Here is a 59,783-nt window from a genome sequence, read left to right as displayed (position 1 = left end):
CCTCTCATCCCAAAGCTAACTACTCCTGTGTTGCAGCTGATGGCTTTGTAAAACGTACTTTGGGCCAATTTACCCACGCTATGGCCTTTACACCCTTAAATTGCATGTTATCATATAACAAACAATGAAATAAGAGCTTTTTTTAAAGGCTCGATTCACAATATTGGTAACATAAACTTAATTCCAGTGTTCAATATTCCCATTCAATTGTGATTGTCCAAATGTCAGTCTGAAACCTATGATCTTGTGTTTTTCTCATATATCTCTATTTTTACACAGCTTCTGGGTAACTACATTATTAGAGAGCCTCCCTTAAATACGAAACAACGACCAAAGAGTCTTTCACTTTTTTAAGAACACCAGAACAAGCCTTCTGGGTCATATCAAAGGTCCGTCTCTTTGAGCATCCTTTCTCCTAGTGAGGCCTAAAGCAGGAGAACCAGTGGAGAACCAGGCAAATGGATATCTTGAATACTGTCTCTCTCAGCCTCCTACAAACGGTTTGTGGTTCAAGGACTTCCTGAGCCAGGGGCGTTAAAGAGTATTTCCATGTATTCAGGACCACTCATGGGTTTTTCTTCTTTTCTTCCTAAGTACGTAAATTCAGTGATTTGATAGTATGTTATTTTGGGATTTTTTGGCACAGTATTGAAACGTGCAAAGAACTTTTTCGAAAGAAACAGAGAAGGGAAGAATGGAGTTTGCATTCATGTTGCCAACGTCATTGCTTTTATCTCTTGCAAGAGCAGTTCCACTGACGGCGTCTTGCTGCTCCAGAAGTCCCTCATTCCTGAATTTCAGGCTGCTGGCTGACACCTTCTAGGCTCCAGAGGAACACAGGTGTCTTGGACATGGAAACCAAGGTCTTCATTCGAGGAAGCAGGCTTTCTCTACCAGTACGGGGCCCTTGAACTTGGCTCAGTGTTCAGTGGCGAGCCCCCGCTGCCTGTGGAGCACAGGGAGAAGTACTCATGGCAACCCGGGTTGCTAGGCAGATGGATGATTGTGTTTTGTTCCTGCCACCGTGTTCTCAGGGATCCTGGCTTCACTTCTAGATATAATTAATGGTAATAAAGTCTGAAGGTTAAAATATGTGGATCTCTAGGGCCATTTCTGTGCCTGGGTGGGATGAGGAACAGCATCTTGGCACTTATATATAAAAACGAGAGCTTTTTTCTGCTGCAGCGCTTTAGGCGTAGTCCCAGAGGCTAAGCACTGCCAGTAGCTCCTTGACATTGAGGAATATTGCTGAGGGAAAGAAATGCTTCCTTTTTCCTAGTACCTCATTTTTAATGCATGTTCAGCCACTTTTTCTAAATGCAGCTTTGTTGAAACTGGACAGAAGCAGCTAAAGATCCATATGATCAGAGCTGTATATGAGCAGCAAGAGAGATTTGCCAGGACAGCTCCAACGACATCCTGTGGACCAAGAAGGATTTGAGATGCTGCTATTACAAGTGGCCTTCAAAACTATTCCTTTTCCCTTTCTTCCCTCCTGAGTTTTACTTACAGACTCAGCCAACCACTGAGCTTTCTCCCTCTAAAAGAACATCTCACCCTTCCTGCCTTCTTCCCTCTTTCTCCCTCAGTTCTAATTGCATGGCCCAGCTTCCTGGCTGTGCTGATTCAGATGCTTGTCAGACCCTTTACTGAATTTGTTAACACAGTAGAAAACTATTTACTTTTTGATAGATTGTTTTTCTACTAGTTCAGTGGCTCAGGTATCTGCTCTCAATGAATGGCGGAGCCAGTACAAGGTGGAAGGAGGATGTGCAGCCAGCAGTAGAGAAGGAAGGACAAGACTTGAAGAAAGAGCTGGATCCTGCTCCTGTATGAAAAATAAAGGAACTCCCTTGCCAATTTATGTGCTTTTTCCTGTTCTGTAGGTCAGAGCAGGAAGACTTTTATTTTTCAAAAAGAAATCATCAAAATGATGACAGATGAGGTTAATATGAAAATACCAGCACTCTGGAAGAGGTCGATGGCAGAGCCAATAATGGTGGGCATGCCTATTTGTCTGTCTCTACCCACTCCGTTAGGCTTCATCTGGTCCAAGCATAGGATCAAAGTCTGTAGTAACAAAGAGAAGAAGGCAGAAGAGAAGCTGTCTTCCCTCCCGCACACAAGGTAGCTGCTCTCAGTGTAATTTACCCAAAATCTGAAAGGAAAGATACAGCATAAGCAAGGAATAGATGGAGTCTTTTTCACATTTTTATCTGGTTGCTGTGGATCATTTGGGTGAACAGATAATGTTTAGATAATGCTCTGCTTTGAAGAAGCTGTTTCTGAGTCACTCAAATCAGCTGCTGATCCCAGAGGAGAAGTGGAAGGGAGATGTCAAATGCACTTGGGTCATTCATGTTATATTGGTGAAAAAGGGTACTGCGACAAGGAAACACCTCCTGAGTGGCAGGGCTGTACCCATTTAGCTACAGAGGAGTTATAGGTAGACTCCTGTCAGAGGATCGTAGCTATTCATTTACTTTCTCCGTGAAGGGCAAATGAGTACGCTTCTTTGTGCCGCCAGTTATATGGTCCCCACGGACCCACAGGGGGAGTTCCAGGGTGAAGGTCTTCAGCCAGTGTTCGGAGCAAAGATGTGTCCAGATGCTGCAACCCCAAAGCCGTGGGGGGACACTACTTTGTAGGATGTTATTGTACCTCCTTGAACTGCTTTATCTTTTACATCACTTCTTCCATTTTAGAGCTGTTTTTTTATTGCTGAACAAAATTTCTGAACATATGCATGGAAAATACACAAAATATGTGATAGGACCCTGATAGCTGAGAGGAATGTGTGTGGTGAAATTAGGTGCAGAGACGTAAGGGTACCTTACGTCTATTCGACTTCAGTGGATTCAGGCTTTATATCAACAATGCTGGTTTCTTCCATATTTTCCCTGAGATATTTTCTGACATTTTTTAAATGAAAAATTACAAGTTTAAAAGGGTATGTTCTCTTCAGAGGAGCTCTTTAAAGATCTTGCATGCAGCAGCTGATATTTCAAGCTGTTGAATTAGTAGTTCTGGGTTTCCTTTTGTACTTGTCTGTGCCAAAATGCGATTAGTTGTTTCAGCCCACTCATACCCTTGGTTTGAGATGTCTGTGCATTAAGTTAGAAGGGAAACAGTCGTGTGGTTCAGGTCCAATATTTGATCTGCATTATAATTGTTAACATTTTTTTCCTACATAGATTTTTCAAGATATGTTGCCAGGAAATTTTAAAGCAGCGAGTTCTCGTTTTGAAGTGCTTTCTCGTTCCATATTTTGTTCTGCTCCTGGAGACAGGCAAGACACCAAAGCCCTGTGTGTCAGGAATTGGGGAAGAAGGGGAAACAGGTGCTGACACTTGGCTGCAAGCTATTGAAAGCAAAAGGAAACTCCAGGCTGGAGCAGACGATGCAAATGAAACACTGCAATTTATAGTAATTGTCCTGAGTGGAATCTCAACAACACGGGCAGGTCAGTGCAAAATACTGTTTGCTGAAATAAGCATTAGCTGTAAGTCACAAAAGATTCTGCAGCTAGGCTAACGGTATCAAACTTAACAAGTACAAACATCCAGGATTTGACCAATACTTCTATATACTCAGAACAGCGCTCTCCCCGAGGAGCTATTGTAGCAGCTCACAAGGGCTGGAGTCAGCTGCTACAACGGGGCGTAGACGTTGTGGCATACACAACGCGTCATAGCTGTTGCGTACTTCATGATTTCCCCTTTCTTGATTGGCTTTTACACACTGCTTTCGTTACCATCCCTCTTGGAGGAAACGAAGACAAGCGTGTGTCAAATAACAGGAAAGGGTGATGAGAATACCAAGCGCAAGCCCTGGTGAAATTGGTGGGAAGATGTTAAAGGTGGTGGCCTGAGTGGAGTTATGGTCTTACCATGTCACATTTGCAGCGACTCACTTCAGTTCAAAGGCTACTGTAAAAACACAAGAATCTCAATAAATTCGCACAACGGGCAATATTTGTATCTGTTTTAAAGCTGAATGTTGTTCATATTTCGGGTGTGGATTTGGCATGAAAACCTGAATGGCTAGAACAGGATTTTTTAAAGCTTTTATTAGGGAAATGTGGTAAACACTTTGAATTAGCGTAGCATTTGTAGAAGAGCTGTATATGTCCTATGATGAATCAGGTGATCTGGAAAATGACGTAAAAAATCTAATGCTGGGCACAATATTCAAGAACATGAAATTCCACATTTAGGGTAGGGGAGGGAAGAGATAAGAAAGCTCTGTCCTTGTCAAAACAACATATTTAGTATTTTTCTTCAGTTTCAAACATGTGACTGATCCACCACCATAGATCCACAACCAGGAAAGACAAAGGTTTTCTGTGTGGAGGGGTTGAGGGAATACGAAAGGGGACCTCTGTAAGACTGAAAGAGAAGGGCCTTTCCTTCTGCTGCTGCATCCTCTAACTTCAGCTGCCGCGCTGTTCTCACTAAAACTTCTGTTATCAATCTGAGAGGAAACAAATCTGTGCTATTCCTGCAGTCAAACATGTAATTTGAACTATTTAGTTACTTTAATAAACTGTTCAAGTCTGTAGATAACCCTTCAGAGGGATCAGCTTTGTTAGGGAGCATAATCAGCTGTTTTCCCAACAGAGTAATGGTGTGTTCTCTTGGATATCTATTATACCCTCTTTACTCTGAGCCACATTCAATAAAAACACAGAAATAAGTGGCTGAAAGGCAAATAGCGAATGTAATAAATGCTATTAAAAAAGTAAGTGATTTTTTTAAAGCAAAGAAGCCCTGTTTACCTTCAATGTGTTTTTCAAAATTTCAGGCTTCCATGAATACTGAGCACATAGTAACTGTTTGTTTGAGCGGTGGAGATGAGCGTGTGAGGAGGAGTCATCCACAAGGGCTTTGCAAAAATTTAACATCTGACAAACAAGCACCTGCTGTGGTGAGGACAAGTTTTTAGTTCTAGGAATTTCATAAATATTTATCTTCTATGAATATAGGGTTGCATCTTGCTGGAATATTAATATTTATATTTTCTCTACTTTCACAGTTGTTTTAGAGTCAGAAGAACCAGGCATCGCAAGCATGTCTGCTAAAACACACAGCTAAATTTAAACTGCACAGTTTTATTTAATATCGCTAAGACAGAATATTTTAGCTGTTTCAGAGCGATGGTATTTAGAATAAATGTTCTTTCACTTTCTAAAGCTCGGATACATGGAAATCTCTGCAATTGCTGGGAAAACTCTATTTTTAAGAGAAATGGAGGACACCGAAATGTCAGGTTTAAGGGGCTCGTTGGGAGCCCGGCGGCCCGGACAGCGGTGCGCGCTGGGGTGCAGCACCTGCCCCACCTCACAGGCCAGATGCGGCTTGCGGTCAGGTTTTTCCTCTCTCTAGCCCCAGCGGGACCAACACCCTACACCCCTGCGTGGGGTGGCGCGGGGCCCCGGGGCCTGGGGAGCAGGCCGGGGCTGGGCCTTTGCACTGGGATCCAAGTTTTGGGCTTGACCGATATTTTGGGGCGGCCGCGGCCGGGGCTCCTTGCCCGGTGCAGTACTCGAGGCCGACGCACAGAGCCTCCACCAAACTACTGCCATCGCCTCTCACTGGCTTTCTGCGTTAGCAGGCCGCGAAGGCCGCGAGGGAAGAGCTTTCCAGGGCGGAGGGAAGGGGGCTGCGTCCCTCAGCCCGGCCCGGCCCGCTGGGCAGCCGCCAGCAGCCGGCCTCGCCGCGCCCGGTGGCGGGGAGCCGCGGCGGCGGCGAGAAGCGGCGGCGGCGGGAGGAGAAGGCCCGGCCAGGCCCGCGTCGCCATGGCGACGGCGCAGGGCTGCTGCCATGGCGGAGAAGGAGGGGAGAGGCGAGGGTAAGGCCGGGGCCGGGGCCGGGGCCGGGGCCTCCAGCCCCGCGGGCTGTGCGGGAGGGCTGGCGGGCGGGACGGGCCGCCGCCAGGCGCCGGGCGAGTGGGGCCCGCCCCACCCCGGCCTCCGGCGGCGGGAGAGGCGGCGGCGGGCGGGGTCTGCCCTTCCCGGGGCTGGTGCCAGGATGGCAGACGGACACACACCGAGAGACAGAGGCATATATATGTGTCTGTGTGTGTGCACGTATGCGTGTATGTATGTATATATGGCTGCATGCACACTTACATATTTGCACACACCCTTAAATACACCCGCTGCCTGCCCCATCCCATTCAAGGTGGCCACACCACTGCCCCCTCCTGCCTCAGGGCAAGGGGCTTCTCCCCAGCCCTCCCCGTCGCGGGGATGCCACCAGCCGCCCGCCGCGATGCCACCCGTGGGCGACGGCCACGGGTGCCGGCAGCCTTAGGGCTGTGTTACTGCCGCGCAGGGTCCACCCGGAGTTGATGGCAGCGGGGCCGACCACCTCCTCACGGCGTGGGGTGGCTTCCAGGGCAGCCGGGGCGGCTGAACCAGCTGCTGGAGCCAGCTGGTCATCGCCCCTTGCAGTCATTTCTGCATGCATCGGGCTCTCTCTGCCAGGAAAAAGTAATCTGTGCTGCTGATAGCACCATGGCTTATTTTTAGAGGCAAGCGTGTTCTACTTTAGGGAGCGTTGCCAGAAAATATATTTTACAGCCTAAAGGTAATTCCTCCTGCAAGGATATTCAAGTATCGTTTCAAGGAAAACGTACTTTCTGTAAAGCTCACAGTATTGTGACTTGTAAAATCCATTCTTTCCATAAGTAAACTCGTGTGTGTTGTAATAGTTTGCAAATTCTGAACATTGTATTTGAAGTAACCTAAATAATGGATTAGTTCGTATTATTTAGGAAAAACTCAATATATTCTGTAGAAAAGTCCTGTATAAATAGTTGCTGTGGATGGTGCTGAATGAGTAATTTGATTTTGGTAGAAGTATTTCTAGCATGCACTTTGCAGCATAGATATCTTGCGGAAATTAAGAAAAAAGACTGAAGTAGCTTTAGTGAGGACTGTTCTAACAGTATTATTACTTTTATATTGTTTTTCATTTTTGTTTAGTCTTGTGAAAGCATATTTTTTGCATCTTTCCAGTTTTGCAAATGAAGCTGAAGCACAGTGCTGGCAGAGGTGGATAGAGATGATAGGATAACAGCCTAGAAGTCTGCTGAACCATCTGAGAAGAGGGAATCTGGTGTTCTGGCAGGATAACAGTAATATCGGGAAGTTCTGGCTCCATGCATTTTGGGCACCCATATGTACGATATTGAGATTTTGCACCATTTTGTCAATCCACAGGCAGAAACTCTTGGAGAAGGAAGGTCATGGGGTTTTGATTGCTTAATTAATGGCTTTTAATGTGCCAGGGGAAGTTTAGGTTGGATATTAGGAAAAACTTCTTCCCCGAAAGGGTAGTCAAGCATTGGAACAGGCTGCCCAGGGAAGTGGTTGAGTCTCCATCCCTGGAGGTATTTAAAAAATGGGTAGACGTGGTGCTCGAGGACATGGTTTAGTGGTGAACTTGGCAGTGCTAGGTTAACGGTTGGACTCAATGATCTTAAGGGTCTTTTCCAACCTTAACGATTCTATGATTCTATGATACTTTGTAAGAAGTTTAATTACTGTATTACTGAAGACAGACTCTCTTGGTTTTGGGTTTTTTTTTTTACACTTGATGTTTTTTTAACATCCCGTAAAACACTATTCCAAATAGAGTATCAGATGTCATCCTCTAGAGCAAAATTGTGCTGTCATCCTAAACGACCTTGACCATAAACCTGGCCCTACCAGGCTTCCCGATGGATCATGGAAAGCGACATACTGGACTTTGGTTTCCTATCTGTAGATTGAGGACAATAATCTGTATCACACGGAGAAGGCATCTGACTTACCTTCTGTCACTCATGAGAATCATAGTCTCTTTTTAGGCAGACCGGTTGCTTATTGCCCTATAAAGGTGTCTCATTATTACAACGCGGTTGAGGTAAGCTAACAGTCAGCGTCTCATTAAACTGCCGAAGCAATCCCATAAGAATAAGTCGCTTACGCCCATTTCAGAGTTGCTATTAGACTTCTTGCAGATAACATTTAAAGGGTTAATTAGGATTCCCCAATTCCGGATTCACGCATCAATCATACTTTCTTCTGACAAGCATTCCACATCCATGCAAACTGCACAACTTTTGCTTTATTATGCTTCAAACGGGACCATAACATTAGTTGTATTGTCAAATAATTAGTCTTTAGGGTATTATTCTCAGTTCTTTGTAGAACTGTAGTTCCACCAGCTTTCATGGTAAAGGTTTCCCTTAGGTCCTATTATTTTAAAGTTTTGTCTTCTTCAAAGTTAAAATGCCTGCTTAAACGTTTTACAGATGTACATGATGTGCACAAGGAAAAATGGTGGAAGGTCAAATCCTGCAACCTCTTGTACATCATGTTACTCACACGAATATTACTCTCTAACATGCAATTCTTGTGAATAAAATCTTGTATGTGCATAAGTGTTAATGGGATCATGCCCATACTATCTGTAGCTAGATGTTTTATGTATGAATTTATATCCCTACATTTGTGCTTTCAACACTGTTTAATATTTTTTTCTTCATGCCCATCTGATTACACTAGACTGTTTGCTTAATCTTTCTCTTCTGTTTATTTGTCCACATCTTCCCTCCTATCCTTCTGTTTCTTTCCCTTTTTCTGTTACTTAATTCAGTCTGTCTGTTCTTCCATTTGCTCTCAGATACTTTCTTTGTAATTTGACATAACATGTCAGATTTTCTAAGTTTTAATATCTCTGATCTCAATACTGATGTTCCTAGAACCTGAAAGCAAAATGTCAGACCGGTAGTGCCTGAAGTAGAACTAGACAGAAGACAAGACATATTTTTCTCCAGCTGGGATTTAAGAAATCACATGGAAGTACATAAAGGAGAGAACTCTCAGTGTTCCTATATCATTATGGTAATGTTATGTAATTGGTCAATATTAGAGTTTTTCTAAGACCATATTCTTTGTGCCAGTTAGCACATATTTAAAATGCAATTAATAAGTCATAGATTTTAATCCAAAAGGAAGTATATTAAATAGTCTGAGCTCCTGTTTCACCCACTTATGCCCGTATGAAACCGAATAACTAGTTCTGGATAACAGATGTCCTCCAGAAAGATACCTGATTCTGATGCAAAGACCTACAGAGATGGAGAATAACCATTCTGTGATGATGGTTTTCTCTGGTAAATGATCAGTAGTTGTTCTGGGTAGTCTGAGTTACAGCTGCAATATGTAATCAGGCCTCACAGATCCTCTTTCCCACTTATGAAACAGTCATGTGGAGGTTGTTAGTGGAGATGGGAAAGAGTTTTCACCCCAATTTTAGTGCCTTATGTAAATACAGTAACTGTGTTCACTCATACATATATATCTGCTCTTTAACTGCCCTGGTATGCCACCTGGCATGCTCGTGAAATCAGAGATTTACTGGAGTTTACATTTGGTAAGAACTAGGTACCTATCCCATTCAACTACTATCTTCTTGCAAAGAAGCAGAGTTGCCCGTACTTCACCTTAATGCCGAATCCTCTTGTGTCTGGAGGTAGGATCTAAACCTTCCCTCTCCATGTCACCTGGCTCTGCCTGGATTCTGTATCGCTAGAGATACTGAAAATGTGCTCTCGCTGCTCATTCTGTTTTAGTAAAGTTGCAAGTCCAAGCTTAGAGAGCCTAGTAGCTGCCACGAGCACTGTAGGCAGTCGTAACCATTAATTCTGCTCAGAGCACACTTAATTAACATGAGAGTTTCAAACCTGACACAGAAAAGTGCTTAAGCTGTGTATGGCTTTGGGGAATCCTGCTGAATGGGATAATATGATGCACATGATGCTTAAGCACATGAGTACATTTAAGGGTCTTGCTATACTGAGGATTTTAAAATGTATTTCTGAGGATTTCACAAATAGGCATCAGCATTTGAAAGGTACAAAAGCTATGGGTTAAACACAATAAACCTTCAGACTAAAGTAGTCCATCAGACAAATTATCTCTAATTTAAAAAGTGGCAGTGTTTCATTTATGGAAAAAAATACAAAATTAGTATGAGTTGTTAAAATAAGTAACTTTCATGGGGCTCAAGCAAGCGATATTTCAGCTCTAGAAGAAAATCTGAATATATGAGATCACTTAGGAAATCAGTATGCAGTTTTATCACAGTGGAATTTACAGATGAACACTATGAATATTTTTATATCCTCTTGTTGACATTGCTGTGAGAAATTACACGAGGAGAAAAATTTATAGCTTTTATTAGACTGTAATGCAGTTTAACATACACCTTGATATCAGAGTTATGTTTTAATATTTGTACTTATTTGAGAGTGAAACAAAAAATAAATTATGTCCATCTCCCATGGACAAACACAGGCTGTAGATTCAATCCTCTTGGCTATACTCGTGCAGTAAAAGTTGATCTCAAACGGATGTAGAACAGGTAATTGCAGATTGACAGGTTTCTTGTTTCCATGGTGCATAAAACGGCAGAAGTTTTCCAGTTTGGCTCTACTTCTAGCTGACTTACTGAATAGAAAATTGGCTGGTGCTCAGAAAGACTTTAAACTTTTTTGTCTTTTAAACAATGCCAACCAGCAGATACGCAGTGCTGACAGGGAGCTCGAGAACTCCCACAAATTATCTTTCCAACAATAGTTAACATGTTATTAAGAATTTCCATGTCTACATACTAATTATTCTGAGATCTGAGGGGCTGGGGTTTTTTTGCAATTTAGGAGTACCTTTATTTTGTGTGAACAGATACCCCTTTGTTGCTGTTGGCAATAGAATGTGGCGGGCTAAAGGCTGTGGAAGGGAAACGGTCTTTCGGGTAGCAGAGGTCTGACGTGAACCTGTTGTCAAATGCGCTCAGTGTTCAGCCCCCGGCGGGCAGGTGGCCGTGCGGACAGGGGTGCTGGTCACCCCAGCGCTGTGCCCCGGCCAAATCCTGCCGTGGGGTCCGGCTGCCACTGCTGCTGTTTCTGCCATGGGGGTGTGGTTGAGGTGGGGGGCAGAAGCTGAACGTACCTCCTCCATGTCCTGTCAGGTATCCTGAGGGGAGAAGTAGCTGCGGCTGCGATGTCCCAGCCCAGCCTGTGCGGAGGCGGGCCTGGTGCCCGGCGTGGCAGAGGTGGCAGGGTGGGCACGGGACAGTCAGAGACGGGGCTGGGGGTGCTGCAGAAGGTGGCCAGAGAGGCAGGGAGCTCCCTGCGCAGAGCTCACAGGTACCCGGTGCGGGGGTAAAAGCTGTTGGCGTGGTAAGGGGCAGGAGGTCCCAAAACCTGCCTCTGGCCCCCACAGCTTTTGAGGTTGCATCACGTGCTACCTTGCAGGTCTCGGGAGATATTTTTATAAATGGTCTTCAATTGTAAATATCCATCTTTAAGAAAATACAGACTCCAAACTTTTTGGAAATGTGACATCCTTACTGTTCAATGTTACGTAGGTGTGGGTAGTATGTGAAAGCCCCATGAATGTAAGGCTGGAAGGGATTTCCTTGAGTCCGGCCCGGGGCTGTGTACAACCATAACTTTCAAAAGCTTACCGAGCTCCATCTCAAAAATGGTAGGGATTATTGTGTCGCTGGTGTAAGGTCACAGGAGGTTCTGGACTGTTACTGCTGATGGTCAGATTGAAAATGAGACATGAATTCTGAAATTCATCTGTGAACAGCTTGTATCCTTTTTTTCCCTGTTTGCCAACTTTCTCCTTTAGCTCAGCCTGCCTCAAACGGTTATAGAAATAAGTCTTATTCCCCATTGATGATAAATGTAAATGTCTTAAATTTGTCAGCTGAAATGCTATTCAAATTCAGAATATTACTCTTAGGCAAACAAAAAGACAACTGGAGGTTCGTATTCATTCACGGTATGTAAAGAAAGTGATTTATCCCTGCAAGTGATACTTTCAAGACAGCTCCTTAAACAAGCAGCCCAGCAAACCCCTGTAATCCCTTGCCATTTTGTTTCATTGTAGCAGTCTTCCTTTGCCTGGTCAAAGCCCTCACTCCAGAGTAGTGCTGATAGAATTGCAACCACTCTAGAAACTGTATTTTTTTAACCCATTTGAGACCCTATCAGGCAAATTGAAGGGCTTGTGATATATTACATAATAACAGCGTGTATTAAAAGTCATACTTAAAGTCCCTCGTTCTCCCATTATGTTATAGACAATTACTGTTCTTTCAAAAGAAGAAAGTTTAAAAACTGCTGTATTCTAGCAGCGCTACTGTGGCGCTGTAGTTAAACTTTATAATGGCTTATGTTTAAAATAAATTAATTCTCAGAGCACTAATATCCACCTGATTCCGGTCCCTGGTTCCTGACCACTTGAGCAATCAGTGTGCAGAGGCATTTAGTAGGCATATTCAATTTATGAGATGTTTGGTGCTGCCACACATGCAATCAGATGTACGTGCACGCCGCTGGTGACAAGTTATAGAGTGCCCTGTTGAGGCCATCCCACGTCACTGGCAGAGTGAGCTGCCGCTGTGGAGCACACAGCAGCGTGCGCGTGACTGCATTTTGGTGGAGCTTGGTGTGGTGCATGTGTGTTGTAGGCTGTGGGTGTCCGAGTTGTCCTCTGTGGCTCTGCCATCTGCTTCTGAGGCCAGCACTGTGGAGACCCCAGGAAAAACGGACACAAATGCCTTCTGCGACCATACAGCATAGCATTAGCAGTATGGGTTGTGTTCTGCTGGTGTCGCAGCCTATGTAAGCTCTTACTTTGAAGCAGCAGCTGGAGGTATAGTAAGTCTCTCAGCATCACCAGGAGAGCTATATATCCTCGCAGGGCAGTTTGCTGTTGGTGGTGAGAGAGAATATAACCATGGGCTAGACATAACTCTTTCATTATATCCCAGGTGTGGCTGAGATGAAAGATATGGAACAAATTGCAACAGTGGAGATTACTGTTTTTGCCAGCTTTGAGCTGCAACAGGAGTGTTGACTGGTACAACTGCCAGAGTTGGGATTTCAGGGATGTGCAAGACATCCCTAATGGAGATTTATGCTGAGCTTATCTCCCCCTTATGAAACGGGAGACTGCATACAGTCAGTACTGACTTTAAAAAAGTGTCACAATTATTTTTTGCAGGCTAACAAACATCAAGCACTGGCATTTCTTTCACGTCACTATAAGAAGGATAACATCGTGACTTTCCTGAAGAGAAGTACAAGATATTAATTGTATATTATCTGTGAACCACAGGCATCCAGGAGGCAATCCAGATCTATGCATAGTTGGACTTCCTTGCCTTCTTTGGATGACTGGAGGCATATCTCCACATCCTCTGCTCGGAAGAGACCTTTATATAAAAAGGAAAGGATTTTTCCCCATCATTCTGCAAGTTAGTGTGACAAAGCTTGTTTTATGGCCCTCGGTGTCAGTTGCATGCAATGGCAAGTATTTGACAGCTTGTCTGTGGACACCAGCTAGCAGGAGAGCTTTGCTGTCAGAGCTGGACCTGTGCAAATGATTAGGGTGAGTGATATTACTCACAGCTTGCTGCTTTCGCTCATGAAGCTCCAGGCTTCGTGAAGTCAGACTCGGCCACCACTTGAGTAGCTGCAAAATGATGATGTGCCTGGCTGGCTGAAATACAGGTCATAATTGAGACCTGTTAGGTCCGATTCAGATACATGCTTCTTCCTGAGAGTTGTTATTGCGTGCTGCTCCCAAAGTAATCATCTCCAACAGTTGTGAGGCCTGTGGAACTAAAGCAGCGTGGCTATGGCCAACGGCTTGGGAAGACAGGCAGGACCAAATCCTGAGAGCCATAGTTGAACATTTTGTGCTGTGTCCTGATAGTTGCTCTAAAAATGTTACAGCTACTCCTGACATAAAATGTTTGACAGCTTATCAAATGAAAATGCCTGTCCTTATGATCCAGGGCTCAATAGCTTTTTCTGTCCTGTAAGGTCACTGTAACTGTTGCAGCTCAGAGTCCTGAGGCCCATCTCATCCACCCCTTCCCTCCAAGAAGTGCAAAAAGGCAAAACAGGTTTGAGGGAAAAAAAATGTTTCAACACATGACCAAATATTAGATTAAAAAAAAAAAGAAACTGGCTTTTCTACAAGGACTCTGCAACAACAAATGCACAAAGTGTGGGCAAACAGACTTGTGTGAAAGCTGGGAAGAAAGAAACTGGTATGGTCAGGGTGGGTGCTGTTGTATTTTGAAAGATGCTTAGGTGGACTTCCAAGCGTTTCCGCTGTAAGTAGTGATGACTCTAGATTCTTTCAAGCTCTAAGAGATTATCCCTACTTTTTATCTGAAGTTTGGGCATACACGGGGCATACCCTGCACACATTCCTTCTGGTTCTCAGTGCTGTGTATTCTCCAGAGGATACAGGCAATAAGCTGTACATTACTGTTCACAGCATGACCCTGCACTATTTAATACGGGGGTGACGGTGGGTTAGGATACAAGGAGTAAGGCGCTTAAGAAGGTCAGGTCAGGGCATTAGCTCTCACTGTTGACTGTTTCAGAGCTCAGAGGGACTTTGTACTCAGGGTGATAAAAATCTGTAAGCTGTAGCTATAAGGAAAGGTGCAAGACAGAGCTGTGACCTCGCACAGCAGGGTGCTTATCACTGGGCGCTAACTGCAGTACCCTCAACAGACAGGGGGTCAGTGGGGGGTGGCAGGAGGAGCTCAGGGCTGTGGCTAGGTGGAGCTGCACCCTGTCCTTAGAGCAGCAGCAGAACAGTAAGCTGGAGCTGGAGGAGAGCTGGGTGCCAAGTATTTGCTCGTGCACTTCCCTGCTACTTACAGGTAGTAATCCTCCCGCACAGTATCATCCTGGCTGGTCCAAACAGAGCAGAAAACCTGCCTATGGTGCTGCGTACGTGGGAATCCAACTTGGATTGTCATTTCCTGATGGAAGGGCTTCTGCCGACTGCCACCAGCAAGGCAGGGGATGACAGCCTCCACTGAACCATTTTTCTTGCAGATGTAAAAGGAATGCTATAGCATGGCTTAGAAATTACTCACTAGAAAATGTCAGAATGTCTTGCAATTTTAACCTCAATTAGGCCAACTTGTGGTTTTCTTTTCTGACTTATTTTTTTCTGGGCGTGCTGCTAGGTCCAGAACAGTTCATCAGCAAGAGAATATAGTGCTGTAGCCAAGTCCTGGCCCGAGCCTGCACACCTGCATTTCCAAGGCCTGGACTAGCCCATCTCGGCTAGGTGCTGCTATGGGCCACTGCCTGGACTTGTGGTGGATCAGGAATCCCTGCCAGAGTCTGTCTCGTCTTAATTGCTTTGACCTGGAATGTGAAGCATGCTACATCCCAGATGCATGGTCATACCAACCAGCCAGCCGCTGAACCTCCATTTCTCCTCTTTGGCAGACGCAGACCAAATCACAAATTCATTTTGTACAGTGAAAGCAGGAAGAACTCCTTCCATACCATCCCACCAAAAAAAAAAATTGAAAAATTCATCAGTCATCAAACCTCAGCTAGTGCAGAAGTTTGAGAAAATTGAGCTCCAGCTGAGTATAGCTAGGTAGTATTCTTTGATCATTTCCTAGGACTGTAGGCCTCTCTGCTGATGCTTATGAAGACTGGTGCTTCAGTATATATAGATATATATGTAGATATAGCATATCTGCGCAGATGGTGTACAGTAAAAACATCAGGGCATATTTTCTTGAGCCTTTCCTGAGATGCCTGAAATGCTGTCACTGACATGGATTAATACGTACCGTGTTGCATCACTCAGACTAACTGCCCACAGGGAATGGAGTTTTTCCCTAGCAAACCATATGATTGTGGCATCCTTCCCCCATGTATTCCAGGATTGTGTATACTTAGCTTGCTCTCACCAACAACCTGCTCAGGAACTCTTTGAACAGCAAGGAGGAAGGATTTTCTGGCTGGTAGGGCAAGGGAGAGACTAATCACCCCCTCCCTTTTCCTGAAAAATAAGTCTCATCACCTGGAGCTGGATCTAGACTGCCAAGGACACCGTCACACGTGGCACCTGAAGAGACGTGAAGATTATGATGATGAAAGCTCAAAGCTGGGAAAGGAGATTCAGCAGAGCAAAGGGGTGCTATCCCAGAGGGAGCAGTGCTCCAGGGCAAAGCGAGCAGAGTCGGCTGACGGTGTCAGCCACCTCTGCCTGTGTGCATTTCTGTGTAAGGAGCTCAGCCAGGTAACAGGAAAGGCAGAGTCGTAGCCCTTACCACATCCTCAGCATGTGCTGCGGCTTTTTTTCAATGGCAGCAGACTTCGGTATGCCTTCCCCACCAGCAAACCCACCACATGTCTAGCCCTGAAGAGCACTTGGTGGAGTTTTACAGGCTGTAAGAAGCACTGTATGACATTAGCAGGATTCCCACTGGGACCCAGTCCCACTCAGCCACTCCTAACATTTAACATTCCCTGCCCCTCTTCCCTTCACTTGCAAGTTCTGCTTGGTTATAAATAGTTCCAGTAAGTTTAGAGTACGTTTGCTTTGCATTTTATATGTAGGAAGTACTAATGCCTTTTATTTCTTTGACATACAAATTGCCAACCTCCTTTCTGGGGATCTCCAGAAAGAACTGGGTGGAACCAGGGAAATTAATGTCTCTGTTCTGGAAGCCTGGGCACAGGGAGGCTGTCGGGGTTGTAGTATAGGACGCAATGCAGAAAGTAGTGCTTTATTGGTCCCCTCCAACATATGGACAATTTTGTGTTACAGTAAGCATCTGTCAAGGATTTTGCAGAGGCAGCAAGGGTATCCCTCGTAATTTGCCCTTCTCCGTTCCCGTAGGCAAATGCATTATCGGCAGCAAGCCCAGGCAGTGGCTGTAGTTCCACTGAGGCTTCACGCTGACATACGTTGCCATCTGCATCCCCTGGCTTTAAGAAATACAGTGCAAGCTCTGGACAGAGCAAGCAAACAGGATCCTGGTAAGGATGTGGGAGTCAGGTTTAACGCAGCAGCTGCTCAGGCTGTTATATCATTATGAATCAGGGCAGACAGGTATGAGTTATCAAGTACTGAGGGTACAGACTGATCTCTGTGGACTGGTGTGGGAGCTGTTTGCCCAGCACAGACCAGGCAAAATAATAGCATCTTGCAAGAGCAACCAGAAGTGACAGCATTAAAATGGGTTTGATGACCTACAGGAATGTGTATCACGAGGGAAAGCAGTATTTTTTCCATTGATGAAGAACCGTATTTGATCCAGAAGGGAGGGCAGTAGACAAGACTGATGATGACTCCAACATCTCTGGGGAGAGGGAACTGAGACAAGAACTTTGTGAATTGTGGATATTCCCTTTCAAATCAATGACACTTTAATACAAACTGTGTTATGGAAGCAGTGTGAACTATGGATTTAAGCACCTTTGGATATACTAGGTGATGAAAACCATCTTCTATGAAAGCCATCAATTATTTATGACTTCTTTTCCGACTTGACGTGGCATCCTCCATGGCCTGTTTTGTTCTGTGTTATAGTGTCAGTTAGATTAAGAATTTTATGAGCAGCTAGAAGCTTGACTGCTTATCAAGGCAGCAATAGTTTCTGTACTTACTTTGTTTCTCAGCAGTTGAATTAGTTTGTTAATTGCCCCATTAGTTTTGTTAGTTTTGGTTCCCACATGTATTAAAACATCTGAATCTATGGTAGCTTAGAATGCCATGGCATTTAAAATACCATCTACTGAACAATCAAAACCTAGGATAATATTCAGGATATCTTGTTTCATCAGGTAAAGTTCCTGGCAACTTGTAGCTCCATTAGTTGCTGCCAGCTGTCTATCACAAACTGGATATAATTTGCATATTGGTATATTGTTGCATTTTTCAACTTTGAGGTTGAAATGCACAGTTGTTATATCATTTTTTTAAAGTTTGTAATGAATTTGTCAACTTCTAACTGAAATAACCGAAGTATTTCCATTGTGGTTGATCTGAACTCTTTTTTATTACTAGCATCATCCTATAAAATAATCTCCTTTCCATAGCCAAAGCTGGAGTCAAGATAGTGCTTAATTTTTTACATCACTTTATTATATATTTTGTCCATGTTACAACTGCTGTATGTAAAGGAGACAAAAAGGAAAAATTGTGTTTAATATTTTTGTGTCAGAATTTGAAGTAGCTTTTGCAGTTAACTTCGCCACAGCCTTCGTCAAATTGACAGCCTGTATTTTATTATCAGATATCAAATTAATTACCTGATTTTTCTAAAACCTTACTGGCTGCTGGTGGTTTTGTTCTCATGGTTATTTGCACCACGTGCCATGGGGCTGTGCAAAGATTGTTCTGATTGCTCTACTCCGAGAGCTCCCTTCTGTGTATCTATTTTTAAATATAGTCCCTTTATTTTTATTCACTATTAGTAAGGTAGTTACTGTGATGGAAACAACCAGGTGACTTTTCAGCTCTCACATGTACTACTGTTAGGAAAAGAGGTAGGACAATAGGGTGAGGTTATGCTCTTAGCCCAAGGTTGCTTGCATACGTGATGATGAGTGTAGGGCTTTGGTTTTGTTGATTCACACTGATGATGGGGTTTGTTTGTTTATCTAGATACCACATGGTGTATGCTGCGACAAACATAAACAATAGGGAGCAATGACGTGGCTAGTTCTCAACAATGCTGAAAAACAGGAAAGAAAAAGCTTTTGCTGTTCTTGAGACTTCATTTTTGCTTCTTTGAGAATGCTTGAAAGTGACCTCTGCAGAAACCAGTTAAGCTTTTTTATCTTCTACAGGAAACAGACTAAAATTCAGATTGCCAAAGTATCATCTGTGATAGCATGGGATGCTTCTCATCCAGGCGAGAAAGCATTATCCCTTTCCTGAGTCTGCAGGCCATAGCTTCGATCCCCAAATTGGAGTAGGTACCACTGCCAGTGAAGACCTCAGCCTGATCATTTCTTGGGAGCTGCTGTATACCAAATTTAATGAAGCTGCATCTTTTATCTCTTCATTCAATCTGACTGGCTAAACTCAGGTGCCACATTTCCCATGGGTGCCATCAATACTTTGTGTCAACCTGTTTTCTTCAGATTGCAGTTCAGGAACGGGTTTATCCCTTCTTTGGAGCAATCAAGCTGCTTTATAAACCTCTTGTTTTTCTTCAAAATCTGCTTGATTTGTCCTTCCAGAATGAAGACTCTTCAATGAGCACAGATCTTAAATTATTTCATTACGTATCACAAGACACAAAGAAATAACTTTGCATATTCTGCAAGCTTAGAGCTTAATCATATTGTTCCTTTCTTTTCTGGTATCTAATATATTAATATCATACATGCTATAGGAGGTACAGAGTAGAGAAGAAAATATTTCTCTTGCCTCAATATTTTTAGAGCACGGCATACAATTACTGTTTCAGTATATTAGGCTGACTGTACATTAAGCTTCCTCTGGAATTAAGGTTACTAGAATAAATCTAATGTATGCCTTTTCTTCTGCAGAGCAGAAAGGTCTTGCCAATAAGTCAGATTCAAATGGCCTCAAGGTTGTTTTCTCCCTGTGTTCCTCTTCCTCAGTAATTTCCTTAAAATAGAATAGTTAAATGTTGTAAGGTTTTCATCTTTGGGGTGGGGCAAGATTTCTGAATTATTTTTAAGTCAGTCAAGCTCCCCATACTTAACATGAAGGCAACACAAACATTTGTGGCAGAATAATTTAGGGAGTTATATACTTTGCTTTGGAGTTAGGAAAGAGAAGCAGTAGCACGGGAACACCTTACGCTGATATCATCACCAAGAATTCATCTTATGACGCCATGCTGGCTTTCCCTTTTTGTTCTGGAAACACAATGTCTTGATAAAACTGATGAGCTTATTTGAGGGTGTTTGAGATTTCACCTGTGCTGGTGATGCTGAGTATTGTGACTGCTTTCTGATATCTTGACCTAGGTGACGGTCCAGTTAACACTTGCTTAAAAGCCTGATTAGATCTCATAAGAGCTAATTGATAACCTCCTCAGAGTTGCAATTGTGAAGTCTCTTATTATTTTTTTGCTTCTTATTTAAGCAAATATACATTGTACATTTCTTCTCACTAGAACTACAGTTAGATTTTTTTTTTGTTTCCAATTCTTATGCCCTTATTTCCATTAGTGGATTTGTGAAGGACGTTGGAAGAGGTCAGATGAAACAGAGGCTGCAAGCATCAAAGACAAATCTCTTTTGCTTTTTAGTTCCTCTTTCATCCTTTTGCCCTGTACACCTAGATAATAAATTGGGAATCGTCCTTAAAGGGAACGTGGTACTGGTTTCACATCCTCAGGAATAGCACCAGTCTCCCTTCTTACTGGGGAGCTGTTCCTGCATCTTGACACATTTCTAGGATTTTAACTCCATATTAAAGCTGTAAGGAGTAACATCTGTTTAGGTATTTCTGCTTGTTGGCCAAACCTTATTTTTGACCATGCAGTAGATTCAGTTTTTAAGCAGGGACTTCATACTTACTTTTTTGTACCTTTTCCACCTCCGGCTGGCTCAGATATTCCCCATAGCTCAACCACCTTCTCACCTCTCCTTTTTGATTGGCATTGTATGGCAAGACAGAGAGTGTTACTTGTGATTTTTGGGATGATGGGAATAGCTAGGATTTGCAAAGGATGGTCATAAGGGCCTTATGGAAGAGTGCTGGAGCAGTGTGGGGAGGGTGGTGAAATATCATAGCTTGGATCCATGACCAGAAAGAGAAGGTTCACTGAAGTCGAGTGGAGATTGCAAGGGGGCTTTAAGACTCACATTTTCTCACGTGGCTGCCTGCACAGTCATGTCCCCTCTCGTGTCCATTGCCTTCTTAAAAATGTTCCTTTTTCTTCATGGCAGTCTTTGCATCCCATTCCCAGGTTTTCAACTGACAGGCCCAAGGTTGCTGCCTACTTTTTTTTAGTTGAAATAATGGCTAGTGGGAAGGAGAAGACATGGTGCTGGAGTATGTAGCCACTGGTACAATTCTGTACTTCCTGCTGATAAGCCCTGGTTAGTGGATGGGGAGATCTGCAAAAGAGCTGTTGATAACAACACTTTTAAATAACACCAGGACAACAACATGCAAACGACTCCAAAACTGTCTGCCACTGAGTTGGGGTTACTCAGTTATGTCCCCTGTCCTTTCAGACTCACTAGTTCAGCAGGGCAGCCCCGTGTGAGAAAGTGTTCCTGTCACCAGAGGCCTCAGGGGTTTCCTCACAGCTGCTTGTAACCATAACATAGTACCATGAAGAGAGGATGGAGTAATTAATGAGGTATCCACATGCATATAGGAGTTTAAATATAAAATTGACTATATTTATTAAAAAAATACCTAGATTAATCTTTATAAAGATTAATGTTTCAGGTGTGTTGAGCAGTAGCGCTAAGTACTAAAATCAAGTCCACTGGAGCTTCTACAAATCAGCCCTTAATTTTACTCTTTACATAGCAGGAAAAGAGTTTCAGAGTACCACATTGTGTAAATAGGTTCATCAGGCTGCGTTGGGACTAAATCTGTTCCTGTGAGCAGCAGACAGATGCTGCTCCCCAGCATTTTAGGTGGTTGTTTAATGTTGGCCTACCTGTTTTTTCCTGCGCATAATTTCTCTTCAGAGAAAGGAAGGGTTGGCTTTTTGAACCATCAGAGCGACTGGCCCCAAGAGAGGAAGAAAAGAAAGCAAGCTCATACAGTTAAATGAATGGTAGAATCTATCAAATTGTATCAACTAGAAATCACTTTTTAAAATGCTCATTACTCAAGAGTCTGGCAGAGCCACATCTATTTAATTGCTTCTGTTCCCTACAAAGACTGAAGCCGTGGTCTTTGAAGAAGAAATGTCACAACTGAGGCAGGTGTGCTGCTTAAGGGCTGGCTTCAAATGGGCCTCGGAGTGCTGGGGAACAGTCTGGACAAGCTGAAGAGGAACAATTCAGTCAGAAAGAACCAGCAGAATTAATCTGGGAGTCCCAGCTCCCTGCCAGTCTTACTTAACTGGCAGTGTCTAGAGCTTTATCTAGTTCATGCTAAACAAACTGGGAAAATAGCAAAGGATAGTACAGGAAAGGAAACTGATAGTGAATACACTTTTCGGTTAATGTATCTGAAGAATGGATTTTAAGACATTTTGTCTTATTGCATATGTGGTAGGAAAATAAATGAGAACGAGAAAATGAGAAAAAAATGACAAATATCTGAAGCATTTTAACAGCATAAAAATGGAAATGGTATATCATCCCTACAGGACGCATTTGAGGGAATAAGTAGTTGTGGGTATTGGAATATTTTTTTGGCATGGTGTGTTTCAATATTTATTTATTATTTAAGCCATTAGAAGTAATCAGATAATTTTATCTTTGATATTATGTATTGTTTTTCTAGTTAGTAGAATAAATGAGTGAAATCTTTTATTCGATCAAAGCGTAGGTATTTCTGTCCTGAAAATTGCTGAAAAATTGCTCCACAGGACAACATGAAACTTTCATTTACCTACTCATGGAACAGAGTCTCCTTGTACAGAAAGATTTCAGTACATTAGAGCATCACATCTGCTGAGTTAACTGCATGTCTGATCTCTTGATGCCCTTCTTGAAGGTATAATTTTAAACCTTTGTCCATTACTTATTCTAGAGCTGGAATCCATCTTTTTCTTCCTCCCAAAGAGAGTGAATCATAGAAGTCTTCAGATAACTAGCTTTGCCATCCTGAACTATGTTGAACATCTTTGGCTTTCATTCCTAGAGGGAGCACAAGAGATTTAGGCAATTGCTTATTAGGTGTTCACTCATCTCACAGAGAGTCTTTGAGAGGACTAAAGTATATAATGTTTTCTTCCATGGATATGGCTCTTAATCACAACTTCCTCTCAGTTCTTGGAAGAAATATAGATTGTCTGGTACCTAGATTAAATCATCAAGTTCATTTCATTTCAGGACCTTTCTTAGTCAGGCCTCTTGAAACAGGTAAGATTAATGTATACTGTTTTCACGGAAGGCAAAGCTTGAAAAGGCTGGATGGCTACATAGTTCCAGTACTGGCAATCTCTCCCTGCCTCCCCTTGATTAATTTTTATTTCTGCAGAAGGCTCACTCATCAAGCCAAGAATATACAGCTATAAATATTCCTTCAGCATTTTTCTACTGCAAGACATAGTGTACAATTGAAGTGCCTGATCTCAAGAACTAAACTCCAACAGTCTACATTGGAGACTGGAATCAGGAGTCTTTGAAGTCGCTGAAAAAACTCCCCTCAAATTTAGTGGTTTGAAAGTCTTCAGGGCCTCTTCTAAAAGGAATCAGGTCCACTCAGATTTAATTGTGTTTTTTGGAAAGGAATTAAATGTGGATTTTACTGCTTAGGCACATAAAAGGTAGGCATTATTGTCAAGCTATGGAAAGAATACAGCTTGTCCTGTATCTGGGTATTGAACAGGCCTCTTCTTCCTCAGTGAACTCCAGTCTCCACTCCATTGTACGTGCACCTGCCCATGTTTCCATTGGGGGAATTAAGTCAGAGAGAGGAATACAGGATATATGCCTACCGCTCTTCTCTTCATGTATTCTTTGGGGGAGTTCAGTACCAAACCCAGATGGAAAGCAGCAGGCACCTGTACCTTTATAAGGGGATGCACCTCTCTTCTATATGAAAAAGACCTTCCTTATATTGGGGTCTGTCACTACTATATTGGAGCGCTTGCAGCCTGTGGTGGGTTGACCTTGGCCAGCTGCCAGGCACCCACCCAGCTGCTCTCTGCCCTCCTCAACAGCACTGGCAGAGAAAATATGATGAAAAAGCTCATGGGTCGAGATAAAGACAGGGAGATCACAAAGCCAATGTATCATTTAGCTGTGTTTGGTTCTGATACCCTTTGCCAGAAAAGAGACATTTCTGACAATGAGAGTAAGAGAGCAAATGAAAAAAATGGTTATACACAGCAGCCCCAGAGATTCCCAAACTGGTGGGATTGTAGAAAACTAGGTTTGAAATTGTTATGCCTGTGGAAACGAGGTCCAGTGGTTTAGTGCTGGTCAGAGCTGCTCCACAACACTTAACACCAGATGAGCCTAAAGAGGAAAATAAATTGATTGTGGAGAGCTATGTTTTAATTATTATATTGAAAATACAACAGAGAAGCGTGCAAATGAGAAAACAAGTGTACCTGATACCAATCTCATGTTCGGTCTGTCACTCAAATTTTCCCTGTGGCGTCTCTGTGGAGGCCATGGAGCTAGCTCACAAAGTGCTGCCTCCTGAGAGTTGGCTTGCCAGCTGGGGTTTGGGGCTGTATTTAGCCAGAGGAACCAAAATGTCAAGTCCATATCACTTTGCTTCTTATATTCTGTCTTTTGGAGTCAAACTATGACATTAATAAATGGGCTAACCAGTTCACTCTTTATTTACCCTGGCTTCCTTGCCAGGGAGCTTTTTTTTGAGATGGACCCCTTCCTCCCTTCACATTTTTCTTTTCAGAATTTATTTCCTGGTGCTTTCCTTACCCCCAGAATGCAATTTCTGGCTTCAGACAAGATATAACTGTGATAACTTGTGGTTCTTCTTTCCCCGTTCTTTGAGATTGAGATATAAAAAGGAAATGCAGGAAATTACTCCTTCCCCTTCGCTGAGATCATCTTCCTTTCCAAACCGTTACAATAAATTATTTACCATGCTATATATTCACTGTGCACATACCTTAGCCATCTCTTTATTCCTGGTTCTCAGATTTTCATACATTATGGCTAACTTAGTGGGCATGAGAGCACTTACGTTTCCTTGGATGCAGGATGAAGAGACTCAGCCCCATCTCAGGGTAAGCCTGGGCCCACGTTTGCCTTGCTCGTACCGCTGGCACCATGATGTCCAGGAAGGGCTCAGGCTTGTGGTTCAGGTCCACACCTGGACAGCTAGGTGATCGTGCAGCTGAGGCACACCATTGCCACCAGACTTGATGCAGCTGCAGAGCCACAGCAAGGCCATGTTGCTAATATAAATGACAGATTTTGCATTTAGAATGGGGTTTTCTTTCAGAATAACTTCTGCTTTTTCAAAGTACCTTTCCTGTCTGCCCCTTTATCAGTTTTGGTGCTTCTGCTGTCACAATTCTCAAATTGGAAATAAATCAGTTACAACAGCTCAGTGAATCTTTCTTTTTCTTTTCTTATGTTTCTTTTTGCAGATCGCGCAGTAGCTGAAATTGAGAAAAAGATTATAGAAGCTTTTGAGGTGTTTGACCACGAATGCAATAAAACTGTGGATGTCAGGTTTGTAAATATGTTCACACAGAAATATTACAAGATCTAGTATAGAGATAAGTAACTCCCTGAACCTGCTTCTGCTTTATCAGAAAATGTAATTGAAACAGTCCTTTTGGCCCTGATCAGACAAGTATGTCTTTGCTTGTTTAATAGACATTTTGCATTGTTCAGTAGTTGAAGACTGAGACTGGCTTGAGAGAGGGATGCTGGGACTGGTGGAGTCAAGAGGCAAGAGGAAACTGCAGCTAGACAAGAAGTGTAAGGCTACAATTATTACTAGCAAATCTGCTCTGATAGCTCATTTGGCACTGTAGGTCCGTATGGATCCCCTTGCTTTCAGGTTAGTTCCAGCACATCAAGGAGTGTCCCTGCAAGTGTGTGTTAGTTACCTGCTCTCAGTAGGTGTCCCCAGCTGCGATGCATCCTGCACCTCTGGGGTAATGTGGGAGGTGGGTGTTGCTCTGACAGGGAGGTGTTTTTAGGAGGCTTGGAAGAAAATTGCATATAATTTGATTATACAACAACAACAACAACAACAACAAAATAATAATAATAAAAACTGAACAGAAAGATGATCATACTCGATTGCCCCAAAAGTCCATTTAGCACAGTACCCTCATCTGAGCTGCTAGTAGTTACTTGGGGGAGGAATATAAAGAATTGAGCAAATATGCAGTATTTCATGTTGGTTTTTGTACATCTGCCACATTACGATTTGAGTGGGGCCTGGATTTTTTTTGTCTTATGGTAAATAGTGAATAATTGTTCTCTATTAATATCCTCGACACCATTAATGATTTCATAGCTGTCTGTCACATCCCTCCTCCATCACCGTAGTTTAAGGCTGAAGAGTCCAGATGTGTTTAATCTCTTAGGAGATGCCATTCCATAGCTCTGGCCATTCTTTTTTGGGCTCCTTCTTGTTCAGCTATCTCCTTTTTGAAATGAGATGACCAGAACCGGGTGAATGGGATGCACAAATGAGAGTCAGGAGGGAGAGCTGCATATTCTATACCTTTAGCATGCAATGCTGTGGAAATGCAAACAAAATATATGTCTGAGGGAGTAAGAAAAAGTTCAGTGGAAGAAAAAAACATGGACTGTTAGACTGATCAGGGCATAACTGGCTACAAGATAGAGCTAAAGGAAGTCAAATTTAAAAATTCCCAAATAATCTTAATTCTGGTGTTTTTTAATTCTGGTATTTTTTAAGTTCGACTATTTGACAGTGCTATTTTAACTTAATTTTAACATAAACATTCATACATATAACAATATGGCTTTTGTTGTCACATACAGAAAACATGTTTGTGTCTCACTGAGCAGGTTCTGAAGTTGTTACAAGCTGTTGTCATTAAAGTTTACTGAAGTAATTTTTCATATTTCCAATTACTATTTTCACAAGAGTATCACCAGAGCTTTTAATTATAAATCAATTATTGAGCATAAACACTACAAAGGAGTGTGAGAACTGGTGAAATTGTTGTCATGAGACATTCCTCACAAAGCCAAATTGGAAAACATCTTTAAATGTTCCAAACATCTTTTCTACATTAAAAAACAGGGGCTAGAGAGGTGCAAAATATTTATGTGATTATTTTAGCAATGCGTGCTTACTAGTGCCTCTAAATTTAAGAAATTATGAGTGCTTCATGGAAGTGAAATGATTTTTCAGCTATACTAGATAGAGAGAATCTCAGGGTATGTCTCCACGCTCGGTACAATTGCTGTTCCCTCGCCCATAGGGCTCTTTGGGAAGTGTGCTCACTTAAATCTCTTGGCCCATGCGGGGCTGGGGCTGCCCCGGTGCCCCCGGCTGCCCTGCTCCTGGCTGGGCGGTGGGACAGGCCCTGGCTGCCCAGCCCTGCCCTGCCACCCGCCATGGGGAGCCCCTGCCACGACCACCCCCCCAGCCCTGGGGAGCCCCTAGCCCTCACTGCGCCATGATATACTAGTTGCTTATTTGTTTGTCGCTTACATCTGCAGTCCTGGCTAAATAGCTGTAAAATTTGCTACACTCCTCATTTTATTGAGGATATAGAGCTTGATAAAATGTTACAACAATGAAATGATACAGATGGACTTTTTAAAAGACTTGTTCATTCAGAGAGTAAGTCATAACATGTGAGAGGGGGCATTCAAAAGTCTATTTAACAGTAAATGCACAATTTGACATTTATTTTTTATCATAGTACAGTTACTGACAATGAACAATCATTTATTGTCTAATTATTCCTAGCTTCATACTGCAGGGCTGTATCACAATAATGGGATTATTAATGGCTGATTATCTTGTATCAGAAGGTGGCAGTACAGCACAATTCTTAACCACAATTGTAGACGTATGAGTATTATTGCCTGAAATATTGGATACCTGTGAAGAATATGGAGAATTACCCTGGCGTGACAGGCCAACACCAGTATTGCATGACTCCTAATGCAAATGCAAGTTACTAAAAATTAAGCGTGAGGAAGACAGTATTGTTTCATGCTGCTAACAATACACCTTAAGTCAAGGGCTTTCATGATTTTGCAAATCTTGTCATTGAAAGTGCTATATCTAGGGTGAAAACCATGACCCAAAATTTTATTGCATCTGTGTTACAAAACCTGTATGGACATAAACTCATTTTAACCATCATTTTTGTATGCTAGAAACTACACAGCAGAAACTGCAGCTGCTGAAGTAAGTGAGGGGAAGTGGATGGGAGGAAAATACAATTTCCTATTTAGGTCCTTTAAACTCCATGTTACTACCAAATGTGACACGACTTTTTTGACCACAGACACTTGAAACAACATCCTCGTGCTGGCATATGCACAAACTGCCAGAAACAGCAGGCAGCAATGCCAGATTTTGCAAACTCTTTCAGGGCGTGGCTTACCTTAGTGACATTGCAGTTTTGCTGATGTGAGAGGTGAAGCAGGAGGTTGACAGCAGCCTTCCCGTCTCTGGCAGTCTGTGAGAGCAGAAGTAGTGTGGGACAGCAGGGAGGCATGATTTGGGTTGGGTGTTTTACTGGAGGAGGCAGAGAATATTTACAAGTATCTTTTAGCTGGAAAAGACAAGGGAGTGAAGGAGTGAGAGCATCAAATACAGTATGTCCATACTAGAAATCGGGTGCATGGACAAGGATTACAAAAATAGGACTAAATGTCTGACCTCATTGAGGCCAATGGCCAAACTTCCATTCATGTCCGCAGGGGGCAAGGTTTCACTGAGTCATTTGAGCAGATGGCTTCGTTTCATAACAACTGTATGTGTGGGACTGGGTTTGGGTTTGTACCTATTTTTGTGCAGCCAGCCCTTTCCTCTCTTTTGTCTCTTGCAGTGCTTCTCACATGTTTTCAATCAGAATGGGAGCTCCTCGGGACCTGTCTGAGGAGGCCAAAGGCTGACCCGTATAATTTTACGTGCGCTTGCTGTGGCACATTTGAGGTCTTACTGTTTTAAGATGATTTTACAGAGGTTATTGCTTCTTGTATCTACCATTTTTATTAGCCAGTCTATTTTTACCACCATGTCAAATGTACTGGTGAAGATGAAGAAACCACAGAGGTTTAAATCATGGGAACCACCAGCACTATGGATGCTTATTCAAGTGTGCTTGAATTTCTGTGTTGTAGAATTGTACTGAAAATCACAAGCAATATTGATGCTTCTGTTATTTTGTTTTCAATCATACCATAAATCTCATTAGTGCTTTTTTTCACAGTTTTTCAGTACTTTTGCATCTAGTCTGTGATGTTTAACTTTTTTGAGGCATTGCCACTTTGGTCAGAATTTTATTTAGAGCCTCAGAACAACTGCACCAGGTTCAGCAGCAAATGCAAGCTATGAATATATTTTGCAGCGTAAACAGGGTGGTGATAAGCCAGTGTGTTGGTCCATTCGGCACTTTCTGAGCACAACAGGGGCACAGCAGGGCTGCCTCCTTCCTGACCTTTTGTAATTGTTCTTTACTGCAGTTAGAATTTGTATCTTTATAGCATTTAATGTAAACATATAGGTTTCAAAGTGTTTTATTAACTATATAAATGGAGGCTTTACTGAAATTAAGCTTAACAATTAGAGGAAAGCAGTTGAAAAGTAACCTGCACACAGTACACTGCAACACAATGGTAAAGAAGAATTTTCGGCGAAAGTCACAAGAACAATTATACTCATCCAAAAAGCTCCAGAATATTTAATGTCTGTAAAAATAGACATTGCTTACTGACACATCATCTTAAAAGTCCACATACATGTGCTTGTGTGCTTGTACATGCACACCCCTGTACGCAAGCTCTGAATTGGTATCTGGATTCTCCACAGACACGTTGGTATTGCAGATTTACTGACAAAGATACTCTTTCTTTCAGAGAGATTGGTTCAATTGTCAGGTCACTGGGCTGTTTCCCAACTGAGGCAGAACTACATGAACTGCTTGCAAAGGTAAATGTTTAGATATTTTGCATTTTTTTCAGTCTTAAACTTGCACAAGTTTGGCCCTTCTGCCTTGCTGTGTGGGAAACCTAAGCTCTTTTGCCAGAGGTTGGAAGTGTCATGGAAGTGCTTCAGGCCGGCAGGCAGTCTCTCAGGTTGCCCTGAAGGAAGCCTTTAGGCTGATGAGGTAGCGACATTGATGGGTTAAAATGAGGAGTCTTTGACTCTCTTTTACCCCAGAAGGTCACTGTGACACTGTGCCAAGGTGGAGGGGCGTTTACAGAAAATGGAGGAAAAATTGGTTTTGGCTGATGAAAAAGAATGTCCTAAACCTCAGTCAGATTAGGATATCCAAACCCTAACCATCTCACTCTTCTGGACATGTCATGGGCACACACTGATGATTAAGTAGTAAAAATTAGCTCTTGAGAAGGTGTTAAAATTATACATCAAATTCCAAAAATACACAGAGGGAAGACCTGCTATGTTTTTTCACTGGGTCCTGTTATTGCTGTCTTACAGCTAGACCTCTTAACTTTCTGTCCTTCCTGAGGTCTCTCCCAGTCTTGAGACTTCGCAGTTATAGATAAGTAATCCTTTCTTACTTGCTTACTTAAGCCTGCAAGTCAGAATTCAGACATAAAACCTTGCAAGACCTAGCAGTCCTCCCATTCTCCCAGTGATATGCAGAGGTAAGGAACTTCAATCACGTTTCTCCAGGATTCTTTCCTACACTAATTTTTGTCTCCTTACCTCATGCTTGTAATAGAAAGGACGGCATGCTGGTGCCTTGGCAGGGTATGGTTAATAAATGGGACAAAGAAGTGGGAAAAAGACTTCTCATTCTTTTTGCAAACAGGTACGCTGCCTTAAGGAATGGAAGATGCTGGGGCTGAGAGGTGGGGGAAGGATTTTTCTCTTTTTCCTGTATAGGTCAGGATACTGGGAATTGATCTCTCTTACTCTTTTCTTCCCGTCCCCAACAAAAATTTGGATGGTTGCAGTAGTAATCTCTCCTCAGTAGCCTTGTTTGGTCTCTTGTAGATCAGAATTTAGTGTGAGAAATCTTGTGCTAAGTCTTGTAAAAATGACGCAGCTGCTTCAGATGAGGCAGTGCAAAGAACCATCAGAGGAGAAAGATCTTTTAACATGATACTGCAGTCTGTCTGCACTGGTTCTGTACTCTCAGTACCAGATTGTCCCAGCTCCCACTGACAAACAAGACAAAATGGAGAGAGAAATTATGGTGCTTAATATAGATGATATTTTTAGTGGCCCACAGAGATTTTTGTTTGCAGCAAATGAACAGTGCCACTGACTCAAGATACAGAATTGAGAAAAGGAAGGGGATGTTTTGACCCCCCTGCCCCGAGTCCAGGGGAACCAGGAGAGTTTAAGGCCTGCTTCCCCCTCCTAAAGAGATTGGACTTTCTTTTTTCCCTTTTTTTCAATTTTCAGCATTACTGAAAATTTGAGATAAGTAGGACATAACAAAGTACAATGCAGTGCAGCTATGAAGCGGAAGATTCTTGAAATACAACAGTATACCATGTATGCAATTGTTGATTATAAGGATATTAGATTAAAATACAAATACTGCAAGAAGAAAGAATACGTTCAAGAGTAATGGTTAACGTTAAAGAACACTGAACTGGAAGTTAAATCGCAAGGAAGGTTTCACAGTGTCTGTAAATGAAACCTTGGCATAGGTTTAGTACCAGGAGTACACTATCTTCTTGCAGAACCCTTAATGTACTATGTTAATCACTAATATATATTAATTTGTATAAGATACTGTTACCATTGACTGTGGTAATACCATTTTGTCTTAATCTAGATAAAGTAAAAATCGTCTCTGTTGGCTGGTTTGTAACCAAGCTATTTCCCCTGTATTTTTGCCCATTTTAAGTTGTGGCTTATTTCTGTTTCTCACTACTTGTGTCTCTCAGTCATCTGTCTTCCTATTAGCCTTATAGTAGCTAAACTAGCATATGTTACCTTCAAATTATTCCTATCTGCCAAATCAGCGTTCATATAATTATTTTATCTCTAAAAATTATCATATACTGTTTCCTATATTGCCTTATGCTAAATGCTTTACTTAATAGCATATATTTAGGCCCAGATTCAATGCACTGCTCTGCTACTGATTGCCTGGATAACTCTGGAAGCTGGTTTGGTTTCTTTGTGACTCAAGTCCTCAAATGTTATGTGAACAATAATAGCATGACTGTGAGAGTAGAGATACAACATAATGAGTGCTACAGAACAGTTGTTATGGGAGCTGTGGATGTACGCAAAGGAAAGAGATATAGAGCAAAACTCACAGAGTTTGAACAAGCAAATACTGTTATTGTCACAGCCACTGTGAAAAGAGGAGGAATTACAGACAAAGGAAAACATCAATGGGAAATGAGCTATAGAATAGGAGCGAGCATGAGGAAGAGTAAGAGGATACATGTACCTGCAAATCTGAATACTTACTGACTTAGGTGAGGTTAATGTATTCAATTTACTCACATATCTATCCAATGTTAGAAAAAGGATTAATTTTAACAGTTCAAGATATTGCTGGGCCTGTAGAGCCACTGAAATGGAAGCTGTTCTTTCCAGGTCAGAGGAAGCTGAGGCTGCTCATCACCTCCCAGGACTAGGTCCATTGTCAGGAAGGACACATTTCTTCCACAGACTGCTTTCTGAAGGCAAAATACAAATAGCACACCAACAAAAAGAGGCAAATCTGGATGATATTTGTCAGTGAGGGCTGACATTTTCACAGGTATTTGTTAACACTGAGCTCTGAAGTGGTCATTGCTGGTGAGTTCTTCGGGTATGAGAATTAGGATGACCTTCAACTGTTTGGATGAGAAGATCTAATGTTTTTTGGCTCTTAAACATGGTTTATATAACTTACCATCTTCATGGATGTTTTGGGTCCTTGCTTTTGGTTGTTCTGCTTAATACAAGACACATCTATCTATTTCTGATGAATAGCTACCATATTACTTTCTCTGTCTCTCTGGACTTCTAACCTAATCCTAGTTTGAAGCATGGATGTTCCCTAAAACATCCTGTGTGCCTATACATCTCAATATTTGTGATGCATGGAATAGTTCAGTGTACTGGCTAACTGTTAGGTCACGGGAAAGAAGTTAAGTCTTGCCAGGTATTTTGTTACATCTTCTCAATCAAGCAAGCAGTAGAACAAATGATTCTGTAATGGTAAAAGGTACCAGTTGATTTAGCATGAAGCATGCAACAGCTTCATTTCCTTGCTAAAGATCCCTTCCGCTAGGCTCACCGAAGAGAAAGGAAAAAGTGCTTTTTCAAGCCAATTTCCACTCTAAAGCAGCAAGAGGTGGTGGCTGCCTGCTTTTAGCAACCAAAAACCTTCAAGAGCACTGGAAAAGAGCATGCAGCAGTGTTGGAGCTCTCCATTTAAGCAGCTGGATGTATCAGGCATCACCCTAGCTCTGACCCAGCTCCCAAGAGGAAGATTTCTTACTTTGACTTTTCCTGGCTCAGTTAGGATATTTCAGATCAGTGCCTACTTGAGTCTTCTTTCAATCTGATCTGTGTCTTGGAGAGCCTAGCAAGGTGTTGCTGCTGCCATGTGAGACCACAAGGCATGCATCCAGTTTCAACACAGACAGGAACAGGCTAGCTCCATTAAAAGGGCTCCTTTTGGGAGTAAAACTTGAAATTTTCAGGGAAGGGATGCACCTCAATGATAGGGAGCAGTTTTTATCACGTTGCTCATCTCCTGTGGAAGTATAGGAATGCAGTGAGAATGCTGCTAGAAGTCCCCGATGTTTTGGGACTAATCTGTTAATTTATTTGGGAGGCAAAGGGCAGCTTTTCTTTGTGTAGCATTTTATGGGCTGCCTTATGACTGTTTCAGGCTGCCCTGTCTCAGTCTGCCTCCCTCTCCGGTCCTTCCCCTGATGACTCTCTCTGGCTATGAAACATGTGGAGGCAACAAATTCCATCCTTGAGGTGTACTAGACTGGGGCTATGTCCAAACTAGCACATTAAATGTGCCCAGAAACATCCTTGGGTGTTGAAGCCAGCTGGCACAGAGCAGCTCATGTCTACCCTGGTAAATGTTTTATATGGAGCGGCTGCACAAAGCAGCCTGCTGGAGAACAGTCCCTAAGGTCCTAGCCAGGCCGGGGGACTGCTGGGGGGAGCGTTAGGTGGCACAGGCCAAAATCATGCCAGGGAACATGCTAATGGTTTGCTGTTATGGGTGGTCACATTACACCGCTTGGGAATGCTCCAGGTCCTGCGAGACTTTACTGGTGTGAATGCAGCCAGAACGTTTAAACCTCTGCTGAGTTATTGTGGAAGATAAGATCAGTTACTAGGCATCCAGTTCCTTTGCATGAATGGTTTCTAAGCACAAGAGGGCAATATTGAGTTGTTGAAAGTGTCTATAATAGCAGGCCTGTATTTTGCCTGGGATATTATTTCTTCCCCTAATTTCTTTCTATTTGATCACAAGCATTTCACTCAGATGTTATGGTGCCATGTGATACTAAAAACCTGATATAAATATTCAAAGTCTAACTCTGTAATTTTAATGCAGGAACCACCCCAATTTTCTGGTTTTTGTATTAGTTTGCTAATGAGTCATATAACCTGCCATACTTAAGTTTTATTTTTAGATAGAAGAAGAAGAACCGACCGGATACATTCCTCTGGAAAAATTTCTTCCAGTGATGACAAAAGTACTACTCGACAGAAGGTAATGGAAAGTGGATTTTCTGTGTCTGTAGTTTATTCCAGATTGACAGGGTTGATTCTGAATAAATATATCTACAGTAATTTTATGTAACTGGAAGGAGTACAGATTTTTTTTGTTATTTAAACTCAGCTTACATTAACTTGATAGATTTTGTTTCAAAATTACTTCATCTACATAAAATTGTGTTGTATGGATGATATAAATAATAACAGCTTATAATAATGAATTTTGATAATGTGTAGCTTTTGTATTTTTAAGGTGAATCAGAATAAACTTGTTATTCAACATGTTTTGTGCATCTCAGATATTTTGTATGCAAATTAAGGTCATAACCATTACTTTCTCTGAACATGTGGGTTACAGTTACTGAGAAGCACAGTCTGTTACAGTGGATTTTTAATAAGTTGGATAAATCAGCTTCATGTTCATGTCTCAAAATGACTGCCAGGTACAGTTGAATGTACACAACTAGCACTCTAGAAGACTGACGATCTAAAAGTCTAGAACAAAAATGCTGTTCATTATTCACAGGTACATAGAAATCTTTGCATGTACACAGGAACTTGTGCTATTTTGATATTTTGCACTAAAAGCAAGATTACTTATAGGGAATTTATCTTTATTTTTAAAGATGGTAGCCAAGGGTTCTGGGAGACTCAGTCTTGTCCAATATTGAGAAGTTATTTTGCACACAGAGAGTCTTTGGTAGGAGGGTGTTCTACACATGAAATAGCTATAGGATTTCCCAAAACCGTCTTGCAGCATCCAGAGGCAGTGGAGTCCACCTTGGGGCTGTGTTTGAGAGTCTTTGTGCCTGTGCCTGGCCACAGGCCAGCCAGCAGTGTTTGGGTCCTGGTGTGCTGGTGCAGGGGCATTGCCTTCCCGGGTTCCTGCACCTTTGCCTTCTCTGGCCTTCATGGCACATTTCTGGTTCCACGCTGATGTTCACCCTTTCACAAAATGATACCTTGCTGCTCTAGGCTCTCTTCTCCTCCTCCATACCCCCTCCACACACACACACACACACACACACACACACACACACACACACACACTTTCCCCAGGCTAGTGCAGGCTTGTCAAGACATGCTTTATCTTTTGGGGCACTATGTCCATAGTTCACTTATCCAAGGGCACATGAGATTTGAATCACAAAAAAACAAGGCCTCTTCTTAGCCCATTTGATTTTTAGATAGTAAAAGAGCGAGGCGGGTCTGGACGAAACAGTCAAGCAGTTAGAACCTCCCTAGCTTCAACATCTTCTCTTTAGTATTCTTGGGGGTTGGTAAGAGTCTGCTGGGATATGGAAGGTCTCCATTGCTGCACAGGGCTTCCTTTCCAGCTCTGAAATCAGGCACACGTATGCACGCACACATGTGCCCAGTTCTTCTGTCTCTCTGAAATTGTTAGTGACAGACCTTTTCTTTTATAGCTACCAGCCTTCTTTGCTCATCATCAGCTCGTTAGACTGTCAAAGCCCCACTAGGCGATCTGTTGCCTAGCTACCAGTGTACCTGGACAAAACTTTCTTTTCTTGGTTTGGCCATCTTCTGTTCAGTGCATTGGCTACGTGGAATGATTCAGCTACTATCGATTCCTACTAACCCATTCAGCCAGCCCAGACATGCAGAAGCCATTCATCTGGCTCCTTAGCACAAGAAAAATTAAACAGGAGTACAATAAAAGACACGAGAGGTAAAGATATGGACAGTTCCAAAAAGTCAAGCTGGAATTAAATGTTTGATAGACAAACTTAGTAAATTCTCATGGAAAATAAGTTTTCCCTTTCCTTTAGTACTCATATTTTATTCTTTCAGAATAGTACAGCAGCCTGGCAAACAGTGACTTAACTTTTCTGGTTCAATGGTTTCAGCTACCAGCCTATTCCAGAAGATGTTCTTCTACATGCATTTGAGGTCTGTAACTAAATATTCAAGTACCTAATTGCTGTAAAGAAGTTGCTGATTCTTGTTTCAATATGGTTAAAATGACAAGTTTTCTTCTTTTTCTTTAAAGGCTTTGGATGAGAATAAATGTGGATATATTACTAAAGAGGAGCTGGTCAAATATTTGACTGAAGAAGGTAACATGACTTTTGTAATATCAGTATTTAAGTAAATAAACATTACATGTTTATGTAAATAAACATGTAAATACATGTAAATACATGTAAATAAACATTACATGGCACCTTGAGGTCCTCATTCTGCATGCCAAAACTTGTGGGAGTAGATACATAGTCTTCAAACAACACTGTTGCCGTGATGAGTGGCTGCAGACTAGAACATTTCACTGTGAATAATGCAGGGAAAGATCATTTATCTGCCTGCTTGCAGATGTTATGAAATAGAGATTATTATTATTGAGAGTCATAATTCAGCCTTGTGTGGATATTTTCTGATTCTGTGCACATCTCTGTGCTTCCTAAGGATGTGCCTCTTCTTCTGTCCTCCTGTAAAATTGTAGTTTAGATTTCCAGATGTTTCAGGTAGTTTCAGTGCTCATTCATTCCTACGTTATCTTGATCTTAATTCTGGTGCTGTACGCAAAGAGATTCAAAGACCAGATTTAAGTGGTATATCATGTAATCCTCAACATCCCTTGAAGAGCCTGCTTTTCTGGCATGGCTGACTCGTGCCTGCCTGCCTCAAGTACAAAACGATGTGCTGGCTTTGCACAAGACCTATCCTCAGATGGGGACCTTGTTCTCAAGGAGGGATGCACTAGGCCATCAGCAGCTTTGAAGCTCCTAAAAGAGAAAAACCAGAAGCCTTTCATGATGTAAATACAAGTGAAAGGACAGCCATATGAGAGATAATAATTCTAATGTACACATTAGAAGAATTCATTCTGACAAAACCAGTTGTTTCGAAATCCCTGTGGAAGAGAGGAACAGGCTGCTTTGGAGTCTGTGAACTAAAAGGAGATCAGAAGATCCAGGCCGTCTGTCTCCTTTCCCTTAGACCAGCTTGCTTGGTGTGCAGGACTTACTTACACTGGCAAAAGTGACGGAATTGGATCCTTAGTGTTGCCCCCTTTCTCCTCTGCGTGAGGACTGAAAGGAGATCCTTGCAAGGGAAAAGCAGGGTAATTTGCCAGCCCTGAAAAGAATATTTATCAAGACAAAGTGTTATTCTCTGCTATCTTTTAGGTGAGCCCTTTACTCAGGAGGAAATGGAGGACATGCTCTCCACAGCTCTAGATCCAGAAACAAATACTGTTCGCTACAGAGACTACATTTCAATGATGATAGTAGATGAAAGTCAAGATCTTCCCCTATAGTGTCTGAGATGCCTTCTGGTAACAGCAGTGTAGCTTGGCAGTTAGTTGAAATATGTATTTTAAAGTATAACAAAGCTTGGCTTGTGAACTTGTGCTTGTAATTAAAATAAAATCTGTGTAGCTGTATTTCCTTGGGTTCTGTATACATATTGAAATATATTCACACCTGGAAAAAGAGCTCTTGACAGAAATACTGTGTAAGTTCTGGAAAAGAAATCATGGAATTTGGTTTGAAAAATAACAGGAAAAATAATGTTAATGGAGTCAAGAAATGACTTTACAACTGCTTCTGAAAAACTTAACGGAAAATGAGACCTGTGAAAGCGGGTAATAAGTAGGTAAGTGAGTACCTTAAGATGACTAAAATTGTGAAGGCATGCTACTAAGATAAAGCTTTTATATTTAAATGTCATCCCTGTTTGTGTTTAACTAATAAGGCAGCAGGTAAGTTACTACTTTTGAAATAATGTAATAGATCAAATAAACTTTCTATGATTTCTGTTTTTTGTCAAATATTTGTGCTTTGTTTACCATAGGCAATTAAACTGGACCAGTTAGTTCCATTTTATGTTACTCATCCATTAGCATATAGTATTTTGCTTCCATTTTAAACATGCAGGTAACACTCAAACCATTGCCATAGTCAAATTTACAAACAAAGTAATCCTTAAGAACGTTTCTGTTACTGTAGACAATAAACAGTTCCCCTTTCATAATCAGTTTGAAAGCCAGGAGCTAAAACTGTTCAAAACTTAGGATCATAGGACTGGAATTTCATTTTCATAAACTGATGAAGCACCATTTTTTGAAAGATGTTAGTGTAGAATATGTGTCTCAACTACCCTTGCTAGAAGACTACCACAGACCTCACTGCTCTTCTCATTTCTAGCTTGACCATTTTCTTGACCGTTACTGTACTGTTGTCCTGTAACTTGAGTTTGAGCTCTTTCCCCTCGAGTTCTTGCCTTGTACATCACCTTCTTATAAGTGACCACTGGTTGCCCTCAGCTGAGGAGGTCCCAGCTTGTAGGAGAAGATTCTGTGGTCTGGTCCCCAAGGGCACCATCTTGCACTTTGTGCTCCACACCTTCAACACCAGTTCTGTTTTTCTGCTCTCTATCAAGTTTGGTTTCCTCCTGTACAGTGTCCTACCACTCCTCTGTCTTAACTGCATTTCCCAGCTCTGTGTCATCAACAGACTTCGTCAGCTGATGAAATCCAGGGAAGACTGACACGTAGAGGCATTGAACACCTTACGCCCTGTCACGCCCTTCTAGTGGCGGAGCTGAAAACAGAGCGCAGGGCTCCTCATGTCAGGCCTTTCGCTCTACCCATGTGTTTCACCTGAGCTGGAAACTCAGAGGGGCCGTTTTCATACACAGCTGCAAGGGAGCTGCTGTGCTTCACAAAGAAGAGATTAGCATGATCTAAATGTGGTGATGGAAAAAATCTGAGAGAGACTATTTTTTAATTCTCTTTTTACTTTGCTAACCCAAGTTATCTTTCACTGATATTTTCTTAAACAGTAAGGCAACAACGAGTTAATGCAGGTAAACAACAGTTGCCAGTTCTAAGCTGTGTTTCCATCTGGAAACCACTGTTGCACTGGTCCTAAGACTGCAGTGCACTCTCGTTAACGCATTTACTGCGTATTTCATTTCTTTGTCAGTAAGAATGAAAAACAAAGGTAATCATTAGTGTTATAACGTGTGAAGATACAGGTTTTTGAAGATTAAAGCCAGAGCAACAAAAGCCCCTTAAGAAAATATATTTTTATTAGCCTTCTTTAGTCTCTCTTTGGAAGCTGAAATTATTTTCCCTAGATGAATCCTTCTTCCATTTGATACACAGTGCGTTGCACTGGATCTCTAACACAGCTGGCGTGAATACAAGTTTCATTCATATTCTGCAGCCTGGGAGCTGCTGTCAGCCTCATCTTGCACGTCAGCAGGAAGATGCTTATTTCAGGAAATCATTTCATAGCTCGCAGTGCTCCAGAGAGAGCACAATTTGTTTCTAGTGGTGCTACCCCAGAGGCCGCCTCAGCTACTGCTGTATCAAATCAGGATGCCCATGTACAACGCAGTTAGAATTCATAGTGCAGATAGGATCTTAACATATATCCTTTGATGGTATATATAATTTTTTATCCTACAGTCCTCAAATGCAAGGGAAGAGGGTATTCTGGCAAGTAAAAAAAAGTGGGATTGTGTCTGAATTTATCACAGAGCAACTCCTCCAGCCCCGTCTTCTTATACCTGTCCCCCAGAAAGGTACGTGTAAATAGGACAGATAAAAGCAACTTGCAGTCTTCACTTCGGGCACAAGCGACCAAATTCCATTGCCTAGAGAGTTTCCAAACTGGGGGTGAAGGAAGTGTCAAGAACCAATCTCAGACTCTGTAGGATCCTAAGAGCTGAGTGCTCCCTGCCAGCTAGGATCACGTAGCAGTGATCTGACCGGCTTGTGAGGGAGCTGCCCCATGGGTCGCCCCCGAAGCGGCTGAGCGGTGCCACACACGACTGTTCCCTTGCCCTTGTCTTTCATGACTTGCCAGCCCATGCCGTGCCCACCCGTCTCCCCATGACGGTGGTGGGCTGCATAAGGGGACCCTTCAAAGCTCCCTGGGACGGGCTCTCTGAGTGCCCTGCATCTCTGTGCTCCCTGGGGATGAGCAGGGTCCCATACCCTAGCAGGAGGAGAGAAGACTTAGGGAACCGTTTTACTATAGCTAAAAAAACCTCTTTGTTTCTAAATTTGAAGGGAAAAATACATTACTTTGTCCTCATCTTTGAGGTGGACAACTTGAACTGCGGAGTGGTCTTGATCTGTCTCGTGCTACATGCTTCTCCTTGCTGGCTGTTTTGCCTCTTCCCTCAAGATGAGGAACCAAGATAAGGCAGTGGATCACACCAGGAAGCCTCTAGGGAGGAACCGGCCTAGCACCTGGAGTAAACCCACACAGGGAAGAAGAGCCAAGTCTTTGAAGAAACTGGGGAAGTCAGAGGGTTTTTGACCTAGTTGAAGGAGGGAGAGGGAAGGGAACTCGTTACCCAGATGTAAAAAAGAAAACAAAAAGAAAAGAAAAAGAAGAAGTCAAAGAAGCAAACCCTGGAAACCGTCACAAATACAACTGAATCAGCAGGCTGTTTACATCACTGCTGCAAGTTGTAGGCTGGACAAGACTTTACTTGTTTAAAACTTTAAGTAGGTTCAGCTGTGTCAGGGCATATCTGGTACATAGTAGAGACTTTCTTCTCAGTCTTATTGATACTGTGGAGAAATTCTTCCAGCTGCTGAACTTGTGTTTAGGAGTCCCATTGCTCGTATTCCAGGTAATACATTGCTTTTTATGTTTCCCTCATCAGCTTTGGAGTTGCCCCTCCAAAACACTTTTCTGTCTGCTAGTGACAGTCCCATACATTTTCACACCTGAAGGGTTCAACATTTTCCCATTGCAATGCATACCAACATAGTATTTACAGTTCTTTTAGACTCTCCACTGACTGTGGGCAGAAACAGAAGTTGCAGCACCTCCTCCACCAAAGCGCTAAAGGGCCAGCATCAGACCTGGGACTCCAGGACGGGGACTGGGCTGTTCACCTCTGCACCTCCACCCATGTTTTCGCAGAGGTAAGAGCCTGCAAAATGTTCAGGCTCTTACCTCTGTTCAGGCAAAAAGAATTTGTGATATTTTCCCTTCTTTCTCTTGTTTCAGTCTATCTTTTCTCTTGGTTCTCTTATAGCTCATTTCATTAATCCAGTTGCGTGATAACCCGTGAGGCTGAAAATGCAAGAGGGTTTTGCTCTGCCCCACACTGCAGATGCCCTGCTGCTTGCTCTGACAGCTGCCCATATCGGGGTGTCATTTATCACCGGACCTAGACTTGCTGCCGCTGAAACCAGCACTGGCAAAACTCTCATCACAGGTAACGGGAAGAACCTAGGCCTTTGGTTTCAGGGGGGAAGGTGGCTGGGGATGCTGGAGTTCAGCCAAGGCTGGGACGGGGACGGGAAGCTATGATTTTTTAAGTCCTGTGATATACTGTTATCATTGTGTAAAAGGGGGAGCGTCGTCTCGACAGTAAGGCACCAGGCTGGCAGTCAGGTTTCATTCTAGACTTTGTGAGAGGTATTGGGTAAGTTGTATAATCTCTCCCTAGCTGAACTTTCCGTCTATAAAGTCAGAGTAATTATAAGGAATAGGAGACAGGGAATATCCGTCTTGCCTACCCGGACTGTCGACTTTTTGTATCACTAACTCTGATGTTTGGACAGTGTCTGGTACTTCAATGTTCTGATCAAAATCAGTGCCTACAGACCTCCCTGTCACATAATTAATAAAGTTCTCAGCCTTTAAGTCTTTTGTTCCAGACTGTATGTTCAGGTCGCAACTTCTGAACAGGTGAGTCTACAGCAAGTATGTTTGTTTTTCACTGAACACAGCTCTGTTCGTCATTCCATCAATGCCATGATAGGTTTGATTGTAAAACTATTGAAACATCTGGTCTTATTGTTGGAGGGTTTTTTGGGCAGGTCAGTACTAGGCATGGGGACTATGCTGATTTAAAAGCTAAATAAAGACATAGGTTGAAACAAAGCAGATTCTCCTGGTTAACCCATTTTGAATCCCTGGGGCTACTATTTGCCTTAGCATAGTTCTGAAAGCCAAGAAAATGTTATTCGTTACGCTCAAAAGATTGATCACAGCATTTATATCCTGAGGCCCAAATCCTGAAGTCCTTATTCAGACAGAGCTCCCATTGACTTCAGAGGCAGTTCTGTCTGCAGAACTACTTCAGAAACAGTGATGTACTGGCTCACGAGGCACTGTAAAAACCTTTTAGTCTCTTAAACGAAGCCTCATCTGTGGAAGATCTAACAGAGGTGTACAACCAGCATGCAAATTGTGTCATTGAAACGACCAAAACTGTAAAACCATGCGAGTAGGTAGTTAATTCTTGTCTAGAGTAATGCAAGCAAGCAAGAGTCAGCAGACAGAACTTTTCCATATTGTTCAGAGTACAAAAATTAAAATCTAGGGATGCTACTGCATGGAGGCTTAAAATTCCCTCCTCCTGCCATTATCCTGGAAACACTGCAGCCTTAAAAACACACACATGTTGCTTCTGTGATTTCATATACTAAACCAATTCTTTTTATCCTGGACTCTAACTATTCCTTTTAGAAGCCCTTTTAGAACAGGCTTCCCTGTTGCAAACACCTGCCTAAATGGTAGCATGAAAGGAAACAGTTTGAAATAAGTGTTTCAGGTAGAGGAAAGCCTTTGGATATTTGCTGCCAACAGCAGTCTCTTTCTTGCCAAGTTAACAGAATCCTTCAGTGCAGAACGGGTCCTGAGTTTTGCATTATGGTATGCAGCCATGTGTTCCTCTAGACAGCAGGCTAGTGATTACGATAACCAGAGTGGAGTTCTCAGGTTTTCCAGAGGTGTGGTTTTGGAGCTGATAATGCAAGAATTTGAAGCTATCTGAGGTCTTCCACACGTGCAAGTTGTCTAAGTTTTACGCATTACAATAGTTTAGGTTTTACTAAGCATGTGGTATGGTCTAGATGGAAACTAGTAGCAAAGGCTGAAATTTAGCTTCATTTTAATATATAGTAACACAGCCAAGAAAATATCAGTAGTTCAACTTGAAGCATATCTTTGTTGAAGTATCTGTTTGCATAGTGAAGTTGCACTCAATATCGCAGAGACAAAACTAAAAAAAACCACCAGTAGCCAGTTTTCATGTGGTGTTAAGTTGTTGCCTTGAGAAGCAATGCCATTCTTCAGAGCTCCCCCAAACACAGAGGTGCATTCAAATTCAACTTAAATTTGATGGAAAACTAAGAACCTGTCTCTAGTTCTTTGGGCTTCATCGAAGTTGCAGAGGTAGATTGTTAAGCTAAATATGATGTTTTACAATCAGCTGTTGAGATCAGGAGGGGAGAACTTCCTGAAGAAGCTGTATAACTAGGAGTGGGAAGACCACTCTAAATACAGGGCCCTTGACTCAACCCATTCCTAGAAAGAACGAAAGAAAGAGCAAAAGAAAGAAGAGCTCCATTGCGCCATGAGAGCCAGAGTTTGTTGACTTTCAGGATACGTTATAAGACATTATTTGCTCAAGATAGCTATTACTCAGTTTACGGAGGCTGGCTTGACTCTGAGGCTTAGCTGTTTGCATGTAGTTTGTTTTTGTTGGTAGTTTCCTCTGGCGCCTCCTCATCTGGAGGCACAATGTGGTGCGGCTCTCATTCACCTTTTTATTACAGTAGCCCTACGAAGCTCAAATTGGGAATAGTGTGTGCTCTAAAAAAACCCTGTCTAATCTAAGAACACCTATGAGTGTTCTCATAGGTGAAAGCAGGGAACACACACAATAAAACAAGTTACATACTCTTTTTATAGCTTTTTATTTAATTATAATGTTTTGCCATTTATATAAATAAGCTATGAGTTTCTTCTGTTGCTCCTTTGCCAAGACAGGTTTCTTTTTGATGTCACACCGAAGTACATATCCCAAAAGCATCTGTAAAAATGCACTGGAAACAGAGGTAAAAGAAACTGTCGAAAGCATGTAACCATGGGTTTTACACCAATGTGAAGAAAAAGGTTCTTCCTCTTCATTTCCTTTTGGCAATGTGCTGTTGGGCTTTCAAGATGTTCTCACAGAAATCTTGTGGCTCCCTGGGGTAGAACTGAGCAGCCATGAAGAAAGGGGGCATGTGGAAATGTGTCCTTTGGATTTTGTCATATAAACGACTGAAACTTTTTTCCTCATCTTTTGGCAAAGTAGTATAATACGAGATGCTCTTGTTTGTGAGATCTCTGCTTTCCTCTTCGAAAGTGTACCACTTCTCCAGCATAACATAGTGGATTAGTTGGGGTAGGGGATCTTTTCCAGCAACTTACCATTTAAAACAGGTAAATGAACACCAGGGACAGTAGCTAAAAAAAAAAAAAAAAAAAGTGTAAGAGATAAATCTCTTCATATGGACTTTTCTGGACTTTTCTAATTGCCGGGGCACGTCCTGTCTGGCAGAGATGACTTAGCAATACCCACTGAGACGATGAGCTCCAGCAGGCAGAGGGGAATAATGTTAACTCTTCTTTTTGATGGGATGGCAGAATTTTATCAAGGGATTCCCACAAACCCCATCAGCTGTCTCTGTAGCATCCTTATTTCAGAACCTGACCGCTTGGTGTTGGGAGGGAAGGGCCATTTAAATGTTCTGAGAATGGTCTATACCCACAGACATTAGTCCCTAACTGTGGAATAACATAGCCACTTTGTAAGCCATGCTAGCAAGCCTTTGATAGCCAGAAACCATTGCTCCCGTAGGAGGCCACGTCAGCTGGAAGCATACAGCTTCCATAAAAAGAAGAGAAAGACTGTTCCGTTTTCTCAGGATAACGCAGAAGTTGAACATCATTGCTCGCTCCCTGCCCGTTCTCACTGGGGAAGCAAAGGCTTTACAGTGATGCAGTCACAAGGGGAAGTGATGAATGATAAACTGCAGACAGTTGGGACAAACATAGAATTAGAAAAAATGATCTGCAAGTAGATATGTTGAACCCATACACCTTTTACATGCAAAGTTCACACCCAAGATAGCTAATGTCAATCATGCTCTGTACTACTACATGCTTTCAAAAAGGTGAGCTCAGAAAAACCATTTAAATTCAGAGAACAAATTCTTCATACACAAATCAAGATGAGAAGCAAAGTCCAATTCAGTGACTTGCCCAATAGGGTCCCTACAAATTGGGAAGAACCAACACCTGCATTCAAAGACTGAGACACACAGAGAAACCGTGGCTGCCTGGGCTGATATGACAACTTCAAGAGATCAATAACTATGGAAACCTCAGTAAAAGGCATGCATCTTCAAGGAAATTCAGAAGAGAGAGGAAGAAATGACAACTGGAGAACCCTTCAGAGGCAAAAATACACGTATTCCTCTCTCCAGAGATGCTTGTGGTACAGTTTTTATTTTAAACAAAATATGTTCTCACTGGCATCTGTGAGAAACTCTTTGGAGCAAAGGTTTTGTAATTTCTCTTTTGTAAGTTGTCACATTTCTGAATTTGTGAAGGCCCTGGTTTTAGAAGCTTGTGGTCAAACTCGCTCTCAGTTTTCATTTAAACAAGAAATAGGAGATAATCTGCCTTCCTCACTTCTGGCAATATTCAAAAATAATGAAAACAATCTGAAATTAAGTAGCTCCAGAATGTTTCTATTTCTAATAATTTCTATTTAATGTGTGCTGTACTGTCCTTTGTTGGAAGCCAAATTCTGATTAGTGCTGTTCAAATATGATTCTTATTTCTATAATCAGTGAGGTCTATGAGGTACACCAGCAGAAACTACAGGTAAATAGTGGTGGGAAAAAGACAAGAGCGTTCTCGCATGCACACAGAAAGCTTGCCTGGCCTTTCAAACAGCTGGCTGAGAACCAGATCTGTGCATCAGCTAATGAATGTATCTCAAGAAGCAAGAGAAGAAACAATGCATTCATCACTGCTAAAATTTAACTTTGTAGCTTACCTTTTGGCAATGAAAATTTATAACAAGGATAATAAAAAGGGCAACAGAGCAACATTCTTCCCCTTTCTCAGTTGGAATAGCCTGCTGTTTGTCCAGCAGCCGTGTGCACCCAGTCGAGACCAGCAAGTTCACTTTCCTTTTGTTATGCTCTGAACAAGATATAAACCGTAAGGTAGAACTCCTGCTCTGAACTTCTGCTCTGCCGATAAAGTCTTTAAGCCTTACAATATTTGTTTAAGAACAACAGATAAGATTCTGTTTGCAGGGCATTTTTTAGATAATAGGTGGATTAAATAAATTTGTTCAGAAATGGCTGTCTTCAGCCCCTGCTGATCAATGAGTGTCCCTCTGAGCAGTGGCATTTGCAGACCACCACTGTTCCCCAGCTGGGGAGAAAGCCTTGCTCTCTCCCCCTTACAGCCCCCCTACAGCTGCCCCAGCAGGCTCCTGGTGGTGAAAGCAGCCCCCAGCTTTCATGCTGCCACGGCTGCTTCACTGACAATAGAAACATGAACTATATCAGAGAAATGACATTAATGACAGGCCAGGTTGTGGACAGTCACACTCCTCTCACTCAGGATTGTAAAAATAAAATAAAGTCTCCACATTCTTTCCTACCTTCATGTTACCAATAACATCGTTAATCTACTACAACACTCCATAAGGGGCCAGCTTTACTGTCCATTAAGTGTCCATCTCACAGCTATGATACAGTGTTTTTCATCATCCTTGACCCTCATACTGAGGGTATGTACCTCAGACAGATGTACAGAGGTACCTCTGGAGATGCCAGAAAGGGGTCTCAAAATTCCCATCTCCCAGGTCTTTGTCAGAGAGGCTCACAATTAACACGATTATATTCAGCAAGCTCTGTATCTTCTGTGTTCCCATCATAGAGCCTATTTTCGTATAAATCTGAAGTCAACTGGTTATGTCCCCATACAGTGGCCTACTCAGCAATCGTGTTGAGAAGAAATTGGTCTCTGAGAACTGTATAACTGAGCTACGTGTACAGAGTATAATTTGTACAAGTAAGTACTTTCTGGCCCATTAATACATGCACTGTTGAATGCAGAATGTTGAATGTACTGTTGCTGAAAGGACCCATGTTATTGCAGAATAGAGGAAGAGTACCTATACCATTTCTTCCTCCTCCTGGAGAGAACGCCTCATTCTGCAGGGGTTCTGGTGGCGTCAACAGCATATTTTGGATGCTTACTAATTACAGAAATCTGTAGATCCGCCACGCACTGCTACATTCACAGATTAGAAATGGTTTCCATTTTTGCAGAACAGGCCTTCAATTACTCATTAATTGGGGCTCCATATTCCACTTCCCTGCATGGTCTGTGCTTGCCAATCTAGTCTACGGGTCAAAGGAAGTTATTTCCTTGTAAGCAGAGTTTGTTAAGACAGATTCTTCATATTTATTCCCCTTACTGACATCTTCAAGACCCTAAAAAGAAGTTGGGCCTGAGAAGGAAGAGAGGTAGCCTGGGCCTTTTCTTGCAACTGATGTGATGTGAAAGTGCACCAGCAAACAAGTCTTATTAAGATGCCACATCCTGGCACCAACCATTTGGCGGGTATTGTGAATAAGAAAATGCAGACCCTGTTTAAAAGTAAGGAACTTCTTACCTGCTTGAAGAAGACATGCAGAAGAATTTCAGGATTAGTCTTGTTCTCCATTAAAAAAAAGTTTCTGTGGTTGTGATGTATGCAAGTTATCCTCATCTATGAAGACAAGAGCTGTAAGGTTCTTGAGTTTTAAGGATTGCTGTTATCAGTTTTCCATGTGGCTAAAGCTCGGAGAGCAATCTTGAATAGACAGGATGTTGGGTTTGGTTAGCAAACTAGCTTGATTTATGTAATCCATTAAAAAACACCTCCTTGGCCTGTCTGCTCAAAGGAATGTGAATTGACCATTATTCAAGACTGGTTTACAGAACCGTTACATGTAATATTTATAATTACGAGACATGTAAAATAACTACTCTAAGTATCTATAATGATTGCTTGTTTCACTTCTTAAAGTTCTAATATCTCCTTAGTAAGTCTGAATACAACTCTAATGCCTAATTAACCCCAGTTTCATTTCATTAGTATGCTATGAACAAAAAGCGCAACAGGTGTCTAGGCAGGTAGGTAGCCTTTGTAGTAAACCGTTCATTTTTGGAGGAGACATACGTGGTTTTCTTTCAACACAGAAAATGGTGAACACAGAGGCACACAAAGAAACACACGCACACCCCCTTTGCCAGCCTCCTCAATGTCGTCAGGACCTTCCCCTGAAGCAGCCTACAAGCTTGTAGCCTTCATTTTATTGTAATTATTTGTACATTGCTATTTGCCTGGCAATTAGTAATTCTGAAGTTGCCGTGTGGCCCTAGCTGCTCATTCTTTTCCAGATTGCCTTGAATTATATGCAGCAATTTTTTCTTCCTGGTTTGTCAGAGACTGATTCAACAAAGCCTCTTCAACGCACGTGGACCCCCCAATGATTAGTGAGCATCTGAGCAGCTTCCTAAAACACTTCCTTCAAAGGTTACAACCTTCCTTTTGAAGTCTAAGAAAATTTGTTCCAGTCCAGCATGTGAAAGAATGTGAACAACTGGACAAACCTGACATACACTGAAAAAAAAGGTCAGTCAGTCATCTATATTTGTCCGCCAAAGATGTTTGCTTTCCAGGTAATTCTGAGAACCACCTTCCTGAGACATCAGCCTTTGCAAGTGGGAATGGGGTGGCTGTCTGACAGAATAGGCTGCGTCTCCATAAAGGGTTTCTGAGTGCAACTTCACAGCTGTGTGCCACGTAATAGGACTGTTTCAACTTTAGAAATGTTGGCAATACTCTTTCTTGTCCCTCTGGAGCTTTCTCCATACTTTTTAGCAACGAAAATGTTTTCTCTGTGATAAATACATCAGCTTGAAGCCCAAATAAGATGAGGATTCTCTGAATGACACAACCTTACATACATTCCTCTCTAGAGGGTGATCCTTACATCAACTCTCATCACCACCCTGAGGCAGAGTGCAGCTTTTCCTACAAAAAAAAAGTCAGAATCACTACGTTCTTCCTTTTCTGTTTTAAGCAGGCCTAGCATGCTACAGAAACACTCAATTTCTCTTGAGATCTTCCACTCACTGGTACTGGTTTGTTTCTTTATTTGTGTGTAAACAACCTTAAAAGAACATGCCTCCCAGGCTTGCAGTATATCTATCTCCTCCGCCTAGCAAAGACACCATCATTATACAGACTAAAGTGTAAATGACATGAGAGCAAACACCAGCCTCCCACCACCAACAAGAACACAGATCAATACAAAATCACTCAAGCCTTCGGGATCCAAAAGGCATCCTCTCCTCAGGCTGCCTCCCCAGCCCCGCTCTCTGCCTGTGAGTGAATAACGAAGCCCCGGCTGCTCCCAGGAGTGCGGGATGGCGCCCCATACACGCTCGCAAACACAGAGATTTGCCAGCTCCAGGGCACAGATTCCAGCCCTTTTGGACCAAAGGCCTGTTTCAGTTTGCAGTCTCATTTGAGAAGTAACTGTGTGAACATACTGGCACTCAAGGCTTCTCAGTAAACATTAAAATTATTAATGAGTGCCCTCACCTAACAATGTTCATCACAGAATATTGGTCCGTACTTTCAGATGGGACCAGCCTCAGCTGTCACTGCAGCACACCGCATTTTCATACCCAATACCTGACTGCTGTCCGGAACTCCTCGGTCACAGAATGGCAGTGTGACTCCTACACCATCGGCCACTTTCCAGACTCTCACCCTGCCTGTGCTAGGAGATGTGGACCAAATTAATTACCGTAAATTAATGTTGTTGCATCATTGAAGATCAGACATCGTGCAATGAATATAGTGGTGAGGCTAGCACGGGTTAAAATGCTCAATAAGGCTAATTGCATGGGTGAACATTTCTTTAACATGGACAGGGCTAAACAACCAAATTAAAATGTAGGTGATTATAAATACTCTGAAGCCTTGTCTATGCATAAAGAGACATACTGATGGGACTAAAGAAAGGGAAAACTCTGGGAAAAAGGCAGTGAAGAGCAGTGGGGACAGACTAAGAGTGCTCACCTCCTCCTCCCCCAGCACAGTGGTTTGCAAAGTATTCATCTTTTTACAGTGCAGTTACAGCTGCTACGTTAAATTGGCTTTGTCAAACTGATGCAGCTTTATGTCTGAACATTGCAACCAGCTTAAAGCTGGCTCTCTCCAGCTCAACTTGCACCTGCTCACATGGGTATAAACAATGGGTGTAAACAGTAAAAGGAGCTTTAAATCCAAACAAATAACCATCCAAGAAGGTCATGCTGATTTCATTAAGGCAATTTAAACTTCCATTTATGTTAAATTGGTAAAACTTTCACGAGCAGGCAAGCTCTCTCTAAAGGGGAGAAGATAGAAGAACCCAGTTCTGCTGAACTTGGTGACATGGGGTAATGCATTCCACTCTGCCAAAGCTTTCCAGCAGTAGGAAGAAATGCCCATCAATTGCTGCCAACCCACCTCTGAAACTATGTTTGTGCTGCTAGCTGCCAAGGTAGGGGATCGTTTTCCCTCTGTCATGGTGTTTGACAGAGCAGTTATGGTTCAGAAAAGAGCCACATCATTAAGGCAGCGGGTGGGGACATGCTGCTGCGCACAGCTGCCCCTTGCTTGTGTTGCTTCCAGGGACAGAGCACAGCTTGAGGGGACAGACGGAGACTTTCCTAAAGCTGTGAGTATGCCTGCCCCGAAACCGTGCAGCAATACTTTACCCAAGCCTGCCTGGGCACACAGACAGGCTGTTGGAGTCATCTCCCCCACGCTGACTTCTGTGCTCAGTGACAAGACTGCTCATTTGTTTAAACCTGAAAGAAGTTCTCATGCACGGCAAACCATGCTCACCCAGAGCACTGGCCTCACGGCATCCCTCTGAGGAACAGGTATGCCTTACTCGTCCCCTGCTCTGAGCACTCCAGAGCTGTGCTGCCGAGTCTGAACATCCCTTGACAAGCAGACACAAAAACTGCAGTCATCTGGGTCCAGTCGTGAATCCTCCTGGCTTCCCCCAGTGGGTTATTCATGTCATCAGAGCAGGAGAGCATGAATAAACTGGAGGAAAACTCATTGTGGTGGACAAGGAAGGGCAAAGAGAGCAGCTCTATACCCTTCTTGGCCACTGACCTGTGTCCACGGGAGGTGCCAGATCTAGCCGTGGCTCTGCCTCCCCAGCTGCCAGCGAGCTGATGAAGAGAGGGATACAGGGATCAAACTGTGACTTTCAAGGCAATGACAAAGTGAAGGCAGGTAACAAAGAGGTACGAGGGAGATGGCAGGCAGATAAGCCGTCATCAGCCCTCTGCGGTTGCTTCGTAAAGAATACAATCAGCATGGAATGATGTACAGCAAAGAGAAAAATGGAACATTGAAATTTTTGGAAATCTGCATGCTGTAAGGTTCACTTTTAACCCTAAACTTGGTGATAAAAGAAATGTATGAAATGTTTGAAAAGGAGTTGAAAAAGAGTTTCAGATGAAACAGATGCTCACGGATCTGGAGTGCCTACCGTTAACAAAAATCTCAGGAACATACTGGGGTGAGAACTCTGACTTAGCTTATCATGAATTTAATTCTCTGTTGTTTGGGCACTGCGTTGAATTAATTCACCTCAGGTGAGCTGAGGGGCAGAAAAGAAATGCCTGCTGCCTTTTGTACAGTGTTTCCTTTAAGGCATTTACACATTCAAGACTATGATAGACTAGTGCCTGTGATGCCAGCTCTGCTGTTGATCTGTACTGCTATAAATTACTCCTGCAACAAGAAGGGATGCCGCATAAAAACGCGATGATAGAATCATAGAATACCAGGTTGGAAGGGACCTCAAGGATCATCTGGTCCAACCTTTCTTGGCAAAAGCACGATCTAGACAAGCTGGCCCAGCACCCTGTCCAGCTGAATCTTAAAAGTGTCCAATGTTGGGGAACCCACCACTTCCCTGGGGAGATTATTCCCATGGCTGATTGTTCTCATTGTGAAAATTTTTCCTCTCGTGTCCAATTGGAATCTCCCCAGGAGTAACTTGTACCCACTACCTCTTGTCTTTTCCATCTGATTCCTTGTAAATGCTTGTCAATGTTTGTCAAACACAATTTGCCCTTGGTGAATCCGTGCTGGCTTTTCCCAATCATGTGCTTCATTTGACTTGTGATAGCCCCCAGAAGGATTTGTTCCATAACTTTCCCAGGGACTGAAGTCAGACTGATGGGCCTATAATTTCCTGGATCCTCCTTTAAGCCCTTCTTGTAGATGGGGGTGACGTTCACCTTCTTCCAGTCTTCTGGGATGTCCTTCGATCTCCACGACTTCTCAAAGATTATGGAGAGCGGCCACGCAACGACGTCAGCCAGCTCTCAACACCCTCGGGTGGATATTGTCAGGGCCCATCGATTGGTAGGGGTCAAGCTCCTGCAATAGTTCACATACCAACTCTTCCTTCACTGACGGTGGGTCTGTATTTGCATCAACATGGATTTTTGTTCCCAAGGCCTGCGGCCCAACAGTGCTGGTAAAGAGAGAGGTGAAGAAAGTGTTGAGAACCTCTGCCTTTTCAGCGTTGTGGGTGACTAATTCACCTCTCCTGTTTAACAGCAGGCCAATATTTTCCTTCTGTTTCTGCTTGTTGTTTACGTACCTGAAGAGCCCTTTCTTGTAGTTTTTGACATCTCTCGCCAATTTCAATTTGAGCTGAGCTTTTGCTTTTCTAACTACATCTCTGCACACCCTGGCAATGCCCATGTAGTTCTCAATGGGTATTAGTTCACTTTTCCATCTCTGGTACACTTCTCTTTTGGTTTGGAGCAGACTCAGAAGCTTGCAGTTAAGCCAAGGGGTCTCTTGCTCCGCCTACTTCCCTTACCTTTAAGGGCAATGGACTGGTTTTGTGCTTCCAGGAGAGCATTCTTGAAAAAATCCCAGCACTCGCTAGCTCCTTTATCCTCCATGGAAGCTTCCCACGGGATCCCTCCCAACTGAGCTCTGAGCGAGCTGAAGTTTGCTCTTCTAAAATCTGAAATCTTTGTCTTAGTACTAACCTTCAGCGTGTTCAGCAGGATCCCAAACTCCACAATATTGTGATCACTGCAGCCCAGGCTATCACTAACCGAGATTCTACAAAGCCGGTTTTCTTGGTTTGTGAGTAGCAAGTCCAGCAGTGCCTCATTCCTGGTTGGCACATTTAACATTTGTATGAGGAAGCAATCCTCTATGCATGCCAGGAACTTGATGCATGATATGGGAGCTGCTGGATTGTTCTTCCAACAAATGTCTGGGTAGTTGGAGTCACCCATAAGAACCAGGTTCTGTTGACCCGAAGCTTGCTTAAGTGACCCAAATATTGCTTCATTGGCCTTATCGTCTTGGTTTGGAGGTCGGTAGCGGATGCCTACTGCAAGATCCCCCTTGGAGATGACCCCTCTGATCTCAACCCAGAGGCCTTCAATAGGGCTTCCACAATCGCTGTAGTTGACTTCGATACATTCAAGGTTCTCCTGAATAGAGAACGTTCTCATAGAGCATGACTCCTCCTCCTCTTCTTCCCTGCCTGTCTTTATGAAACAGCCTATAGCCATCCATCACAATCCTCCAGTCATGTGAGTTGTCCCACCATGTTTCAGTTATTCCTATGATATCATAACTTTCTGACTGGGCATGGAGCTCCAGTTCCGGCTGTTTGTTTCCCAGGCTGCGTACATTGGTATACATACACTTGAGGCAGTTGGTCTACAGGTTCTCATCTTGGGAGGCAGCTAAGGAACATTTGTCACTGCTCTGGTTGGCCTGGCTTATTGCCCAGTTGGCCCCACCAAGCCTGGCACAGTAAGGTGTTGATGGCTTTTCCATGTGCCTGCAGAGGCAAGCAGGGTTTCTAGACAAGGAGCAGCTCGCATCTTTCTCCTTCAGAGCCTGTGACTCTGGCTGTTGTTACGCCAATATTTTCTTGCTCTGCTGCCATTCTGTGCAAAAATGTGTATTGCTCGGGCGTGGCGCTTTGGGGTTCACAGGTGCTCCGGCTTTGTTTCATTTTTCAGGCTTGCCTTTAGTTCCGGAGTTACAGTGAATGCTTATTGTGCCTGAGTAACAGAAAATGGGATTCTGTCAAATTTCAGTATTTGAATTTATGAACTTAACCGAAATTGGCCGCAGACTTGGCATTGCAATGCATCCTACTGCATAAAATGACTGTAAACTTCTCTGTGCAACCCTGCTCTGTGAGTATATGTATGTGCATGACACCGCATCCTTTATTACTTATGAAACACATATCAATATTGTGTTAATAAGTAGGCATTGATTTTTACTGAGAACATAAAGATTTATGAAAGTAAGCAGTGCTGTGTGGCAGAAACTATGAGAGCAGTTTCTAGAAAATCTATGAAATATTTTACATTTCAGATACAGAAAAATTTTCCATTCAAAATAAATCCAAATAGACAGCCCTTCATGGAAAATAGATTGCTTTACGGTATCAGGCAAGGGTGAGATTTAACGGCAACTGGTTTGCAACAGAATGAGTCTCTTTTTGTCCAAATTTGAACACAAATGGCTTACCTTTTATATTACAGAGAGATTCAAGGAGGCTCTCAGTGAAGCAAGGAAAGTATGGGCTAAACACCTGTGCAACGGCCCTGAGGCAAAAGGGCTACGCTAAGCAAACAGGGAGACATACCCCTGTCAGGCTGACAGTAAAACTCTGCTGTTGCTTGGAGTAGGGAAAAGTGTATTTAAAGTGTACTGATGCAGATCTGCTGGTAACAGCAAGAAGTAGAAGCTGTAATAAGGACTGCTTAGAGAGTTCCCTGTCCACGTGGTGCCACCCAGAACTAGGGACTGTAGCACTGCATGAGAAGTACACATTTTCAAGTGTCAGTCTTTTTTTTTTTTTTTTATGCTGATACACAAGGTAAATCTTGGGACTGATTTAGAAATTGTGGTACAGCAAATGCCTCAGAAACCAGCTCATGCAGAGGCCAGTCTTAATTCTCCATGATATCATACTCAACAATTGTCAAGAGCAAGTAGAAAAACACACTCCAGAAGCATAATCTATCCCAGACACTGTAAAAGGAGCATTACCTACAATATCAGAAGTACAAACATGGTCTATACAGCTGATTTCCTCCTGTATTGCATGAATTCCTAAATCCTGCAGAATACTCGGGCAGTGGATATGTGCGTTTCTGCTGATGTGTGTGCTATACAAAAGGATAAGGGACTTAATGTGTTCTTAACAGAGCTTTTTGCTGAAACCATCCTATACTTTGGCAAGGGGGTGAGAAGAAGAACTGGAAAGGTTTTAGCAAAGAAAGATATCAAACTGGCAAAGTTCTGGTGATTTTATTTGTGGCTTTTAATAATTAGCTGGTTCTATCTTTACAATTAATTCTTTGTCACTTTTACTACCAATGCCTTCAATTTCCTCCCTGTCCCCCAACGGACTCCAGCTCATTAATATGCAGCTTTAAGCGAGTATCAGAGCTGTCATGCATTCCAAATCTCCCTGAGGAAGCTTTTTAAAATTGTAAGTAAGACCTGATACTGAGACTTATTAGCACCAAACTTGGAAACAAAGCTTCTGTGCAGGCAGTGATGACTCTTCAAGTTACAGTTGCTGTCACCTTTTTTATCCTGAGATTTATTATAAATGTGAATACCTCAAAGAATTTCTTTGATGCAACCAACATTTCCAGCTCTCATAAACTGCTGTTTATTGATAGAACTGGGCCTGTGCCAGCATCTCAGGTTTGAGTGATGAAGCTGAACTTCTAGGTCAGATTTAATTGCACCCACACTGAGATAGAAGAAATCCACTGAAAGCAGCAGGGTGATAGCACACCACTGCAAATGCGCTGCAGTGTGATGGAAAAACTGGAAATTTGTGTACTAGCTAAAAGACAGGTCACAGCAGTCCATAGAGGTGCAATGTGTAGATCGAGATCAAAGTCCATCCTCAGTGCTTTGAGACCAGCTTTTGCTCAAACTTCTGATACTCACGCCTGCATCCAAGGCTTTGGCTGCTGTCCACTTACTTATAAATGTCTGAACAGCCCCATTTCTTCAGCTCTGTTTGGAGTTAAGAACAACAATTAGTCTAACTTCTGAACTGCTAGCATAAATGATTTGCCAGAATTAAGGTTAAGGCAGATTCCCATGACTACCAGTTGCGATAACAGAAGAAAGGTGTAAACTTGAAATCAAGAGGTAGCTGTGGAGTTGTCGTTAGCATGTTGGTGATTCTGCTAACTAATGATCTTTCCTTAGTGAACACACAGAGCAGGAGGGGTTGTAAGAGGAAACCCTACCAACTTCCACACAAGGGAGCCTAAAGAGAGGCAGAAAGCTATACCTCAGTGTTTCCTCAGAGGGGAAGGTGTTAGCCCAGAGAAAGGGCTCCTAGCAGAGCTTCTTGCTGGAGTGATACTGTAATGTCCTATACTTTGGCCAGCACAAAACGACAAGAACTGGAAAGATTTTGGCAGCAAAATATCTCAAACTGGAGAATTCGGAATATCTCAGCTTCCAAAAATTTTCACAATTCAATAAAGCCTTCCTTGAATGACCCAGAATGTCAGTAAATACCGACACCTGTCAGGACACCGGATCCAAGAGCAGCAGAGCCATCGCCCAGGCTTGGCCAATAAAGTAACACCAGACTGCAAGTTGCAAGAGGAGCTCGGGGCAGCAGGCAGGAGCGAAGGGAAGCGATGCCAGGTGGGCAGGAGCTGGCTGAGAGCAGGCCCCCACCACGGGCCCAGCTCTCTGGGGGAGCGTGGTGCAGATCGGCACACCGGTAGGATCAGACCCCTCCGGGAGCAGAGGAACCGTGTTACCGTGCCCTGCCAGGGAGGCAACTCCTGTCCTAAAAACCCTAGGAGGAGTTCAACCCTGGAAAAGGCACGCTTTGACAGCCCTTTGCAGCCGTGCCAGAAGAAGCCCGATCCCCCCGCCCCAGGGACGGCGGGCATTTCTCTGAAGGAGGGACGGCGCTGCTCGCCGCCGGGCCCCGCCACCCCGTTACGGACCCCGTGCCGCGGCGGAGCTGGCTGCTGGCCCGCTGCACCCGAGCGGGGCCGGGGGAGCGATGGAGCCTCCCTCCCCTCACGGCACGGCGGCGCCCGCCCAACGGCGCCGGCAGAGGGCGCCCGCCGCCCGCCAACGCCGCGGGGCCGCGCGCCCCGCCCCGCCCGGCCGCGCCCAGCACCGCCCCTCAGCGCCGGCGGCACCGCCCGCCTGCGGGTTGCGCGGCCGTACCCGCCCTCCCCGCCCAGGTGGGCCGGTAAATTGGCGGTTTAACGGTCAGCCCCGTTGCTCGGCCCGCGGCGGGGACTGGCTGCGGCACGGCGGTGGCTCTGGGGACTCGGCGGGCGGCACCCGCCCCGAACCTGCCGCTGGAGCGCGGTCGCTCACCGCCCGCCTCCCCTCCCCTCCCCTCGCCTCCCGCGGGCCGGTTCCTTCCCTCCGCTCTCCCCCTGCCAGGCTGCTGGGAGCCGTACAGCCTTTAAGCGCTGTTTTGTTCCCCACGCTCCACCCGCCTGCTGCAAGGTGCTGCCTGCCTGACCCTGCCTGAGCCGTCGGGGGGTCCGCGCCCGGCCGCGGGCCCGAGGAGAAAGCAGAGGCCGGGGTGCTGGCAGAGCTCGGCCTCCCGGTCCCGACCGGGTCCTGGCCTGCGGTTTGGAAGTTGTCAGCATGCTCGTCAAGCTGCTGCCCCTTGCCCACAGGATAGCCATCGCCTCCCGAGGTAGGCATGCCGTTGCGCACAGGATGATACCAGATCGCTGACAGAGCAGATGTGGTTAGGCAGGCATAGCTAGCAGCTTGGTAATTAAAGGTCTGCCAAAAAACAAAGCAAATCTGCCAGTTTGCCACCAGAATTGCTGAGCCCAGGAAATGAGAAGTTACACACTGTGGTCTAAATGGCGCGTGGCTGCTTACAGTCAGTGTCTGAGGGCCTAAAGAGTATACCTGCTCTGTCCTGCTGTAGACTTGCACGGCATTTTCCTGCATTACCTTGTCATCCCCATCACATCTGTCTACAGAACACAACACGGGATCTCTGTGTGGGGATTTATGTGAAACCCATTCATGTGCAGCAGGAGCTAGGGTGTATCTCCTTTGTTTGCCCATTTGGTCAGCTTTCTGGAGGCACCTGTGTAAATGCCTAAGGCACTACTGATACAGCCTGGCTACCCTGGGCAGCATTGCTTCTGTCAGCTTTACATTAAAGCTTTCTTATCCAGATCAGGAATGGCTGTCCCACTCTAAAGGTGATAACCTAGTCAAGTTAAAACACGGCAGAGCATCTTAGACACCTTTACTACTAGCAGAGTATCTGTGAAAACAGAAAGGCGCTGGGAGATTCCTTGCTCGGTGACCCAGTGGGCTGGTTTTGTTTCCTCATGGTTGTTACAGCCCAGGTACGTTAGGGATGCTGAAAGGATGCATTTATATGGAACTAACAATAGGAGGGTGGAAAAGTGGATACAAGTCCCCTGTGTGTTCTGCTCTCTCAATTGCATCAACCCATCCATGTTACGACCCTGTCGGGGCATATGTCATTTAGCTCTTTATTTCATCCGTTTGTGAGAAAATCAGCAACTTGTTTTGAGGAGGAAGATTTATTAGAGATGATTGGCTATCTGCAGGATCTGAAATAAAAAGGGATCTGTAACCAGCTATATGTAACCCACAAAAAGAAGTCAGAATTTAATTGTTAATTTATTATGACCTTGACTGCAAGTCAAATTAGTACACGTAAAATTACAACAGGGAAAAGAGATGCCAGTGACTGTCATAAATACAGCCTGCTTTTCTTTCCTAGTTATTTAGGGAGGATTGGGAACACTTGTGAAATCACGTTCATTAAAGCCCTGAATAGAGGCAACTAACCAATAACTGCGGTGGAAGCAACAAGGTTCCCCCCGCCCTTTTCAAGAAGAGGGGGGAAATCACGGACGTCAATCAAGAAATACTGCAAAATAAAATGGACCCTCCTGGCAGCCGAGGCACGGCGCAGAGCCGCAGGGAGGCTCCGGCAGGCTGCTCGCCGCCCCCGGCCCTGCAGCTCCGCCGCTGACCGGGGAGCGCACGGGGCTCCGCAGCCCGGGTCTTCCCTTCCTTCCCTTCCTTCCCTTCCTTGCTTTGCAAAACTGTCAGGCACAAATGGGCAGGAGGATATTGGCTGCAAGGGACGCGGAGGCTCCTCCCAGAGCCTGGATCCCGATATTTTTGGAGGATTTCTTTTAACTCAGTTACAAACCTTGGCGAAGGAAACAAGTTGCCGCTGTAGCGGAGGCAGAAGGCGCCTCTGCTGGGGCGAGCACGGCTCCCGCTTTCCCTTTCCTAAAGCTGCCTTGGATGCTTCGCCTCACTTGCGGAGGAGAGCTGTGCTGCCCGCCGGGGGGAATGCTCCTGCTCTGGATGTTGCTGTTTCTGTGAAAACAAGGGTTGTAAGGGAGTGAGAGGGAAGACAATGAGGAAAAACCGACCGGGAGAAGACCCCATCCCCAGGCGTTTTCCCTAGAACTGAGGGCGCTTC

The 59,783-nt window shown here is 43.4% G+C and overlaps 2 protein-coding genes across 3 annotated transcripts in view; both read left to right on the top strand.

The window, feature by feature from the left end:
• Positions 1-5,702: 5,702 nt before the first annotated feature.
• DRC8 (dynein regulatory complex subunit 8) lies at positions 5,703-41,216 on the top strand. 2 transcript variants are annotated; one of them, XR_015708470.1, is made up of 8 exons: positions 5,703-5,850; positions 25,095-25,179; positions 29,536-29,608; positions 34,267-34,346; positions 36,220-36,262; positions 36,363-36,429; positions 37,498-37,966; positions 41,114-41,216. XR_015708470.1 is itself a non-coding variant. In XM_087775927.1 (7 exons), the coding sequence occupies exons 1-7, from the start codon at positions 5,823-5,825 to the stop codon at positions 37,626-37,628; spliced, it is 507 nt and encodes a 168-aa protein (XP_087632053.1). In that variant the 5' UTR covers positions 5,703-5,822; the 3' UTR covers positions 37,629-37,993. The 2 variants fall into 2 exon arrangements, 1 of the variants encoding a protein (XP_087632053.1); XM_087775927.1 differs by lacking the exon at positions 41,114-41,216 and having other exon boundaries at positions 37,498-37,993.
• An 18,451-nt stretch (positions 41,217-59,667) lies between these two features.
• KIF26B (kinesin family member 26B) overlaps positions 59,668-59,783 on the top strand; it is a 307,647-nt gene continuing 307,531 nt past the window's right edge. The window contains exon 1 of the mRNA XM_087776470.1: positions 59,668-59,783. This exon is cut by the window's right edge and continues 208 nt beyond it. The gene's annotated coding sequence lies outside the window, so the exon portion shown is untranslated.

Source organism: Nipponia nippon, unplaced genomic scaffold (genome assembly GCF_047370975.1).
Source record: "Nipponia nippon isolate SJK-2023a ecotype South Korea unplaced genomic scaffold, ASM4737097v1 scaffold_4, whole genome shotgun sequence".
NCBI lineage: Eukaryota > Metazoa > Chordata > Aves > Pelecaniformes > Threskiornithidae > Nipponia > Nipponia nippon.
Note: the sequence above shows the minus strand (reverse complement) of the source record. Positions and strands in the feature narration are given on the sequence as shown.

Coding starts and splice junctions, on each gene's coding strand:
- DRC8 (XM_087775927.1), top strand. CDS start 5,823: ATGGCGGAGAAGGAGGGGAGAGGCGAGG. Junction 36,263..36,362: donor TTCTTCTACATGCATTTGAG/GTCTGTAACTAA, acceptor TTTTCTTTAAAG/GCTTTGGATGAGAATAAATG. Junction 36,430..37,497: donor CAAATATTTGACTGAAGAAG/GTAACATGACTT, acceptor GCTATCTTTTAG/GTGAGCCCTTTACTCAGGAG.